At 48.5% G+C, this 70,521-nt stretch overlaps 3 protein-coding genes and 3 long non-coding RNA genes across 6 annotated transcripts in view; 3 read left to right on the forward strand and 3 right to left on the reverse strand.

The window, feature by feature from the left end:
- Positions 1-13,297: 13,297 nt before the first annotated feature.
- Positions 13,298-15,707, reverse strand: si:dkey-171c9.3 (uncharacterized). The gene is made up of 2 exons (XM_037480114.2): positions 15,382-15,707; positions 13,298-14,636 (listed from the first exon to the last, which is right to left on the reverse strand). The coding sequence occupies exon 2, from the start codon at positions 14,628-14,630 to the stop codon at positions 13,857-13,859; it is 774 nt and encodes a 257-aa protein (XP_037336011.2). The 5' UTR covers positions 14,631-14,636; positions 15,382-15,707; the 3' UTR covers positions 13,298-13,856.
- Positions 15,708-16,884: 1,177 nt separating this feature from the next.
- Positions 16,885-20,165, forward strand: ccnb3 (cyclin B3). The gene is made up of 12 exons (XM_037479990.2): positions 16,885-17,079; positions 17,260-17,374; positions 17,556-17,639; positions 17,802-17,932; positions 18,022-18,211; positions 18,298-18,396; positions 18,502-18,594; positions 18,690-18,827; positions 18,911-19,066; positions 19,148-19,297; positions 19,392-19,522; positions 19,601-20,165. Exons 2-12 carry the CDS (start codon positions 17,300-17,302, stop codon positions 19,668-19,670), a joined length of 1,317 nt encoding a protein of 438 aa, XP_037335887.2. The 5' UTR covers positions 16,885-17,079; positions 17,260-17,299; the 3' UTR covers positions 19,671-20,165.
- Positions 20,166-30,528: 10,363 nt separating this feature from the next.
- LOC134109762 (uncharacterized) lies at positions 30,529-31,287 on the reverse strand. The gene is made up of 3 exons (XR_009943624.1): positions 31,130-31,287; positions 30,786-30,806; positions 30,529-30,679 (listed from the first exon to the last, which is right to left on the reverse strand). It is a non-coding gene; the product is annotated as an uncharacterized LOC134109762 (long non-coding RNA).
- A 655-nt stretch (positions 31,288-31,942) lies between these two features.
- Positions 31,943-33,776, reverse strand: LOC119222165 (serine protease 27-like). The gene is made up of 6 exons (XM_062560299.1): positions 33,694-33,776; positions 33,583-33,603; positions 33,314-33,476; positions 32,822-33,090; positions 32,575-32,714; positions 31,943-32,364 (listed from the first exon to the last, which is right to left on the reverse strand). Exons 1-6 carry the CDS (start codon positions 33,749-33,751, stop codon positions 31,972-31,974), a joined length of 1,044 nt encoding a protein of 347 aa, XP_062416283.1. The 5' UTR covers positions 33,752-33,776; the 3' UTR covers positions 31,943-31,971.
- An 18,819-nt stretch (positions 33,777-52,595) lies between these two features.
- On the forward strand, positions 52,596-56,482 carry LOC134103986 (uncharacterized). The gene is made up of 3 exons (XR_009941584.1): positions 52,596-52,761; positions 53,728-53,779; positions 56,427-56,482. It is a non-coding gene; the product is annotated as an uncharacterized LOC134103986 (long non-coding RNA).
- A 9,666-nt stretch (positions 56,483-66,148) lies between these two features.
- The window catches only part of LOC119223094 (uncharacterized), a 34,823-nt gene continuing 30,450 nt past the window's right edge, over positions 66,149-70,521 (forward strand). Inside the window, exon 1 of the long non-coding RNA XR_005120878.2 lies at positions 66,149-66,606. This is a non-coding gene — a long non-coding RNA (uncharacterized LOC119223094). The remainder of the gene's footprint in view (positions 66,607-70,521) is intronic.

The following is a 70,521-nucleotide window of genomic DNA, read 5'->3' on the forward strand; positions in this document are numbered from 1 at the left end:
CCCCCCAGCCCCCCCCCCCGGTTTGCCGTCCCTCCGGGCCGGGCAGGTTTTATGTGTCCAAGCTGCCGGCTCCGCTCCTAATGACCAGCAGCCTCTCTCGTTAAAGAGACCACTAACCCCACGGGGGCTCGCACGCCAGCAAAAGGGAGGACGCTTTGGGGGGGGGGGAGTCTCAATCCGCCTCGACAGCACGACCCTCCAAACCCTCGATGGCTCACTTGTCTTATTCCTGTAAACGCCATTCATCTGGGAATGCATGTTTTTCTTACCCCCCCCCCCCCCCCCGATAGCAGCAGCAGGTGCTTTGACACGCTGAAGATGAGTCGGCTTTCACAAGGTCAGAAGACCCAGAAAACAAGCCGGCTGCTGCTGGCGAGTCGACTCCTCTTCGCAGAAAGACACATCCAAGTCGTCGAAACAGAGACGACTCGCTGGTTTCAAAGCGCCGAATCTTAAAGGCAAACAGCTGCAGCCGAAGTCGGATGTTTCACATCATCTGGCAGAGTCTTCAAAGTTCTCTTCCTGAGCCCAAGGAGGCACTTTGTTTGTGGTCGTTATCGACACAGTGAGCCATGAGAGTGAAGCAGTGCCACGGGTTCAATGGAAAAAAGGCTAAACTTCAAGCATGTGTTGCGCTTCACCACATTTACTGTATCAACCTTTGCTTAAATTACCATTAAAAAGTGAGGAGGTGAATAAATTACGGGTTACTATGGAAACACACCAGCAGTATTTGGACAAAGAGCTTCAGGCCGTCACACAATCAGCCTGCGTCTGCTTGCAGGCTTTAAGGGAATCACTGCGTGTGTTTGAACTACTTGGACTCCATTGTGTGGAGGAACGCTGCCACTGATCCAACAGGTTTTTGGGGGAGAGAAGGGGGGGGGGGGGGTTGTTGTTGTTTTACCTGTGCACACAGCGTGTTGGTTTCGGGCGTATCGCGTTCAAATGATTGGAATAGCGGGTTAATGATCCCTCAGCGGCCTGCCACTCCCAGCCTGTGACCTCTCTTTGTTCAATCTGCTCCTCCGGATTCCATCCAGTTTGCATGAAGTCAGAAGAAAGGGAGGACCTGCCTTCTATTCCGGTCACTTCTTTATTTCTCTTTTAACTTCCTCATCGCGCGAAAACAATGCCTTCACAGAAACACAGCTGTAAAACCTTATCTCAAGGGTTATTGTAACTGTTTATCTGAGTCAGTCAGATTGAGAAATCAAGAGTTAAGAGCTTCTTGTCGTGGCTCAGGACTCTCAGTAAGTCGGCCATGCACGAAGCGCTCGGGCAGAGAGATTTACAACTGGGATCCACACGTGCAAAAAGTGCACAAAAAGTGCACAAAAAGTGCACAAAAAGTGCACAAAGTGAAACTGTAAACATTTATCTCTTCCATCGAGTTTTCTCTCTCGCATTAACCGGCAAACACCTGTTAAATATTAACCCATCGATTTAAATTTCTCAACTCTGCAGACAGACATGACTCCTTGCCCCTCCCCCCCCCCCCCCCCCTCACCCGACCCCCTCCACCCGGAGCAATCTGAATGGGACGTGGTTTGACTTCGCAGAGTAGAAACAGCTGTGTGTCAGTCACTGGAAAGCCGTAATGGGCCCTGACGTGAGGGCTCTTATTCCGGACCATGGACCGTGGCCTAAATAAGGCCAGGTCACCTGCGCTCCGTCCACCTGGAGGCACCCCTCCTCCAATCGGATCCCTGTTCTCCACCTCTGGGTGATTCCACTTGGGAAACTCAAAAGTTGGAGCTTCGACCACGTGGGCAACAGAAAGCCTCCAGCGAGGTGGTATTGTCCTCTCTGATCCGTGTGTTTTCTCTGGCGGGGTCCAGGCGTTCCCACGGGAATCGCCACATCAGAGAGGGGGGGCCCTTTGAATGGCTGTTTCTAAGACAAAGGTCAGGGTTATTTTCAGCTACTGCTTCTTGGCCGAGTGAAGAAAAGCCGCCTGGTTTCGTTCGTTTGTCCGTTTCAGCGGACAAAAAGCAGGTCAGAGAAAGATAAGAGGTAAACTCGCCACCTTAACAAGGAGTTTAAACATTCATCACAAAGATAAAGGTATGAGCCAGGGTTTACCGGGAGGAACAACGCCGCTTGACAGCCGGGGTCAAAGGTCACCGCGAGCTGTGACGGATCGTGTGACGGATCGCGGCGCTGAGGCTGAAGCAAGTTCGCCTACTGAGACGTTTAAGATCCATCACCCCGCGTCACGTAGAACCGAAACAAACCCCCACAAAGCAGACGCATCGCATGCGTTTCCTCCACGGCTTCCAGTGAGGTGGGGGGGGGGGGGGGGGGGGCACCACATCGATTTCACGGGCCTTCTTTCTAACCGAAGCCATCGTGGCTTTGAGACACGTCTGGAGCGTCTCGTGAGGCCACCCGGAGAAGAACCTGCCTGCGATCGTCTCGACCTTCAAGTCAATCCCGTCAGCTGACCTGCCCCCCCCGACGCTTCCAGCCGTGAAATCCAAAAGGATCCGATGTATTACCGTGAAGTTTGGAACGAGACATTCATGGAATATGCCGACAGGCCGCCGTGACTTAAAAATATCCGTCTCCACCTCCGGGCGGGAGGTTAGTCTCTCCCTTCTATTCTTAACATTTTGGAAGCAGCAAAGTCTGAGACGTGGGCTTTTTCTTGTCTTCTCTACTCCATCACACACGTGTTTTCATAACCTTCCTTCCAGATGTTTATCTCCTCCCACAAGAGGCCACCACATCCACCAGTGGTAGCGGGACTTGTGTCTTTGTGTCCAAACCCGTCCGGTCTGTTGGCATTCGGTCCCTCTGGAGAGGCTGCATGCCTTGGCCCTGAAGCAGGGCTCTTGTGTACTTTTAATAGATTCCACTGAGTTTACAACATGGACGTCGACCAAACCGCCCGCGACTGGACGTCCAGAGACCAGCCCACACTTCCTCATCGTGTTAAGAGCTTGTGCTCAGTCGGGGGTTTGTATGTATAGAATCTGTTTGAATTGCATTGCGGATGTTGCAATACTTTTTTCTTAAAAAACATGTTCAATGCCGCAACGGAGCAGTAAGACATTAAGACCCACAGGAGCCGAGGCTTTTCCTCCATCATCAACGCTCAGATCGTTCGACTCGTCCCTCCAACTTTTAATTTCCCCAGAGAGCTAAACTCGTAGCGAAAAGCTCTGGACCCCCTTTTCCCCCCCCCAAAGCTTTTCTTTCTGTTTTTCCACACGAGGCCAAATAACCGCTCGGGGGCGGGTCGACTCTCCGAGTCACGGCCGGCCGGCGAACGGCCCCCAAAAAGCCTCAACGGGCGCCGTGCCGCGAGTCGCCTCGCCAAGAAACCCTCGAAGCTCACAGGAGGCGAGTCCTCGGCGGTGATGGTTTGAGCGATAGGCGAAGCCGCGATGACGGGTTCCTGGAAAAAGAGGCTTGTTCTCGACAGTCGATGAGATGGGGGGGAAGCCGTGAAGGGGGGGGGGGGGGGGGGACGCGGTGAGTGGGTGGAAAGATGGGACAGATAATCTTGGGAGGGATTGGACCGCGGCGAAGGAAAGAGTTCACCGCTGGTTGAGTGGGGGGAGAAATGAGAGCTGACAAGGGGGCGACACGAGGGTTTTGTTACTGGGAGAGTCCTGAGTGTGAGTGTGTGTGTGTGTGTGTGTGTGTGTGTGAGACTGACGCCATCGAGCCCCCCCCCCCCTCCTCGTGCCTGGACGGAGATGTCGGACCATGTTGGACCTGCCAGAACTTTCAACTAGTGGCCGCTCTCACACATCGTCTTTAAGCAGGAGGTTCTTAGTGACCACCAGGGGGCGACTACTCGGGTCCAATAGAAGTCTATGGGAAAACTACTACTCTAGTTTCAACTCTCACTCTCTAACAACATCAGCTATACGTTAACCATCACATCAACGTGTGTTTTCCCTTGGACTCGCCAAACATGAACGACTTTTTTCTTTGCAATATTGTGTAAAACTGCGTTGGCTCTCGGCCCTCAAATCACAAAGAAAACCTTCATGAAGGAACCTGCTGTCGACCCCCCCCCCCCCCCCCCCCTCAAAGCCCCGTGGTGGTGCGGCTGCAGGGCGACGCAGCGTGCCTCTCCTTTGATACGAGGGTCTGGTTTCCACATGGGGGGGGGGGGGGGGGGGGCTTTACAGTGGAGGGAAGACGGATAGACGTGAGAGAGCACATTCCATCATGGGGGGTCATTTCATCATGGGGGGGGGGGGGGTCACCCCTGGGGCTTTTCTCTTCACATATAGGATGTAGTAAAAGTTTAATTTAACAAACTCACATAGATCTGATGTAGGAAAGAATGTTATATTTATATAACTTCTTTATAGTTATATAGCTTATATCTCTTTATCTACAGCAAATAAAAACAATACAATGAAAGGTGAAACACCACACCAGCATTATTAACCACGCTAACGAACACATAGACAAAATAAAAGGTCAGATCAATATTCTGCTGACTCTGCGCTGCAAAGTTATTAAAAGAAGCAGCGCTCAGCAGGTGCTCTGCTATCGGTCACCAGATGTAACCCGTGTCTATTAGTAGCCCCCAAACCGTTTATCAGCGCTTTATGGCCCTGTTGACTTAGCAAACAGAGTGATAACACACAGCCCCAGCTGTTGGCACGTGCACACACACACACACACACACACACAGCTGTAGCCACATCCTAATGAGCATTCCAACGTGGGAACACAAATATCCTGTTTTCACGTCTCGAGCTGCTGAACCAAGGTTGTCTGTGTGCGTCTGAGTGCGTGCCCTGTGTGAGTCTGTGTGTGTGTCTGTGTGTGTGTGTGGATCTGCCGTCCATCATGTGACGTATTGCGTAGCAACAGACTCCTCTCCAGGTTTCTTTTCCTTATGAAGGGTCTCCCTTTGTGGTGAGGAAATAGATGCTTGTTGTTGTGTTGTTGACTTTCAGGACCTCGTGGGCTCCTCCATCTTAAGGGGTTAGGAGATTACTTAAGGAAGGGAAACAGGAGACATTGGGAGCAAAGGGGATGCGCCCAAAGGTTGAAGAAACGCCTACAAAGCTTCTCATTTTAACAAAGTGACCTTTATGTAAGAACCTAAGATCATAAGAACCGGACCTTGAGCTCGAGAGAGTCGACGCTGACGTGAAACACTGATGAAAGGAGAAAAACAGCCTGTAAAGTGAACTAAAAGGCTGTTTGATTCTAGTAGAAAACAACATCTACCCAACAGTTTATAGATGAAACATGTTGTGAATTGAGTCACAGTAAAGTCTGCTGCTCTGGGATCGCTCAGCTGACGTCAGCTTTGGCCTTTTCGTCTTCATTGAGTCACAGAGGCAAAATAAGGCCAAATCCTTGTCTATCACCTTCTCCCTTTAAGCAGGCCTTGTTCTTTTTGTGTTACACCCATAAAAACACACACACACGCACACACACACTGCCAAAGAACCACTTAACTTCTCCTCTCCTTCCTCTATATGTCACTCCTGAAAAATTCACCACCCCCCTCGAGCCCTAAAACTGCAACTCGACTCTCCGATGTGGACTTGAACCAAAACAGCAAAGCACGAAGGAGGTGAAAGGAGACGCAGGGAGACGCAGGAGGAGGGTGTGATGGTTGAGGGGGGGGGGTGTGGGGGGGGGGTCTGTATGGAGAATCTTTCATTAAATCTAAATGTCAGATTTCAGTCAACTCTAAATTGGCGGCAAGAATGTGTGTGCACCTGTACGTTTGGTTGTGTGGTGTCCACGTGTTGCCCCCCCCCCCCCGACCCCCACCGACCCCCCCGTGACATCCATTCATCCTGTGACGGTGACCTTCACCCTCGCCAAACAAACCTGATCCGCTGTGAAGCCCTCCGGATAAACGACAAATACACAACAACGGGCCGATGCTCCTCTACACAGCGCCACAGGAGCCGGACAGCTGGGCCACACAGGCTGTGTGTGTGTGTGTGTGCGTGTGTGTGTGTGTGTGTGTGTGTGCGTGCGTGTGTGTGTGTGTGTGCGTGCGTGTGTGCGTGCGTGTGTGTGTGCGTGTGTGTGTGTGTGCGTGTGTGTGCGTGCGTGTGTGTGTGTGTGTGCGTGCGTGTGTGTGTGCGTGTGCGTGTGTGTGTGTGTGTGTGTGTGTGTGTGTGCGTGTGTGTGTGTGTGTGTGTGTGTGTGTGATTTAAATAACCACAGACCTTATTCCCTAGCAGCCACGTGCAGGCGGTCAGGAGTTTTGGGAGCTTTTCTTACCGGCCGGCACTGTGTGGCCCGGTGGGTCGGCGCCATCTTGTAACGGGGGGAGAATCCCACAGAAGAATCACAGTGGTGTCGATATTTATTCTTCTGCTCTTAGGAGTTGGGTTTAGTCCAATGAGGCCTCATCTACTTCAAGTGTTAACTTTGGCTTCACCTTATCGCGTGTAGAACCTCACCTAGAATCACCTCTGAGGGTTCATTCCCCACCTGACGGATCCAGACCCGGAGGTCTCAGCGTTATCACCAACACAACATCCCCACACACACACTTTAAATCACACAAACACACAAGCGAATGACAGAAAATAGACTTTTTAGCCGAGCTAAACGGACCACACACCCTAGGAAACGGCCACAGTAAGCTCCAACGGTGTGAGTCAGACCACACACGCACGCACACAGACACACACACACACCGGGTGTATTGTTGCATGAAGGGGTGAGTCAGCCTATCTGTGAACCCAAACAATAATAAAGTGGACCAGTGAAGTGAAAGGAATGGAATGAAAATCACACACACACACAGAAAACCCACAAATTTCACACAAATCAGCGCGACGACCACAAGAGGCAACAATGTGCGTCCACTGCACGTTGCACACTCTACACACACACAGACACACACGCACACACAAACACACACACACAGATCTACACTGTTGTGCAGCCCAAAGGAGAGGTTGTAGTTTTGTATGATATGTGGAGACCAGTCAGAGTGAATGTCGTGCTCGTGGCATTAACGTTAGTTAGCTAGTTAGCTAGTTAGCTAAGCGGAGCCTCCACCGCACTCCGATGCTACACCCCCCAAAAACGGGCCGCCACAGCTGACAACAATGGCCGCCGACCAGGAAACAACGTCCGGCCGGACTCCCGTTCGGCTTCCCGGCTCGAGAGCCTGGACGGCATCGTCTGAACGGGCTTCTTTGTGCTTCCCGCCGCGGCGTTTGTTGATGCTCCAGCTAGCAGGAGGCCGGCCTGGACCACAGCTGTCGCCCGGGGCAACGCAAAGCCGGAGAAAAGCTCTGTTACTCCTGCAAAGAGTCCGCTGTCGAACCGGCCGACGGGTCACACGTGACCCACGGGGCCTGATGACCAGCACGCACACACACACACACACACACTCACACACTCACACACAGAAAACAGCCAGCCAGAGCTTCTCTATGGGGGCCACATGTTTGTTCCTCATTGTTCCACGCGTGGCTTCGTGGCATCGAGGCCGCTGGAATCCACCAGCGCGCACAAAGAAGCGGAGCCTGTTTCCAGGGTTAAAAATAGACGGCCTTCTGCTGGCGAGCCGGGGATTCCCAAAAACTCCCCTCGTCGGCGCGGCTTCGAGCTTTCCCGTCTCCGCGTCGTCTCTGAACTTCTCCTCTCGCCGTTTTCCTGCCGCTTTTCGGCGTGCAGCAGAACCCCGACACACGGGTCGAGCTGCAACTCGGCCTCTTGTCCCCCTAAAACTTCTCCCATGGTCCAATGCAACGGCGCTCCTTGGAAGGCCCTTTGGATAACAGCTCAATGCACAGCATGTGAGGTGCATTGCTATACAAGTGCATTAGAAATAAGGCACAGGCGAACTGAAGTACATTTTATATCAGGTTCCCCTCGCGGGAGGAAGAGAAGGAGAAAGAGACGCTACAAAGGACTCGCAGACGGTCGCTCAAACGCACAATTTAAAACCTGTCGTGTTGGGGCTCGCATGCCTTCAGGTGATCTTCAACTTCAAAGGGCAGAAAATGCAGTTTTAACCAAGGAAGCCGTTCCGCTGTAGTGATGCTGTTATAATGCATTTTTGAACACAAAAGCATTTATTAATGAGGACTAAAAACACTGTTTCCATTTGTTGCTCATTTGCTTTTATCCACGCATCTAAAACACAACGTTCCATGATGAGCCCCTAAAAGCAGCTGTGAAGAGAGCTCTGGACGTGGAGACAACACCTTTCACAGCACATGCTGCACAGAGATGCTCTACCTTTGAGGAGGAGGAGGCAACATGGACCCTTCATCTGAAGAGACGTTGGTGTGTGTGTGCCATTAAATCACAATAGCGCCTCTCCCTCATTCCCTTTGCCCACACTGGGACTCAGTGGACATTGATCCGCCATTGATTCCCAGCTCGGATCGCTTGTAGAAAAACGTCACTCAAACATAACTTTCTCACAGCTGAGCAAAGGCTCATCGGTCCTCTGTGAATCTGAGGATAGAAATGAGTGAAATAAAACCCAGGGGGGGGGGCGATCACACCTCTGTCCCTGACCTGGTCACCTCTGCACAACATCTGCCACCGGCCCCTCTAACAAATGGCTCCGATGTGGGGTTTAAACCTCTTCAGCCTGATGACACGCTGCTCACTCCTCCTTTAACATTCCTCTTTGCATTGTTTCACAGCAGACGGCCCGAGCGGTTTTTTTCCGAGTCCTCCATTAAGGAATTTCAACCCGAAACTACTTCTGCAGATAGTAAATAATCCACGATGCCCCCCCCCCTTCCTCCCCCCCCGCGCTAAATCAGTGCGCAAAAGGAGCGGCTCCTACCTGCGATATGGACATGTTCAGGTAGAGGAAGAGCCCCGTGGTGGAGGCGATCTGCAGCACCACCACCACGATCACCACCATCGCCACCCACATCTTGGACGGCGCGTCCCGGCGCCTCGTCCCGCTCGGCCCGCCGGCCGGGACCATCATGTAGGTGGTGGACTCGCTGCTCACCGATCGGAAGTAGTCCTGCTGCTGCTGCTGCTGCTGCTGCTGCTGCTGTGCGCTCGGAGTGGCCATGGCATTCCCGGACGCATGAGCGGACCACGAGAAGCGAGGAGAACCGAGGAAAGGGCGCAGTCAGGAGTCCACGCGGCCCGCCGCTTCTCGTGTGGCGCGAGGAGGGGGGGGGGGGATGAGGGGTGTAAGGGGTGCAGCGCGGGGGGGGGAAGAACTTTTATGGAACTTTAGAAGTCGGGCTCTGTGCTCGGCTGCTGGAGGAGGCAGCTGTGGACTGATGGGCTGCAACCGGGAGAGAGCAACACGGAGGGGGCTGGCTTAACCTCTTCATCACCCTGGAGCTCCCCCCCCCTCCCCCCTCCCTCCCACTTTCAGTTTCAACAGGGCTTTCACGAGGAGCTCATGCCACATGTTGCCTCAGCAGAACATAGCATGTAAATAAATCATTTAAAGTGACGCAAGTTGTGTAAATATATAGGAAACAAATACAAATATTCAATATATATACAACAACTGGACCTAAATATTCATATTTCCTCTTTATTAATTAAAGATATCTCGTTTGAGTGTGTGTTATTTGACAGTAGAAACCCCTGGTTGATGGCAGGATGGCCGGGACCCTGTAGAGGGTGAACTTGTCATCCTGTCACCATGACAACCGTTGTCCCCTTTGCCTTCATCCTCTGCCTGAGGTGAGTTCCAGGAGGAGCAGAGGACCCATAAAGGAATAAAGAGGTTACACTTCTGGGAAAGAACACTCTTTATTTCTTCATGAATGTAATAATATGAATTTTCACAGTTTTTTTTACATTTTATATAAATTATTTGGTCAAATAATAATCAACAAAAGAACAAAATGCAATTAAACTAAATTCCATGAGCCGCTAGGAAAAAAACGACGTCACCAAAACATCACCCAACCTAAAGTAAAGAATAGCTTCAATGTCAATATTTAAAACATTACCATACAATTATTATTGCTATATAATAATAAGAGATCTCTATTTCATGACCTCACTGCTGGACCAGATAAGACCTCATGAAGACATGAGTGCATCCAGGTTTTATGGCCTTCCTGTTTTAAATCACCGCCCAACAGTCACATTTTCGGACACACTGTCTGTACATTTCAGCTCAGAGTAGGAGAGGACGTGCAGAAGGTCCCACAGACGGACCTCATAGCGTCCGGGCAGCCGCCTGTGCATTCTGTGAAGTGACCAGCAGGGGGCGACTCCTCTGCTCCCATAGACGTCAATGAGGAAATGACTCTACTTCTGTGTAGTGACCAGCAGGGGGCGACTCCTCTGCTCCCATAGACGTCTATGAGGAAATGACTCTACTTCTGTGTAGTGACCAGCAGGGGGCGACTCCTCTGCTCCCATAGACGTCTATGAGGAAATGACTCTACTTCTGTGTAGTGACCAGCAGGGGGCGACTACTCTGCTCCCATAGACGTCTATGAGGAAATGACTCTACTTCTGTGTAGTGACCAGCAGGGGGCGACTCCTCTGCTCCCATAGACGTCTATGAGGAAATGACTCTACTTCTGTGTAGCGACCAGCAGGGGGCGACTCCTCTGCTCCCATAGACGTCTATGAGGAAATGACTCTACTTCTGTGTAGCGACCAGCAGGGGGCGACTCCTCTGCTCCCATAGACGTCTATGAGGAAATGACTCTACTTCTCTCCTGATTTATTCCCTCAGTAAACATTGTAAACATGAGTTTATGGTCTCAGTCTCTAGTTTCAAGTCTTCTTCAATACAGCGTGATGTTAATTTAGTGAATGATGGTCCATTTAGAGTCAAACAGACCGTATTCGGTTCACAGTGGCACGCACAACGTTGTGTTTTCATGTTAACCGGGGGTCAGAGAGACCTCACACTCGCATGTGATGTCAGTTAATGAGCAATACCTCAGTTGATGGATAGCAATCTTCCAGCAGCGGCCAAAACTAGCATGTTAAGCCAAAGGTAAGTAGTCCCACTTTGGTTCAAGTCCTTCAAAGACACGCAGCGATTACTTGATAAATCTTGTGGCGCCCAATGCCTTCGCCAGCACACAGCTGGACAGCGGCGTGCGTGTGCACTCAGGGATGTTTATCAGGGATGGGAGGCAGATGAGCTCGGTTCGCTAAGTCAGGCCACATCAGACCATCAAAGGGCCGCCGGACTTTGCTCCACTGCTCAGACTTCAGCAAGAAAGGAGGACAGTTGGGGGTTCAAACCAAGTCCCGGGTGAGACTTTTCAGAAAAGCACGTCTGGTTCAACGCCAAGCTTTTCAGAATACGCTTTTGACCCCAAGAGCTTTCTCAGAACCCCAGCTGGTGCGCAGAAAATAGTCCCGAGTCATTTGAAATCGACCTCAGGGCCGACAGCAGATGGTGACGCCATCTGTTCCATCTGATTACAGGTCGTGGTGGCCAGGAATGGGGACGCAGAGCTCTGTAGGTGAGACTGAATACGATTTGGACTGAAATAAATGTAGGGAAACAGATGTTTGAATCCAGCATCAAAATATTTTTCGTGTACTGTTGAACTGACATAGTTTGGGGGTTGAAGTTCATTCCTGGAGGGCCGATTCTGCTGCAAGTCTGGAACTTCTTTGTCTGGGTGATATTTCAACACATCAAAGGTCATTACAACGTTTGCAACAGAATCACATGACAGACGGTTTATTGGCTACTGCCTCCTTCAGCAACAATGTTGTCCCCATCAGACCCTCCAAAACAGGGGAGAATAGTCTTTCAAGGTTTAAAAATACCGAAGCTGCGCTTCGAGTCGTCTCCAGTCGACACTTATTATGTTGATGTTCCACCAGCCCAGCTTGGCTTATATTAATTTATGTGGGCTTACCGCCACTAGAGCAAAGACATGAAGTACCGCTGTCATTTAGGTCCCATTATAGTCTATAGGACCCCCCCCCCCCTCCAGGGCCCTATTCATGCTCTGTGTGTCATCACGCCTCCTCCCTCAGTCTTACTCTTTCTGGCAGCCAAACACCTGACAACACAGCAAGCATTTCTCCAGATGTGTGTGTTTGTCCTCTGACTCCTCAGCTGTCCACCCAGCCCTGCAGCCCATCCGTGTGTGTGTGTGTGTGTGTGCGTGCGTGTGTGTGTGTGTGTGTGCGTGCGTGTGCGTGTGCGTGTGTGTGTGTGTGTGTGTGTGTGTGTGTGTGTGTGTGTGTGTGTGTATAGTTGGGTAGCGTCCCGCAGAGAGAAAACATAATGGCGATCAGCGGTGGGAGCTAAAAGTTCAGACCAAGCATTCCATGACATGTTATGCAGCCAAGGGTCTCTCACTCACACACACACACACACACAAACTGCAGACCGGTCAACATGTGTGTGTGTGTGTGTGTGTGTGTGTCTCTTCCTGCACATGTGTGGCTCAAATTAACGGTTAAGTTTTGTGGCAAAGAGAAAACTTCAGATTTAGACATTTGTAAAGTTCTCTGACCGGGCCTAAATGTTGGCTAATGTAGCCACGGTAGCGGCTCTGTTGCTAACGCTAACATCCACGCGCTAAAGCGATGACCTGTGTGTCTTCACACTCATCCATCCGACCGATGCACACGCATGTTCGGAGCATCACAATAGCTTTGATTTACTTGGACCTCCTCCCCGGTTTAGACCCGGCGCTGATCCCGGCCTGAAGGCCCACTTAGCATCAGCGTGCTAATTAGCACCAAGATTTATCCGCGGCTGACAGGACTTCCACAGGCGGTCTGCGTCTCAATGCTCGGATGGAGCCACGCTGGTCAGCGGTTAGCTGACTTTGTTTTCACTCCCACTCGTCCCGTCTGAAATGTGCTTTTGCGTTTTCACACGTGCATCAAGGCTGTAAAGCGAATCCCTTCCATCTGAAGGGTCTTTGAGTGAATCTGTCCAATAACCAATTAATAGGATTAGCATGAGGAACAATACGACTCTAATCATGCTTCGCTCTCTTTCTTTCTTTGAATTTGGCAGGTCCTGCTGTTGTGTCTGCTGGATTTAAGAGCAGCAGAAAGCAGAAAGGAAAACAAGTTTGTTTGTTTTCGTTTTTCCTTCTTCTGCAGGATCAGATCGCCGCTGTGGTGAAGCGCCGCGGCCTCGAATCTGAACTCCAAAAGTGAGTGAGTATGAAAAATACATTTCTTTCGAGCCAGGCTTCATCCCAAATGTTTCTTTTCAGCTCCGTCCAGCAGACGAATGAATCACTGAATCCATAAAGATTTCAAGGAAGATTACATGGGGAAATATCCGAGTAACCTCGCAGCATGGCACAAGACTGAGGCAATTCCAACAAACTCAAATATCTCTCATGCCTTTTTCATCCTTTGCTAGAGATGTGTTCATCAAACTTGAAAAAAACTTGACAGGGGTAAGAAATAATTGGCATCTTTATTTTTGGTGTTGACAATACATGGGATCAATTAAAAAAGCAAAATCCAGTAAAACAACACAAGTTGAGGAAGATTCATAAACAAGCGGCGACACCCTGGCATAAACATTTTATTGCGAAATAGCATTTTTTTTCTTTTTCACCCAAAGGTAATTAACGTCATGCTCATGATGCTGCATCTGTAATACCATCTACAGGATATTCACAGCCACTGCAGTTGAATTAGCAGTCATCTGTGAATGAAACCACGAACCCAGTTTCTAAAACCTGCTTCCACAATAAACTTTTTAGTACGAAGAATGTTCTGTTTTTTGTTGGATCCCGGGCCACTCCTTGCAAATAAAAATTGTTATTCCCCAATTAAACGTCTTCATCTGGAGGAGCTTTAACCAAACTTTATTGAGAAGTTGAATCCAAAAAGAAAACATGATTGCAGCAGACTCCAACCGGAGGTCACGTGTTGGTGGATATTATTATTTTTCTTGCCAGGCCTCACAAATATGATCCCACGAGTCACCGATGCTAGAGCAGCGTTTTGGCTTCATGGAGGGAGGAGGTGATGATGGTTTGGGCCAGTTGTCGGGCCAGCACATGGAGATCGTCATCGACGCCTCTCGTCTCTCTGCTTTTGCCCCTCAAGACCGAACCGATGATGTCGCATGAGACGGCGTCCGCCAAAGCCTCCACCTTGGCTCCGCGGGGAGACCCCGCTTCGGGGTGGTCCCCTGTCAAATCGTCCGTGGAGAGCGAGCGCATCAGATGCTCCATCAGCTCCACCCGGGGGTCTCCGGCGGTCCCGGCGTCCTCTTCGTCCTTCGGGGTCGGCGGCGGAGGTGAAGGCAGGTAAACCCTCGCCAGGCCTCCTTTGAGCTTCCTGGCGAAGCTGTACCTGCTCCTCTCCAGCTCCGGGAGGAGAGGCGTGGTGGGAGGGGCGTCGGGGTAGTCGAGGGATCCCGGGACGGGGGGCCACGCCTGGGACGGAGAGTCGCATCTCTTCCAGCTCTGGGAAGCCTCCATATGATCCGCTGCGCTTTGAGTGCTGAAGACCTCCCGCAGAGCGGCCTGGATCACTGCGGAGGCCATCGCCTCGGCCAACGTCTCCTGCCTCTGGTCAAATGTGGACGCCCTCTGGTCCACCTCAGGGTCCAGCGTCCCCGTTTGGCTTCTTAAGGACTCCATTATGCTCCCGGACAAAGTTTGGGCAAACTCCTCCAGAAGCTGAGTGTTTAGGTGGCTTCTCTCGAGGCCTTCAGGAGATGGCTCTTCCACCTTTTGATCAGAACTCACTGCCGCCATTGGATCCTGTGAGGAATCAAAGCCACATTCTCAGCAGGCGGGAAACGGAGCCATGAAGCGTGAGAAGGCTGCCTCACAATATCGCAAGGAGACTTAAAGGATCAGACGGCAGCGTTTTCATCCGAACGACTTGAACAACGAGATCAAATATATGGCTTGAGTCTCAAATATTTTGTCATTTTCTGCCTGTTTCAGATTAGCGAGTAAGGAATGTCAGAAAGGTATGTGTCAGGAACGGCTCATTGAGCAGTGAGTAAACAGGGCGGATGTAAATAGGGGGAGGAGGACGGAGCACAAAGTCCCCCTGTTGAAGGCCCCAGATGGAGAGTGAGATGGAGGCCCTCCACAGCCTGTCCCCATACGACCCGTCCGCCCGCCAGAACCCAACGAGCAGGAAGCGGCCACCTGACGCGCTCTCGAACCCGCCTGCAACCGGCCTGCAACCTCCTTTCCGTGTTTCTAATGAAATCCAAAACGGTTTCAGAATAAACTTTGTCATGTAAATGACTAGTCTTGTCTTTTGTTTTCAGTATTTCGGGCGGAAACAAACGTAGATACGAAAAAACAGGGTCCCAGGACTTAGGAAAGGAGTTTCTCTCCACGGAACACGAAGGATTACGAACTAATCCGCGATTCACTGAACCCAGGCGGAGGCAGAATGGCGTTTCAAGGGCCAAAAAAGTTGCGTAAATCAACCACGAAGTATGAGAATAAGACACAGGAAAGACAAGCCATAGTGAGAGAAACTTACCAGTTATTCACCGTTTGGGGCGAGTGAGTTTTTTCACGCGGAAACAGGCTTGACGTGCGAGTCGGCCCACTTCCTGTGGTGTGCGTGCTGGTGGGGGCGAGGAGATGTTGTTCGCGTGTCACTGTTATTTGGTCTGACGACGTTAAGCAGCGCACTTCACGGGAAGGTACGGCACCGCGGTGGTTTCTATCGAGTCTGACGTGCAACGCCGCCGCGTGAAGGCAATGCGCTTTGTCCACGACGCCCTCGATTTAGTGTGCAAAGATTTCAGCTAAACCCAGAGAATTATGAAGCCATCCCTGGGCGCTCTGGTTGAAGGGCGAGCGATCCCGACGCAAATTGTTCTCATGTGGAGGCATTTTTGGTCTTGGACGAGAAGGAGAGAGGGGATTAAATAGAGAGCAGGACGTCTCTCTGCAGACTTTGTGCACAGCGTGAACCAATAACCAGAGGATGTTTATTTGCGACGTGCATTTTGAAGGGTGCGTTCATCTATGACAGAGCACTAAATGGTATTAGTCGCTTTTTTTTATCTCAAGGGATTGATCTGCCCGCCTAACAAGGCTGAGTTGCCCTTTCGTGGGCTCTAGACCCGCTATTCAAACAAGAATTAGGGATGAATCTCCTAAAATGCAAGCAGCTGGAGGGATGTGAGCCGCCAACAGCCTCCATCCTCACAAATGTGATGTAACGACCTCGTTACATCCAAGCTGTTGCCGCAGTGACTCTTTGTTATTCAGCCCCAGTAGGCCCTCGCAGGAAATAATTATCTCTGTGTCAACAAGCATGTTCTCCAACACAGTGATTTAAATAGTTTTAAAGGGTCAGTTCAGTTCCATTTAAAAATAAATAAAAAAATAATTAAGGACCATCTTTTTTTAATCTCCATTTGACAAATTTTCTTCCCTCCACATTAATTTCCTGGCTCTTTTTGAGCCCCAATGGTTTTCATAAAGAGATGGAATTTGCAGATGTCATGGTGGATCAATAGCACGTAAATTAAGCTGTAAAACTGCATATTTTCTTTTCAAAAACATATAAAACCTTCAACCTAGTAGTCATACTTTTAATGACTTCAGGCGTTTAACTCTTTACCTTCATGGAAATGGTTTGTGTGTCTTAAATGATCACATTCATATTATCAAGTTAACCGAAGCTAAACATTAAAACACCCATGAATACACATGTATGAATGTATTTAATATATATGTCATGCGTGTCTCCTTAAAAAACATCAATTAAAAAAAACTAGTTTAAACTGCCTTCGCTCGCTCTCTGAGGTTCGTTAGATTTATTACAAAGGACAATGTAGATGGGCGGGATTGATTGGGAAACTCGGCTTACATTTTAAATAAGATACCCCTTAGTTTCCTTAATCAAACACAAAAACAAAACACAAACATAACCTTTACTGGTTTTGCATGTAATCTGCTATTTTTTGAAAAATTACTTTGGTAGCCGCGCAAAACCGTGAATGATGAAACCAGCGCTCCTTTCCGGGCAACGGCATTCCTAGCGACTCCCTGATTGGTCCGCGCGGCTCAAATTCCAGCCAATGGGAACGCGGCGCCGCAGATTCGGATCCGCAGCGGAGGCACTTTTTGTTTGAGCTGTCGTCTGCGCCGCAAACACCGCCAGCCATTTAACGCACTTTAACGGGTTTTGTCCTTCCGGAACGAACAGGAATCTAAAAACACGGTAAGAAAAAGCTCCCCTTCAGCGTCCCGCTTGGAGCAGGTCGTGTTTACGCTGCGTGGAGCTGACGTCACTCGGTGTGTCGGTTGTCTTATTTACTGACGTTTATTTAAACCCTTTAACTCCGCTGCAGCGTTTTAACACCGACCCGCCTTTTTTTTTAAATGGTTCCATATTGAGCAGATCGAGGAGGTTTCTGTGTGGGAGACCTGAGGAGCCAGACATGCCGGTACCGAGGGGCAAGAAGCCCGCCGTCACTGCGGGGGTGCCCAAGGGGCCCAGACCCAGTGAGAACCAGGTGAAGAAGCGCCATCAAATGCACTCAAAATGTCCCCTTCGGGGGGGGTTGGGGAGGCTGCAGCATCCCCCCTACAAGAGGAGAGGCGTGCACCCCCCCCCCCCCTAGAAGAGGAGAGGCGTGCACCCCCCCCCCCCCCCCCCGCCGTGTGTTTTCATCCTGCCGCTCGTGTGTGTTGCAGGAGGAAGGCGCGCAGGTGAAGCGGTCCTCGTCCCCCCCCCACGGAGCCCCCAAGAAGAGGACTGCCTTCATCGACATCACCAACGTAAGCTCCTTTATTTATTAAAGCCTGTGGGACCGTTTCTGTCTCTTTGATGGATTTAACTTGGACATTTCACCTCCTTTTGGGGGTTTTTATTTCTATATTCTATTAGTTAAAGACTCCTGGTTCTGACCCATGAGGTAAATCTCACTGTGTCCCCCACAGGCTCATAAGGTCCAGATCAGCCTCCCTGGGAGGAAGAAGAAGAAGGAGACCATGAAGAAGAAGCAGCAGCAGCCGGTGAGGAAGGCGAGCTCCTCCTCGGTGGCGACCAAGAACCAGGCCAACCTGAAGAAGTAAGGCAGCCGCTGCTCCGCCTCCGGGCCTCCGTCAGGTGGAGGTTCTGCTCCACGTGACCCCGGTGTCCCCCCCTCGCTCTCTGCAGGTGTTCCTCTGAGAGCTCTGAGGATTCGACCGCTGGGAGGGAGACGGCCGAGGAGGACGGCGAGGAGAACGATGAGGTGGTGGTGGAGGAGGAGGAGGAGGAGCAGCAGGAGGCTGCAGCCCCAGTAGAAGAGCTGGTGGTTGAAGCCCCCCCTGCTGCCAAAGTGCCGGCTCACCTCCAGAAACAACACGTAAGGCAGATTCAAAGAGGGACATCCCCCCCCCCCCCCTTTCTTTCCTTCTTTTTCTTCAGCTGCTCTCCTCTCCGTCCTCGTAGGTCCCGGCCGAGTTTGACATCGACTCTGAGAGCTCTGAGGACTGTTACATGTGTCCCGAGTACGCCAAGGACATCTTTGACTACCTCAAACGCAGAGAGGTGAGCGCGCCCCGAGCGCCGCCCTGTGGCCCCCGCTTTTCCGTCCCCCGTGTTTTCACCTCCTGTGTGTTGTGTTGTTGTTCATCTTCTTCTCGTGGCCTGCAGGAGAAGTTTGTCCTCTGCGACTACATGGCCACGCAGCCCAGCCTCAACGCCGAGATGAGGGCCATCCTCATCGACTGGCTGGTGGAGGTGCAGGTGAGCGCGGCGCCTGCGTCGGCGAGGGAGGTGTCAGCTGACCCCCCTGTCCTCACACCGCCCCCCCCCCCCCCCGTCTCTCTTTGTGTGTTCAGGAGAACTTTGAGCTGTACCACGAGACCCTGTACCTGGCCGTGAAGATGACGGACCACTTCCTGGCCAGGACGCCGGTCAACCGGGAGCTGCTGCAGCTGGTGGGCTCCACCACGATGCTCATAGCCTCCAAGTTTGAGGTAGAGGACGAATGCATCTTAGCCTGCAGGTGTTGTTGTTGTTGTTTTCTCCCCCTGACTTTATTTTGGCGGTCCCCCCCCAGGAGCGCAGCCCGCCGTGCGTGGACGACTTCCTGTACATCTGCGACGACGCGTACCGCAGGGAGGAGATCATCTCCATGGAGGCCACCATCCTGCAGTCGCTCTCCTTCGACATCAGCATCCCCATCCCGTACCGCTTCCTCAGACGCTATGCCAAGGTGCTCCTCCAGCTCTTCTCACACCCCCCCTCGAGGTCTGCCTTGGCTCTACTGACCGCGTGTGTGTGTGTGTGTCTGCAGTGTGTGAGCGCGGGGATGGACACGCTGACCCTGGCCCGCTTCTTCTGCGAGATGAGCCTCATGGAGATGGAGCTGGTGACGGAGCGCGGCTCGCTGCTGGCCTCCGCCTGCCTGCTGCTGGCGCTGGTCACCAAGGACCTGGGAGGATGGGTAGGCCCCCCCTCCCCCTCTCGGTTGCTGACGGTTTTCTTTAAAGGGGGGGGGGGGGTGTCTTAAATCTAACCGCTGGCGGTTCTTCCCCCAGAGTCCCATCCTGCAGTTCCACTCGGGCTACCGGACGGCCGAGCTGGCGCCCGTGGTCAGGAAGCTCCACCGGACGCTCTCGGCTCCTCCGGACGACAAGCTGAGGGCCATCAGGAGCAAGTACTCCCACCAGTAGGTATTTGTCTGTGGGGGGGGGGGGTCCGGGGGGGTCCGTGGTGCTGGGCTCTGAGCGGTTCTGTGTGTCTGCAGGGTGTTCTTCGAGGTGGCCTCGCTGCCGTTGGTCAGCGGCGACCTTTTGGACGAAGCTTTATCTCAGTGAGGCGGCGACCAGTCTGTATATAAGTTTGTCAATATGTTAATATTTATACGTGTGTTCTCTCCTGTCTTTTATAACGTCGGAAATAAACCTTTAATTCCAGTTTGTGATGGAAAAGAGTTGTTATGCCGGTTCTGTTCTAGTGGTTTTTAATGGCTTTTATTGTGTTGCATTTTGAGGACTCAGGTTTTTTTTCGGCATTGATTTTCTTTTTTAAACTTTTTATTAGAGAATACAAAGGAAAAGATCTGTGTAATTAATCCACGTTTTAAGATAATACGAGCTTTCAGTAAACTTTCTACTGATGAATTATGCGCCAGACAAAACATTTTTTTATAGGTTTTCATACATTGTTAAAGTTGTGTATTTCCATACGTTGTACAGTGTTTATCATGTTAATATCACTATGCACATTATTTGTATAAAAGACGACCAGATGATGCTATTTTTAAATAGCTGTCATGCATGCTCTTAAAATAAAGTTTTTTCCCGTTTGTTTGATAAGAGGCCTGCTCGTCATTCGGGTCACGTGATGGATTTGTTTACTCTGCTGTTTGTCTTGATGTTTTAGTGTTGTAGCGGCGCCTGTTTGCAGGTGTAGTTGCGCCGCGCCGCCACTAGAGGTCAGTGACGTGCTGCGTTCCTCCTCCTGAGCCCTGCTTCAGATGGTTCACCACGTCACGCCTCCATCAGGTTCCTCATCTCTGAACATGAGGAGCTACACGTAGAAACTCTTTGCTTTGGCTCATTTGGGAATTGGCTCTAATTGTCTTCTTATAGTCTCACATTATGTGGTTTTGTTTTACCGTTTAAAAATTGAGTGGCTGCATTCTGTGACGTGACCACTAGGGGCGACTCCAATATAGTCTATGAAAAAGAAAAACTCCATCTCTGTAAACATGAGAGTATGGTCTAAATCTCTAGTTTCTTCCATGCAGCATGATGTTCATTTAGTGTAAAATAGACCATATAGCGGGACGCTTTAGGGCGGGGCTTACTGTGATTGGCTGATGGCTGAGAACTTTGTTTTCGGTACCTGGAGGTGGGTTTCCTGCCGTTTTGGGCTTTCGAATGTAATCAGCTCTTAAGCACAATGTCGATTCTGATCAAATCTGTTGGCAGTGACATTTATTCCTTAAATCCTCGTCAGACAGCTTCATTTTCACACTGCTCCTGGACTTCAGTATCGGGCTCATCATATAAACTCCTCATAAAAGTGTCCAGCAGGCCTTCCCTCCTCAGATGACAATCAGTGCCGGACGCCTCCTGGTCCGGAGAGATTTGCACGGATCAATAAGTCAACCACATGACAGCTCTGATGCTTCAATCCTCCTCTTTTGGCCTGCGTTGTCGCACAGATACCAGTGACAGCCCGCTGGAGGGAGGTCAAGGTGTGGAAATCCATTCACTTTGGGCCTCGATGACGTGGGTTTGCAAAGGAAAATTCTCTTGTTGAGCAACGACTTGAATTCATATTCAAATAATTTGACTGAATTTAGATTTCTATTGTATAAAATAGAATAATTTCATTTTTTTACTGCATGCGCACACACACGATATATGGAGCCCTTCCAATCCAACACGGGGCCCATCATGGCCTTCTGAGCCCATTGCTCCTGATAACATCCATTTTTTTCTGCTTTTGTCATATTTTTAGCATCATTTTATTTAATATGTGTGGATTTTCTACCTTGTTCCACCCACAGAGGTGTTCATTGCTCTCAGTGTGTCTCATTTCTGGGGTTAAATCCGTCTGTTTGGGCTCTAAGTAACACTTCCCTCTGGGATCAATTGTTCATAATGGCTCTGTGGTGAGATGTGTGTTATTACGTCAAATAACCTCTAGTAGCCTGAGTGTAATGGGTTTTTGGATTCAGAGGGTTTCTAAAGTTCTGGGTTTGGGGGATTAATGCAGTAGACGGTGTCTCACTAAACCTGTTGCATCCTGACTGGGTCTGAATCTTAATTCCTTTTAAAATCCATATTTTCATTGGGTGCAGAGTGTAGTAGTGAGTCCGTGCATCCCGTCCTCGCTGTGCGTCGTACGGAGGCAGGTAACAACGGAGGGTCTTTGGATGTTGGCCCGGCGCGATTGTGCGTGTGCGATTGTGTGTCTGCGCTTGTGTGTGTGTGATTGTGTGTCTGCGCTTGTGCGTGTGCCAAACGTTCGGGACTGGAGTCTTATGAATATGGATGCAGCGTCTGCAGAGCCAGCGAATACATCACCAGAGGCCTCGCTGTGTGAGAACCACACTAAAAACGCCCAAACCTGCATGTTGTTCCTTTCTTCAGGGGGGGGGGGGGGGGGGGGGTGTAAATGTGTTTTCTCATGTATTCTTAACAATACTGATTCAGAGCCTCCCTTTGCACCTCACAGTCTCATCTTGTGGTCAAATGTTATACGACATTCACTGCGATCTGTTGCGCTGCTTTGACCTGTGGTTTTCTGTAATGTTCCAGTCCTCAGCTTCCGCTGCTGCTTCCTCTCCGGCTCTAATCACAGAGGAAGAGGTCACATTTTATTTCCCCTATGAGACATTATCCCTTTGTTCACTCCCAGCAGTCAGTGGGAAATCATCAGTTGACTTCGGCTCCATTGACGGTTCGTTCAGTATTTTTAGTAAATGTCAATTATTGAAATGTTTGATCACATTACACTTAAACAAAAAAAAGGATTTATGACTAAGACACAAAGACGCTGAATGAGGCATAAGACAAAATCCCAGTGAAAAGGCGGGACAAAAGAGCCAGTTGCCGGGGTAACGGCATTTACTATTTTTTGAGGAATGGGTAGCGACCTCATCGGCCCCAATTGGATCTCAATCGGACCATCGCTGGGTCTGAAGTCTGTTTTCTGATGAACAATTGGAGCAGGACCTGTGTGCGATACTCGGTTACGTCGTCCTTTTCAGTCCTTTTCATTCCTCTGAAGTAAATAGGACATTAATGGAGTCATCTGGGGCTGTCTCTCCTGGGGGGGGGGGCTTCCTACGGCCCAAAGGTTGTTTCACATCTGCAGCCGGAACAGATCCTCTGTCACCTGGTGGTTACTCGTCTCTTCCTTTCAGCACCAGATGGTCTCATCACGGCTTCTGTGGGGTCTGTTCTCTAAACTGAGAACCATCTCCTCGTGACCCGATGAAAGGATGCGACTTTCAACAGACAAACGGCCCCTTCGTTTCCTTTGGAACGGATCCGTCTTAATTCTCACTAAGCAGATTATCTCCTCTTATTCTAGTAGAATATCCCATCATTCACCACATTGTCCTTCTTTAATGTGCTTATAATACATCTCTTTCATTCTGCCATGTCATATTTTGGCAATAAATGTTCCTGATTCCTCATTTATCTGGAGAATCATGTGAAATGGTGCCAATTCTCATCCTGACCAAAATAGCTTTTTGGTTTTTCTCCCTTTGCGTGAAACCAGTGAATTTGTGTTTGTAAGAAATAGAACTTGAGGAGAAAAAGAGCTGCTGATAACTCACCAATTTATACATATGTTTAAGTATGAGAAACATCTCGGTCGGTGCTGGATTTAAAAAAACTCTAAACCTCAAAATGTAAAAATAATTGAAATCAAACTAACAGATTCAGCTCTGTTTTTTTCAGGTTTATTCTTCATGAAAACGTCTTGAAATGAGCCGCTTCAGGTCCGACGCTGTGACTCCGGGTCTTTGTCTGCTGGGTGAAATGCATTCTGGTCTTTTTCATTTTTTCTCTGGATAAATGGCAGCGCGTGAGCGTTCTGTGATGAATGAACGCCGAAGCCTCTGAGCTCTGCTGGAGAAACCCGGCAGGAGGTCCGACTCCTGTGTTGGACCAGAGGAACCAGAGGAACCAGAGGAACCAGAGGTACTTATTCTGTTAGATGTCCTCCTTGAGGGAGACACCAGCGTCTCCGTCTGTCCTCAGTCTACAGGTCCGCGTTCACTCCGGCTCTCGCTGATGGGAGAACGAGTCGTCATACAAGAATGACCAGTAATGGGGTTTTTCTCCCATGGGGGGGGGGGGGGGGGGGGTCACTTGTGATTGGTGCCGAGGCGGCGGAGCTCACTGATTCATAACGACCTCTGCTGGAGGTGGATCGTGCTCTCTGATGGGGGGCAGGGATTGGACCTCCGGGGGCTTGGATTCCAAAGTGAAACCTTACAGATGTACTTTGTGCTGATGATGAAAAAAAGAACATTCTGGGGTACAAACGCCTTCTTCAAGGTAACACTACGTCACGCTTGGCTTCTCTGCTTCTGAGCCTCAGACGAAACGCCCCAAAGCATCACCTGCTTCATGGCCTAGTTGAATCTAAATGGACCATAATGTAGTGAATAAACATCATGCTGGATGGAAGAAGAGCTGAAACTAAACTCATGTTTACTGAGGGAATAAATGAATCAGTTCGGGTCACTTTACTTTATCTCCAATCTGTAAATCTATCATTTCAAACAGGATTCATGGACATTACCAGCACATTGATTCTGGCACCCCCCCCCCCCCCCCCACCCCCCCGGCGAGATCATTAGAGCGGCTAATCCTCGCAGACCTCTTGAACACAATGACCACGGCTGATTTCGGGACCCGTCCACTATAAATATCCGCTGGTGCCATTCACGTGCAACCATCTGGTAGGTGGGAGGAGATGTGTCTCCATCCCCTCTGAAGGATGAAAGCAGAGGGAGGAGGACACGAGATTGACAGGGAATCTGTAAAGGAACAGGATGATTCCCGCAGTCTCGTCTTCAGAAGGAGGGGAAGAAGAAAAAGGAGAAGATTACAGGATGAAGGCGACGGGGGTGAATGAGAGAGGAGGAAAAGAAATAAATCCCTAATCCTGACTTTAATTCCCCCACTTAGAGTGATATTTATACAGATGCCGACAGCAGCTGGTGAAATGAAGCAGGAACGTGGAGCCTTTGTAACGTGGATGATGTGAGCGCCTCGTAACGGGAGAAAGACGTCGTCCCGCCTGAGGAAATTCATTCTCATTTATATCGAGACGAGTGAAATGTAAGCATCAAGTCTTCTCTGCTATGACCTCCATTTAAGTTCACATCTTAACTCGATTACAGCGAGCTGATCAAAGGACACATTACAAGGTGAACTCAGAAACCACAGGACGTATTTGAGGGGGACGACGAGCGGGAAAATAAGCCTGAAGACACATTCAAATGTAAATAAAAATGTCTTCATTACGGGATGATAATGAAGCTTTGAAAGCCTCTTCCTCAAGTGCTCTTGAATCCATTACCGTGAGAACCAGATGGGGTCGAATGAGATTCACCATTACAGACACTCATCCGCTTCTAACACGTCGGATTTGAGCCAATTCTCTGTGAAGCGCCGGCAGCCTGATGCCAAACGAAATGGATCCTCCAGGAGGCCACAAAACCACCGATGTATTGAACTAAATGGTACCCATCCAACTCTTCCTCTTCTTCACTGAAGCAGATCATCATCGTCATGTTTGTCGGATTATTCCTACTGTGAAAGAGCCACTGGATTGTGACTGCAGACGAGGAAGAGGAGGGGTTAAAACTGAAGAAGAAGAGCTCCGTGGGATTCCAAAGGATCAATGATGATGATCAATGGCTGCTATAAGAAAGCTTCGTTCAGAGACCAATTTGATGCATCTTCAGTCAAGAAGACTTTCATAAGAACGGCTGGACTTCATCGTCCAATCAATCGATCTGAGTGGCATCAATCAGGCTCCAGAAGCACATCTCAGGATAGGATGTGTGTGTGTGTGTGTGTGTGTGTGTGAGGCCCGTCATAAACAGGTTTGTTTGCTTGAAGGTTTTCAAATCGTTTTTCACACCTGAAACCTTTTGCCTGTGAAGACGATATTCATCAATATGATTTATGACAAAGGGATGGAAGAGGAGTGAGAGTATGTGTGTGTGTGTGTGTGTGTGTGTGTGTGTGTGTGTGTGTGTGAGAGACATAAATGGCAACTGAAGCAAACTATACCCAGTTCTGCTGCTGAGGCTGCAGAGAGGAAGATTAAAGCAATTTACTCTTGTGTCCCTCAAGCACACCTGACCCCTCTCTCACACACACACACACACACACACACACACACACACACACACACACACACACACACAGTTATTTTTTATTTTGCCGTGAGCCTAATGCAAGAACCTGGACACAGAAGGGAGGAGAGCGCAGGCATTCAGATCGTCGGGGGGGGACCAAGCTGCAGGGAGGAGAAGCTTCAGACTGCCTCTCGTGCACATACACGTGTGCACGTTCTGAGGTCCGCTCTGGCCGAGGATGGACAGGTGTGTTATTGGGTTGCAGCTGGTTTGGTTTCCATGAATCTTGCAGCGTGACCAGTGGTGTTTATTATCTCCTGAGAGGGTCTGAGCTGCTCAGACTGCTCCTCAACGTTCTTCATTAAGGCTTCATTTCTCCCCTTGAACGATCCAAACACAGCGGTACGCTGCACAGGTGCATTATCTTGGCGGGCGTAGAATGGACAGAATGTGTTATTATTGAAGACATTTTCCACTGTAAGAAGACGAGTGTAACCGTCTCTCAGCGTTCTGCTGCATGTTTTCTCCATCATCCATTTATTTTCCTGTTGGATCAAAGGATTTCTGCTCTTTAGCGCCTCAGAGGCCCAATTTGAATGCGTTCAGCTCTTTGTTAAACGCCACTGAAGAGCCACAGCGTTCTCTTTTAGTTAGCTTTCCGTGTCTTTTCTTCTCGAAGCTCTGATCTTCACACCAATGCGATGAAAAGAAAACCTTCAACAAGCCTTTTGAAACACGGTGAAAGATATATTGAGCATTTCTTATTTTTAAGCCTCACTTTTCCCTTTCATCGGATGCACCAAATGATGTCATAAAATACACATGACAAATGATTCATTATGTAACAAAGCAGTAAAATGGGACACTGAAAAGCAATGAAAATGGACACAATAACAAGGAGACTCTTTCATTATGGTTTCTGTCAAAAATAATATGATTCATGCTAATTAAACGAAAAAACACTTCTCAGTGAGAAAGAGAGCGACACAAGGAAACAAAAGGCTGAGAAATACACTTTAGCTTCAGAAGGATGTTTCTCGCCCATCAGTTAGATTTTTCTCCTTTTTTTGAATTGTATTAATAAAGATAAATAATCATCCAGCATCACAGCTGCAGAATAACAAAGAGGCTGATGTTCATGTGTGAAAAAGAAGGTTGAAACGAGAGTCTCTCTCACGTGGCCTTAAACTTAACATTGTTGAAAAATACGAATAATAAAAGTAACATAAAATTGGATTTACTGCAAATGCGTTTTCAACAACAAAAAACATTCAAAATACTTGACTGTAAAACACTGAACACATTCAACCACGGAAAGGTCTGCAACTACATTTTCAGGGAACTTAGCGCAATTTTGTGTTACTGAGGGAGGAAGAGGTTGTGCGAGGTGGAGCAGCAGGCGTTGCAAGGTGGAGCACCACGCTGTGTGAGGTGGAGCAGCAGGGGGTGCGAGGTGGATTGATGTCTACAGATTTCGTTACACTGTCTTGATCAGATCAGAACCAGAAGCCATTTATTTCCATTTGTCACAGATGGAGGATTCTGACTTCGTAAATTGGTGCTTTACATTGAAAGTGTTAAATAAGAAGTAGACGGAGTAGTGGGCGGAGTTAAAACCGAAAACGGAAAAAACACAGTACTATACGGCAACTTTAAACAGTAGCGTGCGGTGAATTTTTGTTTTTTTCCAAGATGTCAACCTCTGTGATATTTTACAGTATTCAACTGTATTGACGAATAACAGCATATTACTGTTTATAATGTCTCGTAATTTTACAGTAATTTGTGGCATGAAGCGAATGTAGCCCTCCAGATGTGGTCGACTGCACGGATTCTTCATGGAGGGGGAGGGAGATGGCTCATTAGCATTTAAAGGAACGGGTCACTCTGTGGAGGGCTGTTTTAGACGGGGTGAAAAGGGGGCTGTTTTAAATTATCCTATTTCGACCAAAGTACTAAGACCCCAAGGAACTGGGGTCAACTCGTGGTAAAATGGGCCTGCGTTTAATTAATAAACCTTTAATTGCATCTGTAAGTATCGGATTGTCTTTGACTGTGATTCAATTTTAAATTCTAAATTCTCCCACATTTGAAAAATGCAGAATCTCGTTATGTCAAAATTTGAGCCCGGGGCTGAACCACCACTCCGCTCCCCTTTTTAAATGCAGACGCCATGCCTTACTTTGAACATCACATCGCGTTCATTTTTGGCATGTTTTGGAGAAGTGACTCACCCCTTATTGTTTCACAGACAGACCGTGTTTTAAGATGGAAAGTTCCATTACCCCAAAGTGAAAGTGGAGAAGTTAGAAGAGACTGTGGAGACACTAAAGTCAATCAAACACAAGGTACCTTTTAGTAGCCTTAGTTTAATGCGGTGTAACTCCATCCCAGTAATGTAACTGCTCTCACAGAGGTTTTCTTGCACCTACAGGTATCGAGTTGTGGATTAAAGTGTTAGTGGTTCTGAGTTCAAACTCTTCGTGGCGTCAGACAAAGGGCTGAGTTAACGAGTCGCTTTCTTTAATCAGGGAGCCAAGGGGTGACCTTGATGGCCCAAGTTGTGAAGCCGCTCCCATCAAAACCAGATGCACAACATAAGCTAGTTGGACAAGTACATGAACTGACACGGACATGTTAAAGGCCGTTGTGTCTCCTGGGACAGGTTTTCCATGATGACACACAAGCACACAAGATCGGAACCATTCCTGAGTGTGTGAACTGCACTAGTTCTCCTGCTGCTGCGTGCTGTGATCCTATAACCAAAACCAGAGCGTCCTTTATTTTAAGGTACGGTACGGAATGAAAAGATGAGAAAGTGCAACGAAGATGGATGTTGCATCTTTTATGGCCACCCAGCATTGCGTGACAGTGAGATTTTGGTTTCGATGTAGAGTGCGATTGCGTTGGACCATTTAAAATCAATTCGGTTGATCTGTTTCTATTTTAAATGTTCATCGACTCTTTCACTAGGCGACCCATTCAAATGTGCAAATAAGTTTCTTTCAAATTATGGCATGAAAGCCTAAAAACAATTTTCCTCAATTTTGTCTATCTAGCAATCTGGTAATATGTGGCATACGCACTTTATTTCAATTATCAAATCATTTGTTATACATGGCAAACAAACAACAATTCAGAGATGAACTTGATATGCATATTTTATTTGATATAAGAAAAAATACAATGAAAAAGAAAGAGACAATGTTTTTTCCCGTCAATCCAATCCTCTGCAAGTTCCTAAAAATAATGCATTTTATAATTGCATTCAGAAGCAATTAAGAATAAACACAAACCACCCTGTAAAGTTTAGTTTTCACTTCTCGCCATACTGCAGAGATATGTGTGTATATATATATATATATATATACCTGCCAGCACCTTTAAAAAGTTTCCATTGAAGGAAGAATGCTCGTTGTGAGACATTTCTGCGATTAGTTAACATGTTCCTGTTAGACCTGACGGACCAGCACATAAAGGTAAACCAGCAGGAGACCCAGTGGGCTGAAGTGGGAGAAATGGATCATGCTTTCACCACTGGAGAACACACTTCCATCACGCGTAGGGCCTGGTCGATAGCGGATGGTTGGGCTTGGACTGGTTGTGAAAGTAAAGTAAGGACAGTAATAATATAGGTCGCTGTTCACTCTGGGCGATGTGTAGTTGACGAAGCCTGGTCGGCTGGTACCGGTAACATTGGAGATCCATTCCTGGTACTGGGACACGCGGGTGTAGACTCCAGGGGTGTTGGGCCCGGCGCATCTGTCACCAATGCTCAGGATTCCACTCTGGACCCAAATGGAACCATTTTTAGTCACCATTGGGGCCCCGAGACTCCCTGGGCAGAGAAATGGACAGTTATTGGAATAGATTTGTTTCTTCTGGATTCAAAATCACCCTCTTTTCTCAACCATGAACCTCAAATATGTTTAATAACCGATATATCAAGGAATAGATTAGCAAAGGGAAGCAAATAATGATCTGTTTCTTAGTTTTGTCACTGCCAAGAATCTGCTACAAAACAACTGGTACAAACCATGAAATCTAAGGTAAGCCAACGCTAACATAACTGGATAAAGACTCGTATGACATGAAATGAAGTTTGGAGTTTAACATTATTTGGTTCCCATGTGCACCCCAATGCATTACTGTAATAAGGCATTGCATAATCAAAAAGTGGTGTTCACCTGACACGCATCCTCCCACCCCCCCTCTGAGCCCAGCACAGATCATGTTATCTGTGAGTTGAGGATAGGCGCATCTGCACTCATTGTTTCCAACGATTGGTACGTTCACTTCCTGCAGGATCTCAAAAGGCGAACCTATTCAGAGATACAGCAATGCATTAGAACCAAATAACGTCAGAGAGGTTCGTGAAGGAAGACAAATCCTCGTAGGAAGCATGATTTTGTGATAAATGTGTGCAGTGTGTGAGCTCACCAGAGCTACCAAACCCAGTGACCCAGTTGTTGTCCCCGGTGTGGAAGGTGCTCCCTGCCGAGGCCAAGCACACCGGGTATATGTAGTCAGTAAAGTTCACCGGAGAGGACAGCTTCAAGAGACGTAAGTCGTTATTTGGCCAGGAGTTGTATGACGGATGGATAACGGCCATTTGGATTCCCACAGTCACTCCGTTCAAGCCTGGGCCGGACTGGTTTTGGCTGCCCAGAGAAACCGTTGAATATTGGTCGATCACGCTGCAAGAAGTAAAAGAATTCTTGTTTAGCCTTCAGCTCTCCACAAATGAGTCAGTTTTTGTACTTAAACAAAGGTGCTGTATGTTGTATTTAACTACAAAAGGTAACAAACAGTCATTTCCTCACTTGCATCCACCAGCTGTCAGCACCCACTGATTGTTAATTAAGGATCCTGCACAGACGGGACGGCCGTAAGACTTAATAGTTGCCAACCAGGGCCAACTTCCCGCGGACACATTTTGGCCTCCCACAACTCTGGTGTTCTTTGGAGCCTGGCCGCAAGCTGGCAGAGAAAAGAGAACAAAGAGGCGTCAACACGGGTCGTATGCAAAGAGTCGGCTACATAACTGAGGAATTGTAAAAGTCGAAGAACTTGTCGTGTTGCGTACCTGGCATCTGTGAATGACATCCTGAAATTTAGAACAAAGAGAAGGAAGTTGAGCAAACCTTTTCAGGGCGAGGCAGAGGATGATGTGCACTTCTCAACACAATCTAGTCTTTTTTAGGCATAAACCTTTTGAAAAGCTGGTTGGAAAAAATGGACAAAAAGCTGATTGCTAAAGCTAATACTATAAGACTTTGCTACATGACATCCCCCTTCTCCCTTTCAACTTACAACTTACAACTTTAAAGATTGTCCCATCAGCTGAGCTGAAGAAGGGTGATCGCCTTGTACTTCACCCACTGTCTGTCAACCAAATTACGAGTAATTTTGTGAAGAGAAGAGTCTTACCACTGGCAAAGAGGATGATCATCAGGGCAGAGCCACATAGGAACAGGTCGCGAGTCATTTTGGCTGTGCCCCCTTCGCTTTGTCCACGCCGTTAAAAAGCCTCTCAGGAACACGAGGGTCCGCCCACAGCGTCACGCTTTCCAACAGACCATCGACTTCGTTCTTCCCCTCCACCGAATTTAACCAATGATCAAATTGCTTTGAGAATCTGTAAGTGATGCGATAAGCTAAAGAATCACGTCAAACGTGTTTGACTTGTTGTCTGTGCTTGTCTGCAGCTCGAACTGAAAATGTGCACAATTCTTCTCTAGAAGAATTCAATTCACTTTAATATTAAATTTGTCAGGTAACAGGTTTGATATGTCATAACTACTCATATTGGAATAATCTGCAACATGTAGCAATAGCATGTAACTCAACAAACAATTATTTATTTCATGATTTTACCAGAAAATCTGTTGTTTACAAGTCAATAAAACATTCAACAAAGTTAGCATTAATCCAATGATCTGCAGGTTTATTAAATTGACTTCATGATGATGTACAACAGCAATCAAAGAGTAGCTCAACACAGTTGTGCGTGGTTAGTGGTACAACAAGAGACTTTTGTATTTGATTAGAAAAGGGCTTTCTGGTGTTCTTAATCAGAGCTTTTCATTTTAAAAAAACGACATTTTGAACAGTAAAAAGTTAACATGTTCCCGTTAGGCCTCCCAGAGCAGCACTACTGCAGTAATATGTGTGTGTATATATGTATATATGTACCTGCACCTTTAAAAAGTTCCCATTGAAGGAAGAATGCTCGTTGTGAGACATTTCTGCGAATAGTTAACATGTTCCTGTTAGACCTGACGGACCAGCACATACAGGGAAACCAGCAAGAGACCAAGTGGGCTGAAGTGGGAGAAATGGATCATGCTTTCACCACTGGAGAACACACTTCCATCAGGCGTAGGGCCTTCTGTGACTGGCTGCGCGGTGGTTGGGGTTGGTTTGGTTGTGAGTCTTACGTCAGAACAGTTCAAATTTAGGTCGCTGTCCACTCCAGGCGATGTGTAGGTGACGAAGCCTGGTCGGCTGGTACCGGTAACGTTGGAGATCCATTCCTGGTACTGGGACACGCGGGCGTAGCCTCCAGGGGTGTTGGGCCTGGCGCAGCCTTCGCCAAAGCTCACGATTCCACTCTGGACCCAAATGGAACCATCTTTGGTCACCATTGGGCCCCCCGAGTCTCCCTGGGAAAAGAAATGGACAGCTGTTGGAATAGATTTGCTTCTTCTGGATTCAAAATCACCCTCTTTTCTCAAGCATGGATCCCTCAGAGGTTAAGTAACTAGTATTCAGCTTTTAACGTAATATTGCAGGTATCAGGGATACGAATTAAGATTTTAGATTGTTTGGCACCCATTCCAATGGAAAATAAAAAGACAAAAAGTGGTGTTCACCTGACACGCATCCTTCCCCCCCTCTCTGAGCCCAGCACAGATCACGTTATCTGTGATTTGAGGATAGGCGCACCTGCACTCATTGTTTCCAACGATTGGTACGTTCACTTCCTGCAGGATCTCAACTCCGAAAGGCGAACCTATTCAGAGAAACAACAATGCATTGAAACCAAATAATGTCAAAGAGGTTCGCGAAGCAAGACAAAACCTCATGGGAAGCATGATTTTGTGCAGTGTGTGAGCTCACTGGGGTCAGTGCTACCAAACCCAGTCACCCAGCTGTTGACCCCGGTGTGGAAGGTGCTCCCTGCCGAGGCCAAGCACACCGGGTATATGTAGTCGGTGAAGTTCACCGGAGAGGACAGCTTCAGGAGACATATGTCGTTATCGTTGGTCAGGAACTCGAATGACGGATGACACACGATGCTCTCGAGAGTCGTCCGCACTTCGTTGAAGTTTATAACCGTCTGGCTTTGGCTGCCCAGAGAAACCATTGTGGTAAGGAGGTCATCCCTACTATAGACAAGTAAAAGACAACATTTTAGACTACCGTCTCTGGTTTAATAACGGCAGAATACTTTGTACCTCAGCCACATTGCAATACTTGCATGGCACATATTAACAAGTGCTAACGTCTAAGCAGTGTGTTAACATTTGTATATTTGTATATAATATTTAATATTTGGTTTCTAGCCTCATGCCGTAGTCCTATTTAATTACAAAACAGTCATGTCCTCACCTGCCCAGGCAGTGTGCCGCTGTCAGCACCCACTGATTGGTAATTAGTGATCCTCCACAGAAGGGACGGCCGTCAGTCTTAATACTTGCAAACCAGGGCCAACTTCCCGGAGACGCATTTTGACCTCCAACAATCCTGGTGTTCTTTGGAGCCTGGCCGCAAGCTGACAGGGAAAAGAGAACAATGAGGTGCCAGTCTCATGCAAAGAGTCATAGCTGAGGAAATGGGATAGTTGAAGAACAGTTGTAGTGTTTCTCTTGGATGCTTACCTGGCAGCAGTGAATGACACCCTGAAATTCAGAATAAAGAGAGAAAGACGTTGAGGGATACCTCATCACTTTGAGGAACATGACATCCTTTGAGCGGTGAAATTGTCTTACCTCCGCACAAGAGAACGATCACCCCGGCTGAAGCCCACAGAAGTTGGAATTTAGCCATTTGAGCTTTGGCTCTTCCACCTAGAGCACACCGTTAAATAGCCTGTTGGTTAGAGGTGGCTCCGCCTTTCCATTAAACCATCATTAGGTTTTCCCCCTCAACCAGCCTGCCAATAAAACAAAATTCCTGCCCTCTGAAGGTGGCATCAGGTGAAACATGTTTGTCACAGGCTGCCAGTCGCTAACTAACCACAAACCACCTAATTATAGAACGCAGCCACCGGAATAAGTGACTGGTGGAATTCCACAGGCGCACCCCATGTTTCCTTTACTTTCCACTTATCATTTCAAAATTCAAAACTTATGGATGCTTTAGTACCACACTCCATTTCAACGAGTAATGATGTAAAAGGAGCCGTAAAGTTTTTCAAATAGTAGAAAGAGTATTTCGATATAAAACTGAACAAGTTATATTCTCGTATAATACAAGTTGTTGTACAAGCGCAATAAAGTGTTAAGTCCATAACTCAACCCATTCCAACCAACAATCTGATTAAAAGTACCACATTTTTGATGACGATAGATGACATTAGGATCAAAATTTGACATTGGACCATCGCAAACCGTCCCCTTGGTGGCAGCCATTTTTCTGGATGACGGCCTTAGGGTGATGCGGATGTATTCTCTGAACGCACACAGGGGGACTTTAACAGTCATCAGAATTCTCGGATTCTCAGAATTGAACTTCTCAATGAATAGTAATATTCATGTATATCAGTAATATCGGGCCGGTGACATGTCATCTCATGGATGTGCGCGTAATCAAATTCCTGAGCCGCTGCTCTTTGACCTCCACCAGCTCTGCACAGCATTTATCTACACGGAGCTTTACGAACCTGGAAAGACCTGAATCAGCTGAGCTTCTTGGTTTCCAGTGAATTTGTTCTCTAAATTGTGCTTTTACAGAAACATGAATTCAGACTATACCTCGACGAACAAAATGTAGCACTTAAATTGTACTTATTATGGATCTATAACAACATATAAATTGGCTTATTTGATGAAGTTCCACTTTGTTGTTTCTTGTTCTTTAATTTTGTTTCCTTATGGTTGAAATGCACTTATTACAAACTGTCCGTCTTAGGGCTTCGTCGTACTCATAGAAAGTGACACGCAGTAAAGCCGGAGTAATGGTCTGACTTTTGACCACATTATTTAAAGCCAAAGACAACACACTCTAATGGCTTTGTCCCCAGTGCTCACCAGGGGGTAACTCCTCTGGCCCTGTGAGGATAAATCAAGAAGTCTTCTTCAATACAGCAACAGAGTCAAACACACCATGAAGCAGAAGATGCTTCAGGGCGGGGCTTACTACAATGGACACCCCTCAGTCCAAATCTCTTCACCGTGTGCAGAAATATCTGCAACATTGACATCGCCACCAACTGGATGGTGTCCATGAGCGGTTATGAGCGGTAAACACTGAGGCACGAATGTATTGGTTAAGGTCAAGTGCTCGGCAAGATCAGTCAGGGACACTTATTACCTTCTAATAACACACAGCAACAATGAAATGGCAGCCTGCTAGGAATGCTTACAAAGGGTTGAATTTACACATTATTGTAACTTTATTTATTGGTCTAGTGGTGTTTTTTCTGCTTCAAAATATCTGGAACAAACTCCCAAAAAGCTGCAGGTCTGCTGAGCCGCCCCCCATGACCAAAAAAAATATATATATGTGTTTTCACCACTTTGCATCTGATTGATTTATTCTCGCCAAGAACCACTCGCCGGTCCGTGTGAAGGCGCCCGTGAGTCACAGGGAGCGGTCGCTGTCGCACACATTCCGAGGCCTCGGATTTCCTCAACCTGACTGAGTAGTTTGTTTGTGTATTGCAATCATCACGGTCACCGCGCATTCTCCATCTTGAAGCTGTTAATCCTTCCGCGGCGGTCCAGTGATTCTTCGCCGGCGAGACAATAGGCCCAAACACGCCCGTGTTTTTTTTTTATGGGGCGGCTTGCTAGAATACTTTAGACATTTGCTTAGGTTGGCGTCTCGGTGAGATCCGTCTAACTGACTGCCAGAGCTTGTTGAAGAAGCCATTCATTTCACGACGTGCTTCATCAACACCCATCACAACATGGAATTAAAATGGATGATGTGAAATATTACAATCAACGTCCGCTTAAGAGACAATTTGTTTGAGCTGCGAGTCGCCCTCAAGCAATTTAATGTGTGCAGAATCCCGATTAGGAGCTAACAGGCTATGTCACGCCGATTAGAAGTACGAAGGGAGAAACAAGCTGCTGCAGGGCTGTGTGTGTTGGTGTGTGTCTGTGTGTGTCGGTGTGTGACTGTGTGTGTCTGTGTGTGTCTGTGTGTGTCGGTGTGTGACTCGCTCAAAGGCCTGAGTCAATGAGTGGGACTGCAAGCCGAGGAAAAAGACAAAGGACATGAATGAGACTGATAAACAGTGTGTGTGTCCAAGTTGATCTGGATCTGTTTTTGGTGTGTAAACACAAACATTGGCTTTGCACCATTTGGCTCGATAGTTGCTGCTTTCAAACATTGTTTGCATGAGATGATGAACAACCTTGTAATGTGGATTAACTGCGTTCACTAAGTGTATCGTTTTGAAAAAGCCGCATACCGTATCGCAGCGTCCTTAAGACGACCACTCGTCTCGTAACACCTGTTCATGTTACCGTGTAGCTGAGGAGCTGAAGATTCAAACCACATGGGGGGGGGGGGGGGCATAAACTCATGTTTACAATGTTTACTGAGGGAATAAATCAGGAGAGAATTCGAGTCATTTCCTCATAGACGTCTATGGGAGCAGAGGAGTCGCCCCCTGCTGGTCACTACACAGAAGTAGAGTAATTTCCTCATAGACGTCTATGGGAGCAGAGGAGTCGCCCCCTGCTGGTCACTACACAGAAGTAGAGTCATTTCCTCATAGACGTCTATGGGAGCAGAGGAGTCGCCCCCTGCTGGTCACCACACAGAAGTAGAGTCATTTCCTCATAGACGTCTATGGGAGCAGAGGAGTCGCCCCCTGCTGGTCACTACACAGAAGTAGAGTCATTTCCTCATAGACGTCTATGGGAGCAGAGGAGTCGCCCCCCGCTGGTCACTACACAGAAGTAGAGTCATTTCCTCATAGACGTCTATGGGAGCAGAGGAGTCGCCCCCTGCTGGTCACTACACAGAAGTAGAGTCATTTCCTCATAGACGTCTATGGGAGCAGAGGAGTCGCCCCCTGCTGGTCACTACACAGAAGTAGTCATTTCCTCATAGACGTCTATGGGAGCAGAGGATTCGCCCCCTGCCGGTCACCACACAGAAGTAGAGTCATTTCCTCATAGACGTCTATGGGAGCAGAGGAGTCGCCCCCTGCTGGTCACTACACAGAAGTAGAGTCATTTCCTCATAGACGTCTATGGGAGCAGAGGAGTCGCCCCCTGCTGGTCACCACACAGAAGTAGAGTCATTTCCTCATAGACGTCTATGGGAGCAGAGGAGTCGCCCCCTGCTGGTCACTACACAGAAGTAGAGTCATTTCCTCATAGACGTCTATGGGAGCAGAGGAGTCGCCCCCTGCTGGTCACTACACAGAAGTAGAGTCATTTCCTCATAGACGTCTATGGGAGCAGAGGAGTCGCCCCCTGCCGGTCACCACACAGAAGTAGAGTCATTTCCTCATAGACGTCTATGGGAGCAGAGGAGTCGCCCCCTGCTGGTCACTACACAGAAGTAGAGTCATTTCCTCATAGACGTCTATGGGAGCAGAGGAGTCGCCCCCTGCCGGTCACCACACAGAAGTAGAGTCATTTCCTCATAGACGTCTATGGGAGCAGAGGAGTCGCCCCCTGCTGGTCACTACACAGAAGTAGAGTCATTTCCTCATAGACGTCTATGGGAGCAGAGGAGTCGCCCCCTGCCGGTCACTACACAGAAGTAGTCATTTCCTCATAGACGTCTATGGGAGCAGAGGAGTCGCCCCCTGCCGGTCACCACACAGAAGTAGAGTCATTTCCTCATAGACGTCTATGGGAGCAGAGGAGTCGCCCCCTGCTGGTCACTACACAGAAGTAGAGTCATTTCCTCATAGACATCTATGGGAGCAGAGGAGTCGCCCCCTGCTGGTCACTACACAGAAGTAGAGTCATTTCCTCATAGACGTCTATGGGAGCAGAGGAGTCGTCCCCTGCTGGTCACTACACAGAAGTAGAGTCATTTCCTCATAGACGTCTATGGGAGCAGAGGAGTCGCCCCCTGCAGGTCACTACACAGAAGTAGAGTCATTTCCTCATAGACGTCTATGGGAGCAGAGGAGTCGCCCCCTGCTGGTCACTACACAGAAGTAGAGTCATTTCCTCATAGACGTCTATGGGAGCAGAGGAGTCGCCCCCTGCTGGTCACTACACAGAAGTAGAGTCATTTCCTCATAGACGTCTATGGGAGCAGAGGAGTCGCCCCCTGCTGGTCACTACACAGATGTAGAGTCATTTCCTCATAGACGTCTATGGGAGCAGAGGAGTCGCCCCCTGCTGGTGGCCAGGAGAGAGAATGCAGCTTTAACGCTCTGGCTTCCCTTTTACATCTTCAATCACAGCAGCAGTTCTGCTGTTATTTTACAGTGGAGTTTTTCCTCGTCACGCTGCCGTGGTTGTTTGTGTCACCAGCATCGTTTTGTTGTTGAATTCTGTGGGGACTGACTTCCTATTTAACGTGTGTGTGCGTTTTATTGTGCCATTATTTTTAAAAATCTTAATTGTCACTCATCATCTCCTCTATTTCTTAGTCGAATGTCGATATAGACATCAGAGAGGTTCTCTGTACGGCTTCACAGGAGCATCTCCCTGTGCATTTGTGTGTCTGTTGCATAAGAGTGTGTGTGTGTGTGTGTGTGTGTGTTGAAATACATTTGCTGGAATCGACTTTTCAATTCAGCTCTGAATTAATCAGGTATTGAGTCCCGGTTGGTCTTAATCCCTTTGTTAAAATAACACACACACACACACACACACACACACACACACACACACACACACACACCACACACACACACACACACACACACACACACACACACACACACACAGACACACACACACCATAAATCTAACCTTAAACCAGGTTAGATTTATGCGGTGAGATTTCACTCACAAGTACACGCACAAACTCCTGCTACTCATTCAGTCATTATGCAAACTTATTCAAACTCCCACACACACGCGCACACACACACACACACACACACACGGCCAAACGGGTTCTGTGTGTGTGTGTGTTGTATCCATGAAGAAGCCAGCAGTGTTGTTTGACCCCTTTGGTCAGTTTTGTGTGTGAGTACTTGTAACTCCGCCCTCTGAAGCGCTGATCGCATTTTTCACATCCGACATTTGGAGGTTTCCCAGCTGTTAAATACAGGAAGTTCAAGAGCGGCTGCATTCCAATCCGCTGCCTGCGGCTCCTGGGCCCCGCTCACACGTGGAGGTCAGAGGTCACTTGCAGGGGCCACGGGTCACGCGCTGTGGCCTTTGGAAGCTGACGATGTCAAATCATAGCCTGTGATCCCTTTTGCTGTTGGACACAGTGAGAATGGCGCCCTGAAGGCTGTCACCTGTGGCACGTGGCTTCAGCCTGAAGGGCTCGTTGGCGTCTTTTCTCTTTCACGAGCCACCATGAATCAGGCGAACATTTCACCAGCATAAAGCCGCATAATTACGAAGCTGTTATGTGACAGGGTGACGAGCGCCGCAGCGTAAGATGTGGATTTATGTCTCGGTAACAAAGGACAGTTCTACAGCGCCGTACTCTCATTAATTAAACATGTTTGTTTTTATTGCACTACAAGTCATTTATTGAAGGGCTTCTCACGCCATTGAAAATCACAAAGTAACGCCATTTTAAACCCTGCAAATCTAAAGACTTGTTGTGCTCAGACTTGAGTGTGTGTGTTTCATCAATCTGTGGATCAATACCCACCATCGACCCCCGAAGCAACACGAGAGGAGACGTGGAGTCTGTTTCTCCTGAGGACATCTCACCACCTTCAACGACTCCTCCCACAAACACAACAACGTCTGCTGCCGTCACTTCCTGTGTGTGTCGGCTTGTGGAGCCACACACACGCACACACACACACACAATGAGATAGTCGATAGTGACAGCTGGCGAGGGAGTGGATTGGTTGGCGGGAGGCTGGCGGCCGCCGTGTGGGAGGAGGAGGAAGAGGAGGAGGAGGAAGAAGAAGAAGAAGTGAGCGGCTTGAGCGTGTGTGCAAACATTTGGGGTTTGTGTCGGTGAAGCCACACTGGAAACAACGTGGGAGTTCGTTGCGGGCGCTGAGCGCGCGTTTCGCTCATCGGGTCGACGTCACGCCGCGGCGACGCCAACACAGACGTTTCCTGTCCAAAACAACCAATACGTCATCAATACGTTGTGAGATTACAGTAAAACACAAGTGAAAAGTGCGTCACTTTGTGCGTTTCAAGGTTCACAAAGTGCTGCATCCATCGAGTCAAATGTTCTCTTCTCGTTGTTTTATTGTTGATGCAAAATGAATCACAGAAATATTGATTGACTTTAGCTGCCAGTGTTCCACACAAAGTGGTTTGATTTCTATATTTTAATGTGTCGTGTGTTCCTCTGATCGTGGTTGACCCCGCGGCGGCATCAGCAGCCGGCGGCGCCTCAAAAGGAGCTAACTGGTTTACACCTGAGGCCCGAGACAAGGACGTCCCCTGAAGTCAATGAAGGAGACAAACGTCCCACTCTCCTGATGAGATGGAACTAAGTGAAACAAATGCGTCCCCTTGAAGACGCGCCCGGAGGCCTCCGCGTCTTTGATCCGTCCTACGGGCGCCGGACGCGTCCCGTCTGCCCGATGAATCGATCCGCCTCCACCTCGACGCCGGGATCGATGCTCGGGGGTTAAGAGCAGAACAACCAGGGAGGATCATGGGCCGCGGACGTGGCTGAGGGAGAATAATCAAAGGGGTGTGTGTGTGTGTGTGTGTGTGTGTATTTGAATGGAAAACGCGGCGTGATGAATTTCTGTCTTATTGAGGTGACTTTATGGCTGTGGAGGGCTGTGGTTTGATGAGTCAAACATGGAGGTCCACAGCTGGAAGGCTCTTCCAGGAGGACACGTTGTGATGTCGGTCCTTCATCCTTTAGTGCTGACCTCTAAAGACGAGCGTAGGACATGTGGTGTGTGGCAGCGTATCTGCTGCCTCCTAGTGGTGGCATCAGAGGAGGCACGCCGCACCTTTCTGCTGACGCGGGGGATGACTCACCTTGTCTCCCCTCACTCCCCCCGAGTCCCCCCCCCCTACACCCCCCACCCCCCTTTTGCCTATTTGCACTTCCAATCTCGTGGATAAAAGCCACCAAAACAAGTCTTTCCACCTTTTTGTCGTCTTTGAACTCGTACTCACATTTTTCGAGGATCTTCACAGTGGGACAAAGATTGTAATCATTGGCAGACATGACGCACATTTTAATGGAAACAAAGCGCGCGCGTGTGTGTGTGTGTGTGTGTGTGTGTGTGTCAGTAGCCTCTCGGGGAAGATGTGACTTGAATTGATTTGGGTTTAATTATTATTATTATCACTTTTTTAAACTTTGTTTTTATGCTTTTAACAGAGTGTGAGAATGAGCTCTGATGCTCATCACACACACGTCAGACGCACTGAGTTCATAAAGTAGTCCTTCATGTTGCATCCTTACATCCACCTTTGTCTCCTCCTCCAGCTTTCTGTTTCTTTTGTTGCCGTGACAACCCGGTTCTCTTTTTCTCGTTGATCTTGAATTCATTGCCAGAATGTTTATGGGACACCAAGCTAGACGCAGGAGACCTGTGTGTGTGTGTGTGTGTGTGTGATCCCACTCATTAGCAGCCAGGGCGCGTGCCCTAGCGTGACTCTTATAAGACTAATTACATTGTCTGCCGCCCCAGAGGGTCACATGGTCCGTGGTCAGAGCGACGCTGTTGATGTAAATCTGATTAAAGCCTCTGAAGAAACAACCATCATGTGAACAAGAACTTTAACACGGGTCCTTGTTTCATGTGCTGTCATCATCCATCAACATTCCCCCCATCGGGAAACCAATTGAGATCAATTTATTGTCCGCGCTGCACAGAAGCTGATTACGATTTTATCTTCTACGCTGCAGCTGTGTCCACAACTGGAAATAGATCCCACATGTGATCACTGGAGCGCTGCTGTTATCATACAGGAGATCAGATGGGATCTCTGTCCCTGTCTCTCTGTCCCTCTCTGTCTCTCTGTCTCTCTGTCTCTCTGTCCCTCTCTGTCTCTGTCTCTGTCTCTTCCTCCGTCACCGAGGAGTTTTCACAAGGAATGAAACCCCCCCGAAAACAGAGCCCAGGGTGAGAATAAAGGAGGGAACATTGATGTGGACGCAGTGCATCTGAGGACTGTGATTTCTCTCTCTATTCAACCTCTTTTCTTTGAGCTGGACATCATTGACTCATCCATTCACACACACACACACACACACACACACAGAGGATGCATCAGCGGTGATTCTTTGACGCTTCGTTGGTCACTTTAAAGGCCGAGGACGGCGGGGACGTGATGAGGAAGTCTCCTAACGAGGAATGTGTCCCAGGTGTAAAATACGTTAACGGAGCTTTTCATCGGCTGTTTGTCTTCGTCCATCAGGAGAAAGGAGCCCGGCACCTCCCTCCAGAGGTCCCCCCCCCCGTCCCGTCCCGTCCCGTCCCGCTCAAAGAGACGCAGCCAGTATCCTGCCAGTCGGCCTGAAGCTCTTTGACCTCCGTGCGTGTCCTCCTCCAGCGGTGACTCAGCTCCTCCCTCTGTACCACTCAGTGTGTACTTTAGTGCTACACTGCGTCATCGTGTGTCTCGTCTTCTTCCCACTGGGGGGCCTCCGTCTCCTCAAGGGGGGGGGTGGTCCCACGCTGAGCTCGACCTTCATTTCTTTCAGAGCGCTAATCTAACCGGTGACCTCTGACCCTAGCGGCGTTTGTTCTGATGATGATACTGATGCTCCAGGGACCGGAGAGGTCAGAGGTTAATCCTCTGAACTCCTCCCTCTGGAGGAGACAAATAAACAAGCAGTCAGAAACCTCACCGACCTCACGACTGCCCCCCCCCCCACTTTCATTCATTCAAGTCTCATTGAGTAAATCAATGAAAGCACACTAATACACCTGAGCTCCTTTTTATGTATAAAGTACGAAAATCCAAAATATTACAAGCTTCAAACGAGCTGTGTGCAAATATCAGCTGATGTTTGATGTTCAGATCAGACATCCATCTACTGCTGTCACTCTAATAAATGGGATGTGTGTGTGTGTGTATGTGGGGGGGGGGGTTATGTAAACGTGTCACCTGCGAGGTTTCCCTTCAGAATTCACAGACTCAATCGAGCCCACAAATCGGAGGAAGCCCCCCCGCCGAGCGGCTCCTCTGGGCTGCACGCCGCCGAGTAACAGCTCGCTGCCAATGAGGCGTGCAGCCCGGAGGAGCCGCTCGCCACGCAGACGGCTGCAGCTCGGTGGAGAACAGGCGCCGCGCCGCGTGTACGACGGCGTTGTGGCTCGTGTTTTGCTCTCTGGTGGCGGATTTGCGCGTAGTTCATGTGGTTGGATGGCAGGATGCTGACTCTTCAGAAGACAGGTGCATACATTTACCCGGATGCCCCCCCCCCCGTAGCGGCTTCAGCTGAGGGCCTGCGAGGCGGGATGAGATGAGACGTGAAGGGGACACAGGTGCACAAACGCCTCGCTCTGCTCTCCAGTTCTCCCTTTGGAGCAGAAACACGCGCTCGGATCCAAAGAGGCGAGAGCGCGTCGAGCCGGGGGCCCTGCACGCGTGAGGGCGGGGCCCCCGGCCAGAAGACGTGGTCTGAACACGAGCCACCCCCCCCCCTTTCAGCTGGAGCTCGGGGCCCCTCCAGGGCCTGGCAGCCTGAGGTCAGGAAGTTGAGGGCGGGTTGAGATGCAGTCGCCCTCGGTTGCACATCTCCGTCCGATAGTCACATGACACACACGCCGTCTCCAGGTCGGACGGGACTAAAGACACCGACAAGCCCCCGAGAGACTCCCATCCTGCAGGGATCGGATTGGTTTGGACACGGCGTTTTGTAGCTGTAGGGCCTCTTCTCAGGCGCTTCCCCTTGAAGGACATCATGTTCCAGCTGACAGATACCCCCCCCCCCCCAATCCAGCCTGAAGGGAAGCATTTAGCAGGAAGAAGACAGTTGATGATCTAATACCTGACGCATGACTGCTACATTAATGCAGTGGGAGAAGTTCTCACTAATCACCAATCTACCACTCCAACATCTTCCCTCCCTCAACTCCGGCTCACATTAAAGGGCTTTGCTTCGTAAGCTGCTCTCAGCGTTTGACGACTTCATTAAAGTTAATGAAGTGTGTGATTTCAAGCCAACATCCTTCAGCATCCTCCCAACAATGCACTCCCAGATCCACACAGGCCCACTGTGATGGAAGAGGAGGCTGTTTGTAAAACACCACCATGCATCATGTGTGTTGTGTTCTGCTCCCTGGTGTGGATGGAGGTCAGATGAACACTGCTCTTCTCCTCGCACCTGTCCACTCGCTCTCTGGTTTTTTCGTCATGTCGAGTCACGTCTGGCGCCCCCCCGACGGCGGCCGAAAGCCTTCCTCCCTGCAGCGCATCACGGGGTCAGCGGAGGTCAATTGGAGATGAAAGATGATGGAGTAGATGCAGCGCCAAGGAGGAAGATGGAGGGAAATGTGCTGTAAAGTGTGACAAAGCGCAACAGGGGAGGAGCTGAGAAGGTGGAGGAGACAAAAGGAAGAGGAGCGGAAAATGAGGCCGGATGGAGCGGAGGGAAAGCATCAAGATGTCCACCTACCATCTACATCTCATTCTGTGAGACCTCAGGTGTGACAGCAGGAAGAGGGACGGGGGACACGCAGCGTCCCGTCCGTCCTCTTTAGCTCTCCAGAGCATCTGGAAGCCGATGGGCCGGGACACCTTCAATAAGTGTGTAGGACAGTGGGGGGGGTCCATGTGCAGCCGCATGAGTCTTCATAACACTTTGTAGTGGAAGTGAGCAGCAACCCGGAGCTTTTCCCAACGGCCGGCAGGAAGCACACTGCCTCCTAATATGCTGAAAGAGTCTTTGTCGGAAGAAAACCGATTTGAAAGCATGGACGCGGTCTGCAGGAAGGCGTGCGGTGTCTCACTGAGAGTCTCACTGCCGCGTGGATCGATAATGGAAATAAACGGCATGATTTAAAGTCGTTTCTCATCAGACAGAAGCCTGTCCACCACTCATGCATTCCAGATGTTCTACAGAGACGGACGTAGGGTCCTGCTCCCGGAGACGGATCGACTGATGGAGGAGTGGAGGGGGGTGGGGGGGGGGCGCATCAGAGGACCACGTAGCAGCGATGTAAAGCATCACCTTAGTCAGCTGTTCTTTGCGAAATGTCTGAGTTGAGTCATTAAAAAAATCTGATGCCCCTGAAACCCCCCCCCCCCCCCCCAACAACTCATTATGTCCCCATTACTGATAATGAACTGCTCGATTAGCATACCTTGAAACAGGAACAATCCTGCAGTGTTAGGTCCCAAATATTGTGACATTTTAGTTGCTCCATCGCCCAGTTTGACCTGCGTGCGTGTTTGTGTGCACCCCCCCCCCGTGAGCTCCTATCACCCTTCAGCCTTAAGGATTGTTTTGCCTCCCTGCGCTCATTGGTATTCAGTTGGCATCCGGCTGGTGTGTGTTTGTGTGTGTGCAGATTTATATGCATTCATGTGCATCTCTCATGCATATGTGTGTTGTTGCTAAAGGTCACAAATACATATTATTATCGTGTTCATGCAGTTCTGTTGCTGCTGTGTGAAGGGTTCTGCTGCACCAGCGTGGGTTCAGCGTGTTTTCGTGGTCTGCAACATGTCATTTGTGTTCAGGATTGAGAGCATCTCCAGAGCCTGGAACCACGGAACAACAAGATAAGCTCTCAACAAATGTGACATTCGCCGAGTGGAAGATTTTTATGGATGTGTCCGGGCAGAAGAACAAACACAGGGATCCTATTGGCCAGGTCTTGGGGGTCTTGGTTGAATATTTCTGCTACACGTGAAGGAATCTCACGACTCATCGACCTTCTCCCCGTTCTTATCTTTCCTTTTCACGGCAATTTTCCTTCGCCCCCCCCCCACATAACACCCCCCTGTTCCGCTGCACCCTGCCTCGGTCCCCTTCCTCTGTAACGACTCCGTTCACGCTCACTTTCTCAACCTCTACACAAATACCTTGCTCACCTGCTTTCACAATCATGTCCTCTCGTCATTCTTCAAATTGAATTAGCCTGGAAGTGAGGCCAGCAGGGCCATTGCACCACCTAATTACATTCATTTAAGCTCAGGCTACAACTAAATCCTTGTCATCTCTCCTGGCGTCTCCCTTCTGACCCTTTGCCTCGGTCCTTTGTGCTGTTCCTTGTTGTCCTGTTGCGTTAATTGAATTTCAGATCCAAGTTCATCGGCACCAACACGCGTAGCTGCAGAACCAGGCAGCAATGCTCTGCATCCTCTGTAGTGACCAGCAGGGGGCGACTCCTCCCATAGACGTCTATGAGGAAATGACTCTACTTCTGTGTAGTGACCAGCAGGGGGCGACTCCTCCCATAGACGTCTATGAGGAAATGACTCTACTTCTGTGTAGTGACCAGCAGGGGGCGACTCCTCTGCTCCCATAGACGTCTATGAGGAAATGACTCTACTTCTGTGTAGTGACCAGCAGGGGGCGACTCCTCTGCTCCCATAGACGTCTATGAGGAAATGACTCTACTTCTGTGTAGTGACCAGCAGGGGGCGACTCCTCTGCTCCCATAGACGTCTATGAGGAAATGACTCTACTTCTGTGTAGTGACCAGCAGGGGGCGACTCCTCTGCTCCCAAAGTATATATTTTCTTCTTACAGCTTTAACCCTTTTACAGCATGTTTGACTGGACCACGAAGAAAAGACGCGATGCAGTGTTGTCACTCATGCTGGGTATCAGAATATGCAGAAAGCTGGACCCTAATGTCATGAAGTGGTGGATCCGATGAGACGCTGCTGCAGAAGCCACTTGAGGAGAAGGAATAGATAAAGAGCGGTGAAGCCTCAGCTGGCCCAGTGAATCCCATTTTCGGCTGGAGAGGGTTCAGTGAACCTGTCTCCATCATGGCTATGGGCTGCTGGGACCAGATGAAGCAGGAGTTTTGCAACTTCAATGCGCAGCTGGAAAAAACAAAACTTGCATTTGCTGCGAGTGCGTCGCGTTGCTTCAGGCCACTGGCTGATAACCCCAACACGTTCTTCCTCCACCTGCCTGCTTCGAAAAGGGTGATGACCATGTCGGAAATTTCCCAGCGGGTATTATTCAGCACAATTTGGCTGTTGGAGGGAAATGGCAACGATGAGGGGCAATCCCACACAAATAGCTCCCCTCCGGTGCCTGCGCTTCCTGCTTCCACACCTCCCTCTCTGCTGTAATAGAGAGAGCGACCTCCATCTACCCACATGGAGTCCGCCTTGTTTACTGGGCGAGCTGCACGTGAGAGCAGCTTCATGTGTATGAATAGATATAGATGGCAGATGGCAGGTAGGACATGAGCGCTCCAGGCGTACCTGCTAATAGAATATGTGGGTACATTTAAACGCATGTTTACATCGAGTGGGGAATGTGTACTTTACTATCGGTATCTGGAAGGTATCACGAAAGTCTGTCTTCAAAGCCTCACCGCCTAAATAAATAATAAAATATCTGCACCTTCTTTCTTTTTAGGTTTGTTTTCTTAAACATCGTTTAATTATTTCACTCTAAGCCCAAACGGAACACAAGTAAGCGTTTCGGTTGCCTAAAGGCAAGCAGCTACACAGGTTTGAATTGACGGTTGCTGCTTGTTGTGCGAGCAGGTGAAGTGTTCCAGTGAGTCACCGGCTGACGTCCTCTAGGCCTCTGCGGGCCGACACATCTTCCACCTCCTTTCCAAATGTTGCCAATTACTGTGAGCCCGTGTGGAGGGGTTTGGGAGGGGGGGGGGGGTGAAGACCCGTCAGGCGGACGACAAGAGAATATAAAAAGTGTCACATTGTACTCGTAAAGCCATTAGGCCACGTTGTCGGGAGGGTTGCAGTGACAGTCCATTGTCAGTCAGAGTAGCCCGTTAACAAAGGGGGGGGGGGGGTGTCTGAGAGGTGTTGGTTGGTGAAGCGCTCCTTGGTGACACTAAACAAGTCGTCTCTGGCTAAGCTGCCCATGACAGGGTGTGAATAATGGCGGGGGGGCATTTGAGAAGGCAAAGGGGGGGGGGGGCACAGCAGTCAGTTCCTGGAGGCGCTCATGGTGCTGGAGAGGAATGAGTTGAAGATTCTAACTTTTATAGTTCAGCTGAAATTAGGTGTGTGGTGATAATGTCACGCAACTCCCCCAATCACTCATTCATCCAACAGCTGTTTGTCTGGACCAAAGTGGATATCAGACTTTAAATGGGTTTTTTCTCTCCCCACTCGATGACATTCAGTCACACACAAAGTAGGCATTTGAGAGGAAGTTTATATCAGCTTATATCACCACGACCCAAGTCACCGTGATCCAGGTTGAAATCACTCACTCAAACTGAATATTCTTTCCATCCATCGGAGGAGACTCTGAGGCAGCCATGACATGAGTGTAGCAAAGATGGAGCTCTGGTGAATGACGAGTGTACGTTGTCCATAGAAGACTAAATGGTGCAGTTTTTAATCAGAGCTCATGTATTTGAAAGTAGCCCTTTTTGTAATAGTGACCGTCTCCTTGTAGCCAGGTAAGTCTACTACTTACTCCTAATTAGGTCTCTTTTGGGAGGCTGGATGCTGTAATCATATCAAACAGAGAGGAGAAGGCATTAGCTCAAACGCCGCCCCCCCCCCGCCCCCCCTCCTCACTGAGTTGTCGTCCCCGTTTCAAAGGAAAGAGGTACACAAGGTTGCAGTTCGGTAGGTAATTACCAGCAGAGACTTTTTATCCAAAACATTCCCCTCCCTGCGTGCGGGATGGAGATGAGAGCCAATCAGAATCAACCCTCCCACATGAAGACCATTAGACTCTCATCACACCCTCACAATGCACACCACCCATACCATCCCAAACAAGAGATAACCCTTGTAGGACTTGACCCAACCACGAGGGGAACGGTAGATACCCGGTTGTCTAATCAGGAGGCTTGAGGGTTGTTCTGCTGCAGTCCAGAGGATCTCTTCATCTCTGTTCATCTCACCTGTCTCCTACATAGTTTTAAAAATGACCTGAAGAGTCATCACCTTCAGCTTTTGTAGAGCTTTATTGCAGTTATGTTTATGTGTAATATTCCCACTCAAAGCCAGAATAAGCTTTAAAAGTCAGTTTTATCAATGTAAGATTAAATCTTCATTTCCTGTCCTCATTGTGTGCAGACTGTCAAAGCGTTGAACACCAGCATTGAGTATTTTTAATCTCAGTGTAAATGGATTTAACTATATATATATATATTACCCTGCTCTGCGCACCAAGTTGAACCTTGTCGTGATCAAAGAGATCTTATAGAGGATCCTTTGGGGGGGGGGGGGTTCTGTTGAATGTCGGGTCCTTTGACATTTCTTTGGTCAGGTTGTATTCAAATGATTGTTGGCTGAGTGAGTTATTTCTGTTGTGCTGCAGAATGCATTAAGATGGATCAATGTTAATTAGCTGATTGATTGGATTCTGGCAACCATATTGCCACTGATTTGTTGACACCGTGATGTTTAATTCCAACTAAGTCGGACATATCGCACCTGTCAGAAAGATGCCACGTGGACGTCTAAACTTTTAATAGAGGTCCGTGCGTTGCAACATGGAAGTCACAAATGCTCACGGTGAATATTACCCAGAATCCAAATGGCCGGTTGTACCTCACGCACAGCGAGCCCTTCGTCATGTTTCTCTGCGAGATTCGTGACCCTTCACGCAACGTAAAGTCGTGCAGCAATGCTTCGTCAGAGATGTTTCGTCAGAGATGTTTTGTCAGCGATGCTTCGTCCAAGATGTTTCGTGAACCCTGAAGCATTAAGAGGGATTCTGGCCTTGTTGAGATGATGGACGTCGTGAGAGGTTTTAAACCCGATAGCGTGCCATCGCCACACATGGATTTTTGCTCGTCATCGCTCAACTTCACACGCTGCTGCTTTAATGTCCTCTTGTTTCCCTTTATCGCTGTGGCGGGGGGGGGGGGGGGGGTGAGGTACAGGACTGGTTTTGGGCTGTGCAGTAGCCTATTAGAGGGTTTTCATAATGTGAGCTTAATGGTGCCCTCAGTGTATAATAACCACTGAGGTAAGCGGTTGTTAAGTGACGAGCGGCGAGCAGGAGGGGGGCCGCCATCACACCCTCCCTGCAGGTGTTGACTTTCTCATGGCCGTCTTTGTTAGGATAGGCGTAGCCTGTGTGATTGACAAGTCATACCTCTTTGATTATCTCCCCCTGGAACGTGAAATGGGAGCCATAAAACGACTGGTAGAAACCTGTCAATCACTGTAAGTCCTGCCCCAAAGCATCTCCTGCTTTATGGCCTGTTTGACTCTAAATGGACCATCATTCACTAAATGAACATCATGCTGCATTGAAGAAGACTTGAAACTAGAGACTGAGACCATAAACTCATGTTTACAATGTTTACTGAGGTAATAAATCAAGAGAGAAGTAGAGTCATTTCCTCATAGACGTCTATGGGAGCAGAGGAGTCTCCCCCTGCTGGTCACTACACAGAAGTAGAGTCATTTCCTCATAGACGTCTATGGGAGCAGAGGAGTCTCCCCCTGCTGGTCACTACACAGAAGTAGAGTCATTTCCTCATAGACGTCTATGGGAGCAGAGGTGACCAAAGTAATTTACAAGTGGACGTACTGTATAATATATTCAGGAACCTACTTGAAGGAAATGCTCCTAGTTTATTTGGCCAACTGCTTGCCAGGTGTTTGGTGATGAATGAAGCTCACAGACATCATTACAGCCCCGATGCCAATGAACAGCAGGAGTCATGCTGCAGGGAGGCGCTGAAAGAAATCCCATTCCTCCCTCAGCTGGCAAAAAACAAACTGAATAATACATTTCTTTAAAAAAAAAGTAATACATTAGCATTAGCATTGGTGCACATTAGTGCCGGACGCAAGATGGTTTGTCAAGCTTTCCTCCTACGGGGGGGGGGGGGGGGGGGCTGGGGGCTATGGTAACAATGACAGCGTCATGTCCCTCTCTGGGGTAAAGATATGTGTGAGACTCTTCATCCAGGGGTCATGTGTTAATTTCGTTTCATACACACAACCACACACACACACACACACACACACACACACACACACACACACACACACACACACACACACACACACACACACAGTTACTCAAACACCAAAAAGCTCCTGTCGGCTAACATATGGCGAGTCATCCATCTGCGTCGCGTGGGCTCACGAGTCGGATGCACGCGTCACATTTACAGCGCCGCGGGCCATATGGCGCCGCTAATCATGACACCCGCAGTCACCTAGGAGGGGGGGGGGGTAAAGAACACATTTATTAATTGCTAATGAAAAGGCTTCAAAAGGTTAAAAAAGGAAAGTGCTGCGTGGATAACTGGAGGATAACTGGAGCTCCTGCTGATCTGCAGGCCGCGTCCTTCCAGTAATGAGGATGGATTGGAGCCGCTGTAGATCTCGTGGCGCCTCAGAGTGTTTTTCGTGGTAATTGTTCTGTACCTTCTCCATGTCCAGAGTTGCTGTGGCGCTGCCGTCTTTCATGTAGTCATTGGTTTTAGGACCCTAATAAGCAGGTTGCGACTCACCGAAGCCGCGGCTCGTTTGCACGGAGAGCGAGTGGGACCCGCTCAAAGCGCCTAATGTGGAATAAGTCAGGAGGAATGTTGCATAACGCTGACTCAGCGTGCTCGAGGTGAAGTGAGCTGAAAGGCTGGTCTGGAAAGGCAATAACTCACAACCCTTTACATAGCGACACGTCTCACAACACATCGGGACTCTAAATAAAGATGGCGTTGGAATGACTGATGACCTCCTGGAAAGGGAGCGTGTTATGATTTATGTCCTCAGTGAACATCGAAGTTTATGCTCCCAATCTGCAGTTTCAAGTCCTCTTCAACGCTGCATGGTGTTCATTTAGTGAATGCTGCTCCATTCTGAGTCACACGGACCACGAAGCAGGGGATGCTCTAGGGCGGGGCTTACTGTGAGTGACAGGCCACAGTCCTGCTCGCTCAGATCTTTTGAGCTCTTTAAGTTGCTCATCTGCAGCTCCTTCACGGTTTGATCAATGTTAAATTATCAAAATCAGTGGCGTGTCCCAAACGTCTGGTGGTTGTTGTGTTTTTCTCCTCCTCTCCTCACACTCCCATAGGATGACACTGTGTTAGCACTGATGTAATGAGGTCGCTGTGTCTAACTATTCCAGTAACAGCCTTTATTATTTATTTACTTAACTGCCTTCAATGTTTCTTTTTTTAACTTCACGTACGAACCTCTAACCGCGTCTATGTGTGTGTGTGTGTGTGTGTGTGTGTGTGGTTGGAAGGCACGTCTTGAATGTTCCTCTGGTCGATGGAGTGGGGGGGGGGGGGGGGGGGGCGAGAGGGGAAAGATGTCCACTGCTTTTAGAGCCGCGAAGAGGCACACTAACGCACACCGACACACACTGAAACACACTTGTGTATCGCAGACACACACACACACACACTGACAGGCGCCGTAGCACACAGGGACAACGAGAAGGAAAGGGGTGTGTTCCAAAAGTCAATGAGAGCTGACAAGCCTCCCCACAGGCTTTCAGCAACCCAACCAACCCGACACAGCAGTCTGCTCAGAGAGCGCGCGTGTGTGTGTGTGTCTGTGTTTGTGTGTGTGTGTGTGTGTGCGCGCGGAAAGCGTATCAGAAGAAGAAAGAGAGAGCGGATCATACAGGAGGAGGCGAGAGGAGGAGAACCGTGAGTCAGACAGGAGGAGGACTGACAGTCAAAAGGTAAAATAAAGCGAGGATATTCGGTGGGTTGGAACATTTAAACAAAAAAAAGAAGATGGGGTTGAATACAAAAGATTTAGGACGAAGCGTATTGTGCAATGCTATAAATGATATTTAGTACGTTTTGTTTGGTTGGAATGTGATTTTCAAATGGCCTGAATGTTTAAACACTGACTAATGTCTCCTCCTGTCGTTTCCAGCACTGAGTCCTGCTGATTAAATGTTAAAAGCTCGGATTTCTTTAAAGGCAACGTGGCCCTCGCGTCTCCTCCAGCAGCCCAAAAATACACAGGGCGCAGGTCACATGATCCCCGGCAGCACGCGCTGCATCCCGCTCAAGTGCACGTGCTTTCAGTCAAACATTTATCTGTCTCATCCAGGTGGACAAGGAGGACATGTCTGTCCCACCCGTCCAAATGTGCCACACAGACACGTGGTCCATTTGTTTGTGTAATAAACTGAACGCACACCTGTGAGAACCACCGTCGGGCCGCTTCTATTTCTGTCTTTGTACTGGACACCCCCCCCCCCCCCCCCCCAGTAATGAGGCCAATGCCTGGTCCGTGGGAGTGATGTCCATTATTCATGAGACAGACACTCACAGAGACGCATTCTGTCTCCAGCCCTCGTTTGTTCCCCCGATCTGCCTCGGCCTGTGGCACACACACACACACACACACACACACACACCTGCTAATACACAACATGTTCATCTCCACTAAGACACGGACGATGCGTCTCCGTGACGATCTGACCACGTGACGCTTCAAAATCCCGGGTCCAACTATTCAATAATTTACAGAATTACGTAATGTACAGATAACATGAAGCGTGAATGATTTGGGGGCGGAGTCACCGCGCAGCGTAACCATGGTGAACAATAGTGCTTATTTTAACGTTTTAACTCTTTCATGTTTAAGGTATGATGCGTTCTTCTCTTTAATGTGTGACTCCGTTTCCCTTCAGCTGCCTGTGCAAAGCTCCCCCATCCACACCGGCGCCGGTCCAGCTCCTTCAGGTGAGCCAAAGTGGCTGTTAACACCACCCTCCCCACCCCCCCCCCTCCCCCGACAGTAAGACCCGAGGATAAACCCCCCCCCTCCGAGATTTGCTGCTGTAAAAAGAGATTTTCTTCCCCATTAAATTGATCCATTATTGAGTGTGTGTTCTGTGTGCTTTGGTGTACAGGTGTGTGTGTGTGTGTGTGTGTGTGTGTGTGCAGAGGGAGTTAGTGCATCTCTTCATTCCTCTGCTACCAGCGTAATTAAAATCAGTTGCCTGCTTGAGGTCAAAAGACATTTATTGTAATAAGAGATAAATGCAAGAAACATTTAGCCTGACATGTCATTTGTGGGTGGGGGGGCTCTTAATTGCCCCAAATGAGTCTTTGTGGGTGTCCTTGAAACAGGTTTATTAACCTCTAGAGGCAGGGGAGAGGAAGAAGGGATAAGTCCATGGTACAACTAGAGGAATAAATAGAGTGGTGGTTTTGGGATGCAGGGACATAATGAGATTCATCTTGACGTGTTTCTAATAGAAGCTTGGGGCAGTTGGATGGAGCTACATCAGGTGGTGGATGCTCTGACTCAGCTTAGTGCCCCTGTGTGATCCGTGATGGGATGACCTCAGTGGTATTTGGAACCCGAATGCCTCTTGGGGATGTTGTTTTGTGGGACTTCTGACCTGGGAGGAGGTGGCTTAGCACGGACATAACTACATCTGCCTGAAGTTAGTTCCACTTGTTGAGTCTGAGTGGGTTTGGTCTGACTTGCTGGGCTGTGGACTGGGATCCAGTACGAAGCATCACGTGATATGAAATCACAGTGATCTCACAAACCGCAGCATTGTCTATAACTCGAGATAAAAATGAGTTCTATTAACATCATCAAGCTGACCATCTACGAACATCTATGAACATCTATGAACATCTACAAACATCTATGAACATCTATGAACATCTACAAACATCTATAAATATCTATGAACATCTATGAACATCTATAAATATCTATGAACATGTAAGAACATCTATGAACATCTACAAACATCTATTAACATCTATGAACATCTACGAACATCTATGAACATCTACGAACATCTACGCACATCTACGCACATCTACGAACATCTACGAACATCTATGCACATCTACGAACATCTATGAACATCTACGAACATCTATGAACATCTATGAACATCTACGAACATCTACGAACATCTATGAACATCTACGAACATCTATGAACATCTACGAACATCTACGAACATCTACGAACATCTATGCACATCTACGAACATCTATGAACATCTACGAACATCTATGAACATCTACGAACATCTATGAACATCTACGAACATCTATGAACATCTATGAACATCTACGAACATCTACGAACATCTATGAACATCTATGAACATCTACGAACATCTACGAACATCTATGAACATCTACGAACATCTATGAACATCTATGAACATCTATGAACATCTATGAACATCTACGAACATCTATGAACAACCTCATTGTGGTTGTTTCACACAGAAAGAAGAGGAAGCCAAAAGTTTTGAGAAACTTGAGTAACGTGATGAGCATAAATGGCTGGAAAGGGAAGAAGAGAGGGAAAGAGCTAAATAAACCGAGTCCTTTCTGGAAGGAGCTGGGCCGAGGCGGGGGGGCCATGGACTGTTTGTGGGATTAATGTTACAGAAGTACGGGTACGACGGGGCAGGAAGCCTCCTGCTGGGAAGCTGATTGGTGCCCCGTAAGTGGCTGCTTCACGCTGTGCCAGCAGTGTACACGGGGGGCTGGTTGGGGGGGGGTCCTTGGCGTGGTCGGGGCACGTCGCAGCCGCAGAGAGCAGCAAATATTCTGAAGGACGCAAAGGGGGGGGGGGGGTTAGGACGGACGAGAGAGAAGGAAGGGAGGTCAGAAGTGAGCATGAGAGGAGACGGGGGGAAGATTGCAAGGGTTCTAGGAAGTGGGAGAGGAAGTTGAAATGGCTGAGGAAGTGGATGAGGGGGTAGGGGGGGGGGGTTAAGGGATCATCATGACTCACCAAGAGATCAGTGCATCACTGCTAGAAACGATGTAACTCGAATTCCACTTGTCCTAAGAGATAGAGGAACATCTCTGCACCATTGATGACATCTCTCTTGACAATAATCATTGTAAACATGGGTTTAGTGTCTCAATCTCCTGTTTTAAGTCTTCCTCCATCCAGCATGATGTTCATTTTGTACATTATGGTCAGCAATGACCAGAGAGCAATCGGTAGAGTCTCATTCACTCATTCATTAACGTAAATAACACTAAACATGAGACAGCCTGTTGCACTACAATCTACAATTAAAACATAGACTGAGATAAACCACCGAGCGTCTAGTGTCAGAGACCGCGTTCTATTGTCAAGCCCTGCACACAGCGTTCTTCATAAAGTAGTTTAGATACTTGTGATCTAAACAAGTCACAGTTTAGTTAAAACATTGCACATCTATAAAAACTATAATAAAGGGTGTCAAAAAGGTGTGTTGAGCAGAGCAGCACGCATGCTAGTAGCTACGTTCACTAGGACAGACGGAGGTGGAGTTGCGACCTGAACCAGGTCTGCATCTCTGCCACGAAGCGCCACTCCCTTCATTCACGTGTCTCTCGCGTTTCTGACCAGGTCGCAGTCAAAGATGTCTTCAGCCACGTCAAGCTACAGATCTGGACCAACTGGGGGGATGAAGACCAGACGTGCCTCTACAACTTCAAGGTCCATGGGTAACATGTATCAGGTTAGGGTGAAAAGGTTAGACCAAACCCGAACCATCCAAGAACAGATAGTGATTTGTGTCATTGAAATGAATAATGATTATATATATTTATATAAACATAAATAGATTCATTCAGTGACATATTTCAGAATGTTCACAAATGTGTTGGGGTTGGTTTACCTTCTCACGTGGGTTTTCTCCGGTCCTCCGGTTTCCCCCCACATACCAAACACGGTTTGGTTTACAATGGGCAGAATGAGATAAGGGCTTTGTGGGTTTTCTCCGGTCCTCCGGTTTCCCCCCACACCCAACAATGTTTGGTTTATCATTGCAAAAGAAAAGAATAAACCTGCTGTTGCTGAGTTTAAGTGACAACGGGTTCCATCCACCTCACAGAGCTTTAGGGGTTCCGATTCCCCCATCTGGAAGCCCACCCCCCCACACTCCGTCCCTTCATGTCTCTCTGTGTCACATGTTCCAAGTATTCTTCTAATCGATTAGTTATTTCCAACCAGAACATGGCCCCCAATCAACGCTCTTATGCTCTTAAGCCCAGCGATTTTTAGACTAATGGATGAATCGATTGGCACGATTGACTTGATTTGAACAAGACTTTTTATTTATTTGATTGTCTTCTGTTATGAAGACGCAGTGTGTGATAGATTCCTCGCTGGACTCCTTCTAACTTCAAAGCAGCTGGAGGACGGCGCCGCTACACCTTTAAACTCAGAGTGGAAGAAAGTGCTCCATTCATATTTAATCAGCTCCCAGAGGCTCGCAGCCGGGTCAGTGTAACTTAATGAGACATCAGGATAGTGGGTGAGAATTAATATGTAATAATCCTGTCACACTTACTGCCATAAAGGCTTTGATCTTTCGGTGGAGTCGCTGGAAAGTGAGAAAACACGGGACGAATACAAACGTATCGAGCCAAAAGCTATTCTCCTCATAGGAGCCCTGGTGGGGGCGGGGGGGATGCAGGAGTCAGCGGCCGATAAACTCTCAGGACACACAGTGGGTTCCTACGACGTCGAAGCAGGTTGTAGTTTACGAGGAACCAGGACCATATGGACAAGGTGGAACTCCCATTTCCTCTGGACCTCGGTGGGTAGGATCAGAGGGAGCAACACATGCTGATGGTTAACATGTGTCAATGACCTTTAGACACGTCCTTTGGCTAAAGGACAGGTGACACCCGTTGCTCAAGAGGACGTTAGCTTTTGAAAAGGCTTCCTCGGAGGTTTGAATCATCAAAGGAGCGACAGCCTTCCAAATAAACAACTCACTCAAATACGTCTATAGTCATTTCAAACTTTGTGGACACCCTGTTCCAATAAAGCTGAGAATAGAAGTGATTCTCCAGAACTGTTTTTATTTTCATCCTTATTTCTGTATCCGATGTCATCTCATTGATATTAATACATTTGGTATGAAGAAGCTATGAGGTACAGCTGTTTCAGTGACAGCTTGTATGTATTTAATAAAGGAGTCTGAGCTTCCTTCCTTCATCTTTCGGCTCGTTCTTTTCTAACGAGCTTTGAGGAGACGTTTCATATTTCATTGAGATAAAACAAGTTTTATTTTTCCAGTCATGATTTCAGTGTTCCAGCAGCAGCCCGAGGCCCACAGCTAGAAGGTGAGGTATCATGGGAAAAAACCAAAGAGAAAAAACAGAATTACCATAGTTTTGACTTTTTTTTCCGTTTGTTTTCATATGAAAAGAGAGATGAAAGGACCCAAAGGACCACAGAGAGCAGACTTCTTGATCATTATGATGATATTATTTGAAGGGCGTTTGTGTATGAGTGATTTAATCCTAGGCTTTTTCATCCACATAATCAGCTGATCGCTGTCATTGTGATGTCTGGCTTTTGTCCCTCTTTGAATAAATGCATATGAATAAGAGCTGTAGTCTTTGAACTCAAGCCTCCACCAATTATCATCATGAGGATAACTGAAGTCGTTGGTATCCACCTGCGGAACTTAAACAGTGATGCCAACGCCTTCAATTCTGTGTAGTGACCAGCAGGGGGCGACTCCTCTGCTCCCATAGACGTCTATGAGGAAATGACTCTACTTCTCTCTTGATTTATTCCCTCAGTAAACATTGTAAACATGAGTTTATGGTCTCATTCGCTAGTCTTCTTCAACACAGCATGATGTTCATTTAGTGAATGATGAGCCATGTAGAGTTCATAGGTCTCTCTGGGATTTCTGCCTTGTTGTAATCATCTCTGTGGTCACATGTTATACAGACTTTGTGTAGAAGAAGCGTGTCAATGCCAAACTGGGAGAGATTGTATATACATACTTCTGTATATACGTCATCCATCATGTTTTTAGCCCTGTGGTCATAACGCTGCAGCGCTGTGAGGGTTGTTTGCTTTAAAAGGCAGCTGAGGTCGGTAAAGGAAGGATTGGAACTCAAAGCGGTTCTTCTGCGCTGTGAATCTCTCATTACATCTATGTGTTGTGATATTTTGGTCTCCCAGACATTCCGCGTCGTCGACGTTCCGTACCTTTCCCCCTCGTCCTCTGCCCGGAAAACTTCTGTCTACATGTGGGTAAGAAAGGAACATACAGTCAGTCCATCCACACATAATGAGCAGGGTAATGGTCCATAAATGTTTATGTGCGTGTGTGTGTGTGTCAGGTCTAATGTATTTTTAGACAAAAATGACATAGAGTGTGTCAAAAAGGATTCCTCCTCCAATATCTCACATCTGGAGAACGAACGATGCTGTTATGCTCCGACTTTCACATTAGAAGAGCGAGGCGATGAATCCAATATCAAAAATACTAATCAAATACATTCAAAATATATGTGTGGGGTGTTTAGGGTTCTTGCTCATGGGCATCAGTCTCTAAAAGAAAGCAATTTATAAAACAACAGTTGTTCAAATTCCAAATAACTGTGCTTGTGTGTCCTCGGGCCCGAGCGTCCTAATGCAGGGAGAAATGCAGCGCCTCGTGGTCGGGCCCCGGCCCCCTCAGATGAGGCGCAGCAGAAGATAGATGCACCGGCGGGGGATCATCCGTCTTGTGCTGCTGGGACACTAATTCCATCTCTCCGTCGCTCTCCTTTCAGGTTCAATCCGGCTTCCATTAAACGTTGGCTCCAAACGCCGACAAAACTACAGCGGCAAATCCTCAACGGAAGATTTGATAGGAAATATTGTTCTTCAGGAGAAATTCTCACACGGCAAGTGCTGCAGGCGGGGGCGAGGGGGGGGATCGAATGCCCATCTTCCACGCCCTGGAAGTGGTTTCGTCTGACGGATAACAGCCGGAGGTTGCAGGCGCTGCAATGACTCAGTCATTGATTTCCAGTAAAAGGTCCCAGGTTTTCCACAGCGGACGAGAAGGCAATGGAGAAGGTTGAGTGGCTGGGTGCAGGGCCCCCCAACCACCGCTTTGTTTCTAAAACAAGTGTGCACTCATATCCTGTGCGTCTGCCAGATGCCAAATTGGTAGATTACTCAAATACTCCCATGAGATTCCTTGAGCTGCTCCCAAAGTTGTTGGCCAACATTCCTTAAAGCTCTTTGACAAAACGTTTTTTTTTTTTCAGGGCAATGCTCATACCCTCCACTTTGGTAAAGAAACAAACAGAGCTTTGGCTTCTTGTAATAGCAATCATGTCTTCCTGTGCACGATTAAACCCAAGCGTTGGTTGGGAAGAGCTATAGTGACGTTTGGGATCAGGACCTCTCGCTGCAGATGACTTCTTTTATCCTGCCAGGTGGATAATTGTTTCCACCAGGTGCAGATCAGTCAGAGATTAAACTGCGGGGAAGCTAAAACCTGCAGGGACGATCCAGATTGATTGGATGAAAGGACACTAAAAAGAGGACAAGTCACAGAGTCAATCCCCTCTTGTCAGTCATGTGCACACCCCCGCCCCAAAGGCTCTGAGACGTCGGCATGAAGGGTGTCTAGTTTCTATTATTATATATAATAGTGAGAAGTGGATCATCAAGGAATGCATTTAAATGACAGACAGACAACCCCAATGATATGGAATCAGATTATAATTAAAACCCCAGATCAGCGTAGCGACTGTAGCTATGACATTTGGTACATCCAAATACATAACAATACTCATATTATTCATTTGAATCATCTCTTCACCTTGTTGTTTTGGCAAATCCGGCCAGCTGAGACAACAGCTGCACAACGGAAATGTATCCGTGGTGATGACTGTGGTGGGGGGGGGGGGGGGGGGGGGGGGCTTCTGTGACTCAGCCTCAGTTGAGTCACTTCCCCTCCATGATCTCTGACCAGGTGGTTTTACCCACGCACGGAGACAAGGCACCGATGCAGGTACCTAACGACAGAAACAGAAGTTCACATCTCTTATCACTCTGACGTCTCGGCAGTTCTGAGTTTTAGTTGGCGTCTTCATCGACGGGCTTCGACACATCCCTCACCCCGGTTGGGACTAGATTTGTTTTTCCCGTGTCATCGTGGCGATAACTCCGTCCACGAGAAACGGCGCGGAGCGAGCGCTTTGTCAGGTTATTGCCGCAAGCGAGGCCTTTTGTGTCTCCTTTTTGAACGGTTTCAGTCCGCTGGTCAGACGGTCAGATCGTCTGGAAACGTACATTCTTCTTCGGAACATTGCTGCCCCTTCTCATTTTCCTCTGCCTCGACCTCGTTTTTGTCAATCGATTGGGGAGCAGCTCTCGGCCGCCTCGGCTCCTGTGAGCTGGGCCATGCTGTAAGACTAAACCCCCCCCAAAAGAATAAGACTCGTTGTTTGACACCAGATCCTGAGACATTTTGTTTTTTCTTGGCCCTGCTCTCCAAAACAAGAAAAACCCTTTGGTAGAAAGGATTTTATCTTGGCACCACCTGCCCGAAATATCACCTCTCTGCAGGTTGTTCAGGTCCGTTTAATGCGACGAATTTATCAAATCCCAACAGCTTAAAAAGAGAGAGATAACCAAATAGACCTTGTGCTCAGGCATCAGGGCCTCACGTCCAACTGGTCGGTTTCCACAACCCGACACTGAGGATCCCGGCTTTCCACCAGCAACTCACGTTACCCACACAGAGCGAAATGGACGGCCACAGGTGCGTGAAAAGCATCCCGTAGGTTGTGGAAACGCTGTTAGGGATGATGTTAGTGTTAAATAAAAGGCTCTGGGATTAATGCTGAAGATGCAATCGGCGCCCCGGTCTCTGTCTTGCGGCGGTCCGTACACACACAACCAGAGGTGGCAGTGCACCCCGTGGCCTTCTCGCTGCGGGTGGCAGAACAATGTTGAGCACGTCCACTGTGTTGTTGTCCATCCACTGAACATGTTGTTTTGGGGTACCTGCTGGAACAAAGGATTTTGTAGTTTTGCTCGACAGGGCGGTTGTTTTCGACCTCTAGAACCTTTTTGAGTTGCTTTTGATTTCGCTTTACTTCCACCCAACTTCTTTTGCATGGTTGAAATGTTAAGAGGATCCTTCCCCTCATGCATGCAGAGGATGAGCCCATGCTATAAAGAAATCTGTCAATCAAGCTCTCGCCTTGATGCTGTTATTCACAGGTGGGGTCAGGGTTTGATCTGCAGACCTTGGTCTTGGCAGCAAATTGGATCATCAAAGGTAAAGGCGTGAGATTGGGGTCTTATCCATGTTAATGTCTTTGGTGCAGTGCTTCCTCAGCATCGATCAAAATGGATCATATATATCAATATATATATAGTATACGGCTTTGAAGCTTTAAAGCTCTAAAGCCCAAAGAAGCCTTAACAGACACTTTCAGATCATCCTCCACGTTCTATGTACGTAAATCTGCAGATCCTCTTCAGCAGATGAAAAATTGACTCAATCTCACTGCTCAAATCAAACCTAAAAGATGGGACGGATCAGGATTAAGAAGGTCGATGAATTCTGTGCGTGATGAGTTCAAATGATGCCTTTGCTCGAGGGAGGATCCTCAGCGAACTCGCGCATAAAGGAAATACCGGCAGGCGGAGGGCATCTTCGTTGATCCCCAATGTAGGAAAGAATACAGATAACTACGTTGAGGAGAGGAAACTGGGCTTCTATTAACTTTCTACTTTCACTAATTTTTTATTATCTGCACACTTACATGTAAACAAAATAGAAAAGAAGGTCCTTCCCAACACAGTGCAACATGCTTTCATGGCAATTTTCTCTTCCTTTATGAGAAAATGCAAAAAAAGAATGTGTTTTATTGATGGCAACTAATAACTAATTATTGTTCGTTCCTTGTGCTCAGAAGATGAATCGTGTTTCTCCAAAAGGAAATACAATGTCTTCTAGTCACAAAGATCCATGTTATGAATTGCTGAATGTAATAGGACGACTCCGACCTTGACAGTTATACCTTCCATCCAACACCTTCTGCCATGTACAGAGATTTAAAAAAGAAAGAAACTGAATGCATTGAAAAGAAAAAATAGTTAATTACAGGTGTCAAGAAGGCCTCCCACCAGCTTTTGGTGGCAAGGTGATGCCTACATTCAAGTATCCTGAAGGATGATTGAGCAGACACTGAAGCCACAGTTCTCTCTGAGTCTGAAGTAAACCCAAACCGATGGAAGATAACCAGTAATCCTTTGAGATCGAGAGGGAGTCTTTTAGTCACAAGAGAAGTAATACAAATACATTTAAACCACAAAACCAAAGTGATCTGGTAGTTGACACCGACTGAAGATGTCTTATTCAGGCTGTGGTGCTAATATATACATATATATTATATGAATATACGAGGAAGCAGAGTGAGTATTTGAACTCTACATCCTCAAAGATTTCTGACACTGGGCTTTCAGCCATCCTGCCTGTTCAGAAGGTTTCACACCTGGAGTGGATGTCATTTGTGATGTCACAGAGTGCTCTGTGAGCCTGTGCAACATTAGGAAAATTATTTATAGGGAGATGATGTAAGTACTGCACTTTTAAGGGGAACTTTTCTATTTGCATATGGTGCATTGAGTCTCATCCTCAACCTCTACGGAACGAGCCTCTCTGCAGCCATCATTATGGCCACCTCTCCATTCATCCAGGGGGAGTTTTAGTTTTTGGGTATTTCTTAAGGCCGATGCGGCTTGTCCCCCGAGTTGAACCTTTATGGGTAGAGTCACGGAGAAGCACACATTGCTGAAAAGGAAAGAAAACACTAAGAGGGAAACTAAATCTGTGCGGCCTCTTGTTCTGCGTCCTTCAAACTTGTAAAAGAAAAAGCAAGCTTTCTGGCACAGAGTTATCTAAGGTGGCTTTTTGAGTTGAAATTCGCTCACGCTTCTTCACACGCTGGCTGGCCAGCTACCTTTGGATGGATCCTGTGTTCATGAGCAGACATGGGAGGATTCCAGGAAGTTTGTCGGTTAGCAAATCTTTTCTTTTGGCGGTGCCCGCTAAGGTTAGCTTCAGCCTCGGAGAGAATCCAGCAGAGCAGCTATCGCAGTTTGCGGGTCGTGTACGTGCTCGTATCCGGCTTCACACCAGCACTCGTCGCCGAAATAAAAAAGGAAGCCAAAGCTTCATGAGGTAAAGCTGCATTCTGTGTAGTGACCAGCAGGGGGCGACTCCTCTGCTCCCATAGACGTCTATGAGAACATGACTCTACTTCTGTGTAGTGACCAGCAGGGGGCGACTCCTCTGCTCCCATAGACGTCTATGAGGAAAGGACTCTACTTCTGTGTAGTGACCAGCAGGGGGCGACTTCTCTGCTCCCATAGACGTCTATGAGGAAATGACTCTACTTCTGTGTAGTGACCAGCAGGGGGCGACTCCTCTGCTCCCATAGACGTCTATGAGGAAATGACTCTACTTCTGTGTAGTGACCAGCAGGGGGCGACTCCTCTGCTCCCATAGACGTCTATGAGGAAATGACTCTACTTCTGTGTAGTGACCAGCAGGGGGCGACTCCTCTGCTCCCATAGACGTCTATGAGGAAATGACTCTACTTCTGTGTAGTGACCAGCAGGGGGCGACTCCTCTGCTCCCATAGACGTCTATGAGGAAATGACTCTACTTCTGTGTAGTGACCAGCAGGGGGCGACTCCTCTGCTCCCATAGACGTCTATGAGGAAATGACTCTACTTCTGTGTAGTGACCAGCAGGGGGCGACTCCTCTGCTCCCATAGACGTCTATGAGGAAATGACTACTTCTGTGTAGTGACCAGCAGGGGGCGACTCCTCTGCTCCCATAGACGTCTATGAGGAAATGACTACTTCTCTCTTGATTTATTCCCTCAGTAAACATCTTAACGTGAGTTTATGGTCTCAGTCTCTAGTTTCAAGTCGTCTACAACACTTTGTGAAATTGGGTTGCCTCAAATATTTAAGAATAGCACAGTCTCTACAGTGCAGTAAAATTAAATTGGAAAGAGGACTATTTCCCCATGTGGTCCTGCTGTGTATTTAAACAAAATGTGATCAAGGATGATCAAGGATTCCAACCAGACAAATCAAAAGAGGCCAAACTCTGCGCAGTTTGACGCCATTTTCCTAAAGTTAGGAATTATATGTAGCGGCGTGGCCGCTATAACGCCGCCGCACTCCGCCTGCTTCCAACGTAGCAATGAAGTGTGGCCCTGTGGCGTCCGTGTAAGTAACATGGTGTCAGCTGGCGGGATAAACAGTGGATAAACGGTGGATGCACCGCGGCGTGACGGAGGGTTTTGGGTGCAGGATTTGATCCTTCGCCGCGGGTGGAGGGTAAAACACGTTAGTGCACAGAGTGCGGCACGGGAGGGGTAAGAAAGCAAATCCTCTTGTTCCAAGCTAAAGATAATTAAGTCTAATCAACAGTATTACAGTGTGTGTGTGGACTCACACAGCCTCCTTTGTAGGGACACGTGAGTTTTCCATCCTGTGAGGACATTCTGACTTCACCTTGCTGCATTGAAGGGCGACGCCATCTGCATTCTTCGTGTGAATGGTGTCTGGTAAAAAGAATGTGGATGGAAGAAACAGAAAAAGGCGCAATTGAAAAAAAAATGATTTCACTTAAAGCGCACGTTTTGTTTTGTAGTAGTAGTGTATTTCACCTCTTTACCTTGCTGTCAGACCTGTTCAGACCGTAAACTTTATCAGGTATACGCATCTTTATGAAGACATTATAAATTATAAAGACATAATATAAACCCCAAGATATGTCCTAATATATATGCATGAACATTACATATGCTTCATTTGCCAACACGCACATGGGGCGGTGGTTAATGAAAAGTATTCATTCCCCCGGAGCTGCAGGTTAAATAAAGCCTTATTTTCAACCATCTAATTCAATGAGTCACTAATGAGCCCTGCTGTAGATCAGGGGAGGATCTTGTATGTAAGTGGCTTGCGGGGTAATTGAATGTTTGCCCTGCATGGTGTATTGTAAGAAATAAACCCTCTCGAGCCCAATCTGAATATTGCACATGAAGGACTTGGCTGCTGCATCTCTGATCTGCTCAAAAAACACATCTGGAACAACAAGGACCACAAATATCACCCCTGGATTTTGTTCAAATATTTGCTCGGGCTTGTTCGGGTTCCGGACCCCGTTGAGGCGTCACAACGTACGGGATCAGCAGTCAACCGGTGCTCGGTGAGGCGCGTCGGAGTCTGCAGTGTCCCCCCTCCCCCCCTCACCCCCTTCCCTGCCTCCCACTCCTCTCGGCTCAGCAGCCCTTCGTCGCGGCTTCTCTCTCGTGCTCTGTGAGCTCCGGACTCCGGTGTTCAAACTTTCCTCAGAGGAGACGGATGATTCAACATCTCGCAGGTAAAGCACAACCAACGACTCTAACCGACCCGGTTCCGTTGCCTCCTGACCCCTGAAGCGGGATTCTTTGCCTTCTCGCCTCCGGCTCCGGTGCGGGACCTGTCTCGGTGCGCACCGGATCAGAAATGGACCGCGGAACGCGTCCGGCGACCAACTGAAAGGAGTCCAGCCCCGAGAAGGAAGCACCGTGCGCCTTTTCTCCTCGAGCCCAAACATCAGCGGAGACTCGAGGACACGGACACACTGTAGCGGACACCCAAGAAGGATGTAGCTCTTCAGATAAAACACAACGCGGGGGGCGGGACAGACATCACAAACTGCCGGGACGCGCGAGGATCGGTCGGACGTGCACGCGGGTGAGTGAAGCTGCTGTCCTCGCCTCCCGGGCACGGATGGAGGTCAGAGGTGTCCAGAGATGCATGCATGGGGGGGGGGGGGGGCGGCTTTGAGAACATCGGATTTAGTTGAAATGAGAAGGTGCGTGTGACGGTGAGGGCTCTGCATGCGGGGAGCCGTGGCCACGGCGGCGTTTTTACGCAGCGCCGCAGAAAACCCCCAAAACATCCAAGTGTTCTAGTCCGGTTCTGAGTGACAGCAATGTGTTCCCCGGCTCCCCAGAATTGATTAGAAGGTGAACAACCCCCCGGTAGTTTGAGTTTGAGGTGCTTCTTTCCAAAGGGGAGCCAGTCCACACTGAGGCAGCGTGCTGGGTAATTAGCGCACAGAGCAAAGTGACGCCGCCGCTCATTAGGACGTGTCGCGCGGGTCTGAGAGGAGATGAAGGCGGGGCGGTGCTCGCTGGGACGCGTTGACTCGTTGAGAGTGTGTTCGCTTCTGTGACCGCGGGGGGCCGGAGAGGGTGTGGCAGTTCATCCTCGGGGGAGGATTCCGCTGCAAATACCTGCGCCAAACTGGGAATGCAATCATTGAGCCGCGCGTGCGTGCGTGCGTGAGTTTATTCAATGAAGCTGCCTCTAATCCTCCTGTCTCCAGGGAGGATTAGAGGCGTGGGACATTTCGGGACCTGCCCCCCCCCCCCCTACTTCTTTCTTTCTATTGGCATCAATAGAAATGTTGCAGGTGCCATTTCATGCAGCTGCAACATTTGCCGTGAGGTTCATTTTTAGTGCACCTCGTGCACGTTGACCTCATACACAAAATCTGACTCATGCCCGCTTGTAGCAGCTCATGTGGAAATGCAGAACAGATCCCAAATATTTGACCTGTTGGAAACCGTCCAATTCATTTGTATTCAGGTTGTTTAAAGCGTCTGAATGCACTCTCTCTCTCTCCCCCCCCCCTCTCTCTCACTCTCTCTCTCTCTCCCCCCCCCCCCCCTCTCTCTCTCTCTCTCTCTCTCTCTTTCTCCAGCTCACTTCAGTCTTCCTTTTGTTCTCCATCCTCATCCATCAGTCTCTCTTCTGACATCACCTCAAAAGCTTTATTGGCATGAAAGTGGAAATAGTGGTCTCTCTCTCTCTCTCTCTCTCTCTCTCTCTCTCTCTCTCTCTCTCTCTCCCTCTCTCTCCCCTTCTGGGTATGCAGTCCTCCCTTTACGTCTTGTTGGTTTAGCTTGGTTGTCACACTGCTGGGGGATTGCAGTACCACTACCCCCCCCCCCCCCCCCCCAACTCCTACGGATGTACTTCCCTGCATCTGTTTTCTTCCTTTTTTCAGGAAGCACGCTCTGCTGCTCAGCGATTGGTTTTCCCAACACGAAACACCAATTTCACGTCCAAATATGGTTTTCTTCGGAGGCGGGGCCTGACTAGTAATTTCATTCATCAAAAGCTTTTTTTTCTCCGAAAGTGGCGTCCAGTAACGATCCCGGGTGTCTGAAGTGATTTAACCGCCGTCACGCCGAGGTCGGATGACGTGAACTGCAGGCTGATTTATGGTGTATTTTTCGGGCAAATGGAAAAGTCCACGGCCTGAAGGGGGCCGCTACTTAACCGCAGAGAAACAGACAGAGGCCACGTGTACCCTCTCACCCGTCTCAGCCCCCCCCCCCCATTTGATTGAGAGTAACTCACAGCAGATCAGCAGAATGACATATTGCTGCCAACTGTGTTCATTTCATTCCTTAAATGAAAAAGCAAGGATCCCGAATGGATGGATGTGGACGTCATTCGGGGGATGAAATGGGATTGTGTGTGTGTGTGTGTGGGGGGGGGGGAAAGCCTTCATTTGGCATTTGTCCCTGTGACATCACGATGTTGCGTGCGGGGAGCTCTGGTTTTGTTGCTCTGTCGGTGTTTGTTTGGGTCCGTTTGTGTCAACAGAATTGGGGCCGATCCTGGCTTTCCTTCGGGTCCCCGGGAGCGCGTTAGACTCCATATCGTCTCCGGGCAGCATCTTCATCCCTTTAAAAATCCAAGCTGCATCCCGATGGCGTGGAAGGACTCTTCACTGTTGCCTGTCGAATACGATTCATTCAGCCTTAGCTCTCGTCCACACACACACACACACCCTGCCCCCCTCCCCGGTACGGCAGCACAGGCCGCGGTGTGTTTATGTTCAGGCCTGATTGCGCCTACTTGATTCAGTCATTCAGCCCGAAGAGGATTTCATTTGACTGAGTCGGTGTCTCGCGGCCCCGGATTAAAGTGACAATCAGTCTCGTGAAACAACAACCGCCCCCGCTGCCCCCTCTCTCTGCAGACCTGCTGCCTGGTCGAGGGAGGGGGGACAAACCTCATCATTTGGCAATCAATCCCTCTGGCTGCAGCTGCTGCGTTGCCCCCCCCCCCCTCCGAATAGAGGCCGGTCCGATCACATCTTTGGCGCGTTGGTGCGGTGATGGTTTTTTTTCGCGCTGCGACAGCGTCGGACCGACTGACTGGAATTCTAAGTGAGCGGGAGAAGGAACAAAGGGACGTCCGTCTTCATGGGTGTAGGTAGCTCTACACCCCCTCTGGGACGTAAAAGTCCATCTACCGACAACCCTCCTGATGGTTTCCAGAGGACCTGGAGGACGGGGGAGGCAGGAGAAGGGCGGCCGCTGCAAACAGTGTTGTTTCCAAATGAGAGATCAATATCTTAAAATGACTCCTACTTTCAATCAAGGTCTACTTTCATTTCAGTTTTCAGAGAAAAGCCGTATTTATTGAGCAGTAGCTTCTTCACTCCTTTCGGGGGATGAAGCCTGGCGCTTCGACGTGGAGCCGATGGACTCCGCCCCCCATTTCCCAACAGTCTGCAATGGAGACCCCTCGCGTGGTTTCTTCAGAACGAAAACCAGCTGGTCACGAGAGCCTTTCATGTGTTACCACTGAGCACACATGAACATCCAGTCTTCAAGAAGCCTCTGATGAAGGCCCGGTCCAGTCTGGAGTGGAATGGAGCCACCGCTGGCTCTCGGGCCCTCGGAGGGACTTTCTGAAGGCAGCGGTGATGTATTCGTCCTGCATGCTCTCTGCTCGGGTCTCTTTGCTTCGTTTTACAGCCAACTTGGCTTCTCGTCGGCCCTGAGAGGGGTTTCCCTTTTTAACGGTCCTTCCCATGGCACTTTTTCTTATGAAGTACTTAATTGCTGTACTTCTCGGGAACCCACTCTGGGGTCACGGCATTCTTCTTCTTCTCTATCTCGTGTGATCCTGTCGGGGCCTTAGGCTTAATGACCATTCTTTTTTATGAGCGGTTAATCGAGGTGTTATGATTGTGAATGTGTGGGAAGGGTCTTATAATGCAGCGGAGGCCTCAGGCCGAAGGGGTGTCCATCCAGCTGGGTCCAGTTCACGGGTCCTCGAATCGCTTTATCCACTTCAAACTTCTGAGTACGTGAAAGAGCCAGGAGAAAAAAAACGTTTGCGTCGGCAATACCAACAAAGAAGAACTACAAGTTTGCAGTTTGGTGTGTTGACCTTGTTCGCTAATCTGTCTTTTGAAATCCCAAAGTCAAAAAGGGGCCGTAATCCAGCGTAATCCAGGTACCGTGTGGGTGTAATTACCCGAGCGTTAGCGGATCAAAATGCTTCCATTTAAGCAATGGGACTGAACCTGTGTTTGTTTTATTGCAAACGGAGAGGCAGCCAATAGCGGCGCAGCACGTCGCGTGCTGTTCTTTGGGTGGAACTGCGCCATCACAGCTTTTTTCCTCCTCTTATTATAGGAGTGGAAAAAGAATAATTGGAAACATTTCCCCCTCTGTGGTTTCTGATCGTGGAAGCTGGGTTTTTCTTGGGTGGAAGCAACACATTTTCCTGTTACATCAAAGCTCCGGTACCAGCCGGTGCCAACTCGAGCAATGAGCCAGAGAACCAGAACATCTG

Source organism: Pungitius pungitius, chromosome 1 (assembly GCF_949316345.1).
Source record: "Pungitius pungitius chromosome 1, fPunPun2.1, whole genome shotgun sequence".
Taxonomy (NCBI): Eukaryota; Metazoa; Chordata; class Actinopteri; order Perciformes; family Gasterosteidae; genus Pungitius; species Pungitius pungitius.

Excerpts from the sequence above, each read along its gene's own strand:
- LOC119222165 (XM_062560299.1), bottom strand. The coding sequence starts at position 33,751 with ATGGCTAAATTCCAACTTCTGTGGGCTTCAGCCGGGGTGATCGTTCTC. Across the intron at positions 32,715-32,821 it reads GTTTGGTAGCACTGACCCCA|GTTCGCCTTTCGGAGTTGAG; the intron begins GTGAGCTCACAC and ends TTCTCTGAATAG. Across the intron at positions 32,365-32,574 it reads GGGGGAAGGATGCGTGTCAG|GGAGACTCGGGGGGCCCAAT; the intron begins GTGAACACCACT and ends TTCTTTTCCCAG.
- ccnb3 (XM_037479990.2), top strand. The coding sequence starts at position 17,300 with ATGCCGGTACCGAGGGGCAAGAAGCCCGCCGTCACTGCGGGGGTGCCC. Across the intron at positions 18,397-18,501 it reads ACTACCTCAAACGCAGAGAG|GAGAAGTTTGTCCTCTGCGA; the intron begins GTGAGCGCGCCC and ends CGTGGCCTGCAG. Across the intron at positions 19,523-19,600 it reads AGGAGCAAGTACTCCCACCA|GGTGTTCTTCGAGGTGGCCT; the intron begins GTAGGTATTTGT and ends GTGTGTCTGCAG.
- si:dkey-171c9.3 (XM_037480114.2), bottom strand. The coding sequence starts at position 14,630 with ATGGCGGCAGTGAGTTCTGATCAAAAGGTGGAAGAGCCATCTCCTGAA.